This window comes from Tachypleus tridentatus, chromosome 11 (assembly GCF_004210375.1).
Source record: "Tachypleus tridentatus isolate NWPU-2018 chromosome 11, ASM421037v1, whole genome shotgun sequence".
Classification (NCBI taxonomy): domain Eukaryota; kingdom Metazoa; phylum Arthropoda; class Merostomata; order Xiphosura; family Limulidae; genus Tachypleus; species Tachypleus tridentatus.
The window spans coordinates 91061483-91133571 of record NC_134835.1 but is presented as its reverse complement, the minus strand read 5'-3'; the positions used below and the strand labels follow the sequence as shown (position 1 = coordinate 91133571).

The 72089-nt window shown below is 32.8% G+C and overlaps 1 long non-coding RNA gene across 1 annotated transcript; it reads left to right on the top strand.

Moving 5' to 3' along the window:
• The first annotated feature begins 11880 nt into the window (after positions 1-11880).
• Positions 11881-71792, top strand: LOC143231550 (uncharacterized). The gene is made up of 3 exons (XR_013016976.1): positions 11881-12059; positions 59622-59710; positions 71284-71792. It is a non-coding gene; the product is annotated as an uncharacterized LOC143231550 (long non-coding RNA).
• Positions 71793-72089: the final 297 nt, after the last annotated feature.

Genomic DNA, 72089 nt, shown 5'->3' with positions numbered 1-72089 from the left:
AACCAAACAGAACTCACGTATGTGTAAGATGCATGGAGTCTCTGACTGCTGACTGTTGCCAGAGGCCAGCACGGTCAAGGGTCTGTTCAAAGTAGCTGCGTATGCATTGTTTCATATGAAGCTATGTGTATGACACAGTTAACTTAGAACAGCAAGGTTCGACTCATATACTACAACCTTATCTAGACGACTTTTTTCAAGAAAGGATCGAATGGAAGCTTGCTTGGTTATGAAGTTTATTCTTACATTGTTTATCGTACTTCTGACCTATCACAGATTGAGTAGACTTGAGGTTTTCAATCTTGAAATATCATTGGAAACATGAATATTGGGAACTGCCTAATAATCTATTTTGCTGATGAAATGATCAACAGCAAACAACAATAATACAACAGACTGGAATTCTTTGGCTTAAAGTGCGTTGCGCACGCAAAATCGCTTTGTGAGCGACAAGTTGTTTACGTCATGCTGATGGTTCGATGTTCTTAACACGCTCGACACGAATGACTGTGAGACAAAGGAAAAAGGATCTTGAAATCACTTCTTCATCCACAATTAGGGGCCGTGTTATCATGTTAAATCTGCATATATTTAAATACTTCAGTCTGATGTAAAACTGTGCTTTATTGTGATAGGCTTTCAAGATTTAAATGTGTTTATATTTTGAGTTTATCTATATTTTCCTCTTTATGTTGATACTCTGAATAAAAGAGTAGCCCAAGAGTTGGTGATGACTGGTGTTGACTAGATATAGTCTACCACTAATAGCATAGGAATGACTAGAGCAGATAGCCTTCATGCAGCTTTGCACGAAAGTCAAAACAACTCAGCATTTGGATATTTTGAGTTTTGAATTACGATTTTAAATTTAATTTACTTTTATTGTAGTTTCAGTTTATTTTATTTTAATTTATTTTGGGCTTCTTTATGTTTTAATTATGAGTTGTTTAATTCTGTTTTCGAGTTTTATTCTAATGGTTATTAGCGGGTTTTTTTTCTTGTGTTCGTATAGGTGTAATGGTATACTGAGTATCTCCTGAGAAAAACAATTACAGTATTTTTTCAACTTATAATTATTTTTCTAATTGGATGTTAACTTTATTTAGAGTTTGGTAAGAGGGTTGTAATGGCCGAAATTTCTAAATTTCCATGTTGGCGTACTGCATATACTTTAAAATTCGTGATAATTAAATATCAAAAGATCGCAAGCTTTTGCTAAACCTTTTACTTGGATAAAGGCTGCATGTGCCAACGGTTAGAATTCATATCATTTTGTCCCTATATCTGTCTTCTCTGGTAGAGACAGTCCCATCTCAAAGGGTGGCACAGATACTTTTGCAAATTGGTATAAGTTAGTGTTTTTTTCTCCCTTATAACTATTATTTGAAACAATAGTAAATTATTGAGCACTGGATCCCAGTATACCGTACTTTTCACGTTTTTGTTTGAATTTGGCACAGTGAGTCAGAGTTCTCATTGTTCTTGTCCTATGTGGATATGTGAGAATATCTTTCTCACTCCAAATGCCAGTATATTTAATCTCTAAATCAGGCGTTATCGAAATTTGGCAAACTCGAGAAACTTTGTGTAAATAAAGAATACGTGTTTGTTCACTTCTATTTCTTTATTTGTTTTTCCTTGGCTGTTTTATATTAATTCTCTTCATCACATTTCGGGATTTTGAGCTTTGACGATACTTTTAAATTTATGTACCAGATATCAGTGGGTCTGAATAATATACCCTATATATCATTATATAATATATTTCGTATCATCATGAGTTAAACTTTATTTCATGCGCAGATGTTTGGACGCTAAATACTTCACTTATGTATGTTATTATACCCTCATTTTATATTTCCGAGTAAAACTAAAATTATTAATTGGTAAACTTATGTAACGACAAATTAGATGTAAAGAATAAAGATTAACAAGAAAGTCAGTTTCAGCACTGAATAGAGCGGATATGGCTACACGCTTAGTTTCATTCCGTTGACGATATAGCTAGTCCCTTGACTTGTACTTGGATAAAGAAAACTAGTTTGATGGTTTGCAGTTCTTCTCAATAACGAGCAGATTATTTAACAAAATAATTGATAACGTTGTGTTAAAATAAATAACTAATATTCTGTAAAATAATTCTTACCTTAATTCTGATGAATTGTTACGTAAATAAAACCGATAAAATTACATTTCATAAAGACCCGGCATGGCCAGAGGGTTAAGGCACTCGACTCATAACTTGAGGGTCGCGGGTTCGAATCCCCGTAACACCAAACATGCTCGCCCTTTCAGCCTTGGGGGCATTGTAATTTTACGGTCAATCCCACTATTCACTGGTAAAAAGAGTAGCCCCTAAGTTGGCGGTAGGTGGTGATGACTGTCTGCCTTTCCTCTAGTCTTGCACTGCTAAATTAGGGACGTCTAGCTCAGATAGACCTCGTGTAATTTTGCGAGAAAGTCAAAACAAACCAAACACTTCATGAATTAATCCAATTTACACCGAAACAGTTGTTGTCAAATGATTTGCTAATATAAATAACGTCTCACCCATTATTCTGCTTATCGTATTCCAACAAGCTTAAAGAATCCTAGTAATATTTTATCGACACTGAATATAATAGGTGGGATGTGGCTGTGGCTGACATTTATTATACACAGCTCTTATTAATAGTTTGGTTGTTTGGTTGTTTTTTTAATTTCGCGCAAAGATACTCGAGGGCTATCTGCGCTAGCCGTCCCTAATTTTGCAGTGTAAGACTAGAGGGAAGGCAGCTAGTCATCACCACCTACCGCCAACTCTTGGGCTACTCTTTTACCAACGAATAGTGGGATTGACCGTGACATTATAACGCCATCACGGCTGAAAGAACGAGCATGTTTGGCGTGACGGGGATGCGAACCCGCGACCCTTAGATTACGAATCGCACGCCTTAACCTATCTGGCCATGCCGGGCCCTTATTAATAGCCACTTACAAATCAATGTATAAGAAAAATATCTATTCTGAACTGAATAAGAATCGATTTTATTCAAGAACAACATGCAGCAGTAATAAACACATTTTAAGACATTTTTAACGCTTTAAATTTTGGGAAATCATCTAATTAAAATTATGTGTTGTGTATTACTAGTAAATATTTGAAGGACATACCCATTTTGCCAGTCTCATTCGTTTCTTTGTGTGTGTGTGTGGATGGAGAAAACACGTGTACTAATATACCAGAGAAAGTTTCAGCTGTGCAATATCCCTAACCTGTTAGTTAATGCTGTCTCAAAAAACAGTGGCATGGTGGTTCATATTTGAAAACAAACTTTCAACTTCTTTAATTTCATCAGAACGTATCTTTATAAGTTTTTTGTATACTTGCTCGAAAATAAAGCACGCATATCAGTGACCTAGTCAATGCAAACAGCGTGAAGACTTTTGGTTTTTTCTCACGGATGCTATACTTTTAAAAATGTTTGTTAGAAGCAACCACGTAATAAAAACAGCTGTTACACTTTCGTATATTTAAGTTGATCAAATATAAAGATTGAACATGTTGATGTTGTTTTTAAAAAGTAGAGGATGATACAGATATTTTTGGTTAAATTATTTGACATTTTTTGATTTGTAAGTTTACGCATGTCTACGAATGCGTACCATGATCAACGCAATGATCTGTCATCTTGAGAGAAGATGGTCTATAGTAAGCTTAGACTCCTCTGGGAAAACCGAATCAGCGCATTTAAATTACATTTTTGATTACTTCGTCAAACATAATTCATAATATTCACTTGATCAAACATTTTAATGAATTTATGAAATTGTATTGTACACAAGACAAGATTACATTTGAGAAATATAGATTATAAATAAGCAAATAACTTTGGCTAATTCCTGAAACTTTACCAGGAATAAAGTCACGCTGTTACACATAAGCAGAGTTTGTGATATATGTATATTTTCAAGCTAGTCTCGTGACATAAAGAAGCTGAATTTGGACTTTAAAGTTGGATTTACACACTAATATAGAGTTGATTTTTGCATAGTTTGTTTGCTTTTAAGCGCAAAGCTGAACAATGAGATATTTATTCTCTACTCACCTACGCATCGAACACTGAATTTTGGTATTATAAACTCACAAATGTACCGTTGAGCCACAGAATGGCTAAATACAGTGATCATTTTAGGGTGACTTGGGACATTATTAAACAATCACTTCAAATACTTTTCATACAAAAAGGAAACTTTTCAATTGATAACGTGGTTATTAAGGGAAAACTATATGTACATATACACACATATATGTTCAATAAGCATTCTAAGTAAAATTTTTAAAAATCAATACGTTATATTTATAATTTTCTTGTTTAACGATTTCAAACAGTTAAGTTTCAACTAATTTTGTTTTTGTTTTGTATTCCTTTATAAATTAGCTAGTATCACTTTTTAACTTAGCAATTCATATTAACGATCTCTGGAAACATCATTTACATAAATAAATACAATATAAAAAAAATCAAATTAATATTTTTGTTAACTTTGACATCTTTTTCCTCACTATATAAGCATTCGCGATAAAGGCTAAAGCATTTACGGTAATGTTTATTTTGTTACAATTCCTGATGCAATGTAAAAAACAACAATGTACATAGATGTTAAAAAAATCACATGATCTCGCAAGTAATACAAGAACTTTCGAACACTTCCAAGTAACTGCTGTTATAAGTTGACTAAATGAATTTCTAATGCTGTTTTGCCAGTGACTGTTGATTTTCTTAACGTTTATAAAGCCCTTTAATGCGAATGGCAAATCATTTCACTTGAGCGCATTGTGCTTGTGTAGGCTTTTTGTAACAACTGACCCAGAAAAATTGAGTAGCCAGCGAAGATTCAATCTCTGTGTGGAGCTAGGCAATTCAATTTCTGAAGGATTATAGAGAAGCTCGTTAGTGCTAGTTCTCTCCGAGCTGATAGCTACTTCTTCAAGATTGTATTTCGAGTTATCGGTTCCAGGGGATGAATAGCTGATAGATGGGGCTGTCATCGCTGTCTCGAGCTCCACCAGGATTGGATCTGATTGTTGGTGACGGCTACATGTGTTGTGAAGCAGACGTAATTAAAATGTTAATGGATTTTTCTTAGCAGCCAAGGTGGTCTCTACTCGGATGAACTATGAAATTACTTTAATATATAAAGAGGAAGAGAGAGAAAGAAAGGCACATCAAATACCAATTGATTTGTTCACGCTACTGCATTTTCATCATGTATGTTAGTTTTCAAATTATACTGAATGATTGACAAATATACTAGGGTAAATAAGGGTCTTGAAAATTATTACATTACACAGTTAATATTAGTTGGTGTATAATGTTCTATCTTCGTGTGTGCTTTTAAATCATGAAAATCATAAATGTAAGTCTCCCTAAATATTATAAATTGAATAATTCAGATAAAAATTTAATGTATTGTAATAAGAAAATTTTAGCATCAGTGCTTACATTCTATCAAATAGCTTGACGTTCGAAAGATTATAGAGGAAAGTAGAGCACCACAGCTAAAGGACGTCTTTTATCACAATAAGCACAGTTATAACTACAAAACTCTTAAGTTCGATCTTTTTACACAGTTCTTCAAAAGAACGTTCTTAAAAAGCGTTCTCCTGTTGTTATTAATTTACAAAGGAGGAAACAAAGTTCATGGATATCTTACAGAATGTCATTAAGTCAATATTACACATTTTTGCTTATATCTGATCGTAGTTTTACTGGCAAACTTATGAATTTCATTAATCTATCATCCACTTAATAATTTCAATAACGACCAGTAAAATTATTGAACATTTAGAGAAACAATAGATCAAATATGTTTCTATAACATTGATTCTCCCAGAGGATACTTTTAATATAGTATAATAGGTGCCCACCTTTATATTTGGTCAGCAGTTGTCAAATCGTTGGAAACTGAAGTAAGATGTCTACGAAAGCAAACTAGCTTAAGAATCACCATTATCGAACAGAAACACGAACTGGCATACAAATGTAGTGCAAAGAAATTGGACAATAAATAAAATTGCAAGAAAGATGACAGACTCTGCGATTCAAAACTCGTGCCTGAGAACATCCATGAATCTTGTGTTCAAACAACGAACATGATGAAATTATCAAAATCGAACAATGCAATCGAGAAGGTAGCGACAAAATGTTGAATCAAGTGATCTTTAAAATTCAGTTCTAGATCATTTAACTGAGCAATATCGTCACGACGTTGCGTTGCTTTTGAAGGGAGAAATCATAATACATTTTTGTTTCATTCATAACTAACTTTATTAGACTTATACAAAAACCTCATACTCTTAGTTGTTTTCTCATACAGTTTTTGACGGTATCAGTTGATCGATATTAGTTGAGGTACATCAACCATCCTCCATCTTCTGATATATCATATAACCAATGAATCATTGATATCAACTGAATTGGTGCATAATGCTTGTGATAAATACTTCGTAGTGTTTACAAGAGAATTTTCATTTTGTATCGTAAATGTGAACTTTTGCTATCTGAATAAAATATTACATTAATATTTTGATAACTTATAGAATTTTTGTTTCTATAATGTTTATAGGAATTTACAATATAATATTATGTTATTCAAAATCACCTTTGTATAAGCTGGACTTTTTATGTTGAAAATGTTATTTTAAAATCATATTTAGTACAACCTGTAACTCTCACCCCAGGTAGTTCAACAGCAGACTTAAAAGTCTTATAATGCAAAGGTTCGGAGATTGATCCCCGAGATGAGTCTTTCATTGTACAACAAATAAGTATTAGTTGTACATTTAAGAAAGTTAACTGCGAACATAAAACCGTTTAAGAAATGTATTAATGTTTTCTAGTTTTACATGAGTTGTGTCAGAAAAACAAAATTAGGACAAAATCGTTTCTGTAATTAGTTGAACCTTAATTCATTTTCTTATGGAGATTTTCTCATGGATTTATAAATGTACTGGTTTTCATTGGATCTCAATTAGGATGTTGTAGAATATGCCGGCATTATTAAAGCTATAAGAAATATTGTTGTATTTCAGAAAAACATAAAATGTACGTCTTATTTGAAGATCAATATTTTTACAGTAAAATAATTTAAACTTCTGTTCATAGAGTATTATTTTAAGTACATTATAAATTTAGCATCAACAGTAATTTATATAAACAAACCTTCTTGAATGTACATTGTCGTGTAACTAACATTAGTTATTGTGGTATGTTTGATTAAGTACACTAGTTTGATGTTCATTTACACTATTTGAAATTATTTAATATGAGGAATCTTTTACTGATAAAGATCCAGTCTTCAGTAAGGATTGTGGTGATTTTTATTGAATTAAATTAATTAAATTCTAATAAAATCCTCAATACTATAATCAGTTAAAGCTTATTTAGTGACATTCAATCGTAATAAAATATGTATTTAAAGATATATTTCTCTCCTCTTCAATTTTATTGTATATTAATTTACAAAGATTTTTCAAAGTTTCAATGCCTAGAGACATGCTGTTGTCACAGCTTGAATAATCAAATGTACTACAAATGTTGTATATGAACCTAGGTGGCGTCTTACATATGTATATATAAGTACTTTTCATTACACTTTGGTTTCAAAGAAAGACCAGTCCTATTTACTTTACGTTCTCACTTGTTTCTTTCTTCTCTATTTAAGATTCCTGGATAAAATGGACACTTCATTTCCCACCATCTGTTTAAGTGTTTACTTTATTTGTTATACAATGTTTATTCGGCATAAAACTTTTGATGGCCAATATTATCAGGAAACAAAGCATTCTGTTACTTTCTAACTGGGCCGAACATTGGTTAATGGTTAGCGCATCTAGACTGTGACTCCGATAACTCATGGTTTAAGACTCATTGCTCCAAAAAATGTTCTCCATACTTTGGAACCGTAAGCGTGATATGAAAGTCACGGTCAAATCTAACTATACGATCAGACTAGATTGGCCCAATGGCCTAGTAATTAAGGCACTTGACTGCAATTTCAGGGTAGCGGGTTCAAATCCTTTTCACCAAACGTGCTTGCCCTTTCACTCTTGGGGACGTTATAATATTATGATTAATCCCACTATTCGTTGATAAAATAGTAGCCCAAAGTTGGCGGTGGGAGATATTGACTATCTGCCTTCCCTCTACTCTATCTATCACTGCTCAATTAGGGACGACTAGCACAGATAGCTCTCGTGTAACTTCGCGCCAAATTCAAAACCAACAAAGAAGAACGGCGTAAAGATTGGTGTGAATTGGTCTTATATACAACTAACTGCATTCTCTAGACTATGATTACAAAATAAGGGGCGGCTATGCTCTGATAGCTCTTGTAAATATATATATATATACAGTTTTGCACAAAATTCTGAAGCGAATAAGCAGACAATGTTTCATAAGTTTCTACTCAGATTTAATCTTTATAATCCTGTAAGACTATTCATACAGTATGCAACGAGGTAATGATTGAAATACTAGTCAGAGAATTTAACTTTCTTAGTGTCATAAGGACATAGTATAAACACATATACGCAACTACAAGCTTTGAGTCAGGTCTAATATTAAATTTAAGTTTGGTAGATTCTGAATTTTTTTTTTCTTCAAAATGAGACATTTTCCTAGAAAATTCAAAAGTGCTAGTTAACTAGTTTTTATCTTTCAGTCGATGAACAACGTTGAACAGCCTTGATTGGCCAGTCGTCAACAAGACCTTTGTTACATATATGTTGGTTGATTCTATATTTGCAAACTTTAACAATTTATGTTGTTACACATGTAAAACGATAAATCGTGTTTGAATTGCCTGGTGTGGTATACCTTAAGGTGTTTAAAAACCTGTTGGTTTATAACTAGATATTATTAAGGCTCACAATAAACCTGCCATATATATTAACTCGTTCGTTACAATTTCTGCAAGAACAAGTGATAGTAAATAATGATAATTTTGGACTACTAGATTCACAACTTGTTAAAAGGATTTTCTGCCTATGTAATTTCCGTAAATACACATAACTTGACTATAAAATAACAAAGTTTAGTCGTTAAAATATTATAAAACATAGGAGAACTTAAGATACAAAGTATGATTACAAAGAGCGCCTCTAAATGTATATACACATAAGTACACTTGTAGTTAAATTATGCTATTTGCATCAACAGTATAATTCTAACGTTTAGCAGAAACAAGTTCAAATCCAAGTAAATTTTTCAAATCAAATTAATTAACTATTGGACCAGTAACGAATGTAGACAAAACAAGAAAATAAAAAGTAATATCATTTTTTTTTAGGAAAGTACAAAAGATATAGTTTATAAAAAAATGTATCTGTGACAATAACTACTAAAAGCTTTGAAGATATCCCATTTATTACAAAACAATCCATAGATGCAAATGATTAACAAGACAGTCAGCAACGGAAATCAAATACGGTATATGTTTTGAATGATATACCCACAACGTCCTGAAACGTACAATCACTTAAAAACGAATTAGAATAAAATAAAATTTAGCATCATGATAAAACTGTCTAGTTATCAAAAACCACTCTTTAGCTGTGAAATACCCGTAGACTATTAATACCATGTAACAATAGCCATAAAACCCTTTCATAGACAGTTTAGTAATAATTGTGCACCCATTCTTCTATCATAACAGCATTGTTCAAGCATAAATCGGGTTAGCTTACTGATATATCTAGAAAATTGTGGTCAAAACCGCTGTGACAGCGGTAAATCTTTTGAGTTACAACGCTAAAATCAGATGTTCGATTCTCCCCGATGGCCACAGCAGATAGCCCGATGTGACTTTGCTATAAGAAAAACACACACACACAGATAATGGTGCTTTAGTTCTTGTTATATTGTAATAATAATCTACTGGTGGAGGTTGGATATTTCAAAATTATATAAATTTTATTATTTATTATTAATATTTTGTATAAATATAAATAAATCTCTTATACTACGTCTAACATATTTTTCAATTGAAAACTACCATACCTCTAGTTAGCTGCTAGCGGTGAGTGGTTTGGTTTGTTTTGAATTTGGCGCAAAGCTACACGAGGTCTATCTGCGCTAGCCGTCCCTAATTTAGCAGTGTAAGACTATAGGGAAGGATACTAGTCTTCACCACCCACAGCCAACTCTTGGGCTACTTTTTTTTACCAACGAATAGTGGGATTGACCGTTACATTATAACGCCCACATGGCTGAAAGGGCGAGAATGTTTGGTGCAACGCGAATTCGAACCCTCGACCCCCCGGATTACGAGTCAAGTGCCTTAACCACTTGGCAATGCCTGGTCCACCGTGAGTGATAGAAGAGGTTATAGCATATATAACCTGGTAGATATTCAATTTTTCCTTCTAGCTGGGGCCCGGCATGGCCAAGTGTGTTAAGGCGTTGGACTCCTAATCCGAGGGTCGCGGGTTCGAATCCCGGTCGCTCCAAACATGCTCATACTTTAAGCCGTGGGGGCGTTATAAAGTTACGGTCAATCCCACTATTCATTGGTAAAAGAGTAGCCCAAGAGTTGGCGGTGGGTAGTGATGACTAGCTGCCTTCCCTCTAGTCTTACACTGCTAAATTAGGGACGGCTAGCGCAGATAGCCCTCGTGTAGCTTCGCGCGAAATTCACAAAACAAACAACTTTCTAGCTGTGTTATTTTTCATCTTTGATTTTCAAATATATTTTACAGAATGGTTATCCCCAGTGCTTTTGGAAGCTATTACTACATATATTTTCCTTCAAAAAGTACAACTTTCTTGAGAAATAGTAAAACGGTTAATGATCTTGTTTTATCTATTTGTCACTGTTGTAACTGGCTTGATAGTTGATGGACCTAATTCGAGAGTTATTTTTTTACAAAATATTATAATTTTTAATTTTGATGTCAGAGACAGTTTGTGCATTTGTCTTGACTGTAACTTTTAAGAAGAGACGAAACTGTTGGTACGGTGTATAATCGATAATAAAGAGCGTATTAGAAGTTTTTTCCAGTTTCTAAAAGTGGAAACGTTTTTAACACATTAATATGTGCTTTCGATAAAACTAATAACAAAAAATGTAATTACGTCATTAGGAAAAACTTTAAAGAAGCAGAAGTTCTCTAGTCGTTGAGATAACTAAAATACATTAAATGTCGATACTAAAAATTAAATTCAACATGGAAAATTACACAATGCCCTGAACTCGAGTTTTTCTTTCACTTTTAAACGTTACATTACTCATTTTTAAGTCACGGAAGCACATATAGCCAGTCCATTGTGCTGTTTTAAACTTAGCAACAAACCTACCATCTAACTTATCTAACTTATACTCTTGTCTCTTTCTGCGAGATCTTTCTGTTTTTTCGATAATATTTTGCTAGTCATTTTATAAGACAGGGTCTTTTACAGCGTCTATAACATGTTTCTGTGATTGATCAGACACTTTGACTATTGTTTCTTTTTCAGTTTTGTACACAATCTGGGGCATCCGTCGAACGGGATTCTGATATTTGTCTACCTTCTCATGTAGTTGACGTGTTATTCGTCTCTCGCATTTATTTCTTGGTCAGCTTAATAGAAGAAAAGAAAATTTACAAAATATTATAAAATAGAACAGACATTTTTATTTTCTAATCTTACATTTTCTTCTTTTGTTTCGAGTTCGTGCAGTATTGGGGACAGTTTTACTAGCGTGCAGAAAGTCATGACTATCTCTTATTTAATCACTTTAAATTACCACAAATTAACACGTTTCCGTCTGCCGGTTTATGCTTTTCATTAATCAGTTCCTTTACCCGCCTTTTAATGTATACAGTTACACTGATTGGTTGAAGATATACGAGCCGTGCCTTGGAAGGTGTGGTATTAGCCGTCACTTACTCGTTACCCTGAGGCTCAATCGATACAATGAAGCCGGAAACCGGTTTTCCTCGAATGGCGCATGAAGCTAAAAGATCATCCAAATTCTGTCTTCTACTTTTAATAACTATGGACTAATATTTCCTGTTTACAATCTGCAACATCAAGGTATGTCTATATACAGATTAAGGTTTCATTTGGTTTTATTTAATAGGTATTCATTACTATTTGAAATGTTGCATCTAAAGAACGTATTTACTCACAATCTCAACTGAGTGTTTTCACATCCGGTACGAATACAAAAATCGACAATAAATTATTGATGATTTGATTTATCAAAAACTAATTAGTAATTATTGCAGTTTTGACAACTGTTATGACGTGCTAATTAAACTTCAATCGTATCTCTCCGCAACACTGTCTTAATGATCATTAAAATGATAACACGTTTAAAGTATATCAGTTTTGAATTTCCTGTGGACTGAGTCGTCCTGAAGTGTAGAACACCGACTACATTTCTTCTCTGTGTAAGGTTTTCATCTGACTTCTCGAGTATGGTCAGATTTAATGAGGGGAATTGAACACTTTTATCTTACGTGTACTTATTTTCGTTATTTAGTGCAGCAATAATAAGCAAATAAAATACACGTGGTTTTTGTATGAGAGTACGTTAATTAACAGATTTACTTAAAAATGAATACAGAAAAACATTATAATATATTCGTCAAGGTAATTATGACAGCTACAACTAATACTTTATTATTATATTATAACTAATACTTATTGAATGGAGAAAACTTGTCTCGAGTTATTTCATATTCACAGAGACTTAAGTGAACCAAATTCGAATACTTATGAATGGGCTGTAAGGTTATTTATACCTAACGATTAATAAGGAATAGAACATTTTAAAATTTATTGCTTTCCTAACGTTTTCATATAACTGTACATGTAAATTAGTAAACTACTTATCTTTATTTACTATGTATTGGGTTTGAAGGCGATACTATATAGAGGCTGCATATAGTAAGATGTATAAGGTTTTTTGTGTATTTGTAAATATTAGTTATCAGGCAGTAATAATTTATCAACTTGATTTAGTAGAGAACTAGAAGTTGTGACTTAAACAATGTCAGACAGTTGAGAAACTATTAAAGTATGATATTATTTTCCTTCAGATCATTTAGTTAAAGAATGAGTTTAGACTTAATGTATTGAATTACCAAAGTATCTTGTGAAAACAAAAAATAATAGATTGTTTGAATTAATACTTCTTTACGAGGTAAAATCTTCTGTGGTAATAAACCAAATTTTCAGTCGAAACTTTTTTAACATGGCACAACAATGTACTCAGTTACATGTTATTCTTGTTATGATGTCTTCTTTTGTACATGTAAACAAACGTACAAACTATTAGTGGTCTGTCTGTGAGCATATATTTGATAAACTTGTTATGTCTGTATTTTTGTAATGATAAGAAATTACTATTCAATGGTTTAGATGTGATATACAGGCAAACATGATCATGTTAACAGTGTTTCCTAGTGACAGGAATGAAGAAAGGCTTCACGTGGATATCAAAACGTTTGTAGAATACATTGTGAACAAACATTATTAAGGTTTGACAAACAATGTTGAATACTTGTTCCGGTAATGGTTTACATGAAACTTAATTATGAACGTTCAACTAACCTAGTGAAGTGGAGCTATTGCCGTTTACGATCTGTTACTATATGAGGATGTTCCTGAAATCACGCGAGCTTTGTCTTCAAGCAAATTGAAACACAAATGACATTAAGCGAGTTTATACCCAGAACACACATCACGCACATTTAGACTCCAGGAAATAGTTTAAACTTTAAAAGATACGTTAGAGAATTACACTGAAAGTACTACGAGTCGCTTCATCCTAGCTGGTGTGAACTTAACACCTTTCGTAACATACTGAGCGATATATAAATTTCCTATGTGAAGAGAATAAATGCTGATGTTAGATTTTCCTTTTAACTTCACAAGTTACCACCAGATGGATGAAAATACTTTTCCACAGATAATGTGAGGCTGTGAAATATTAAGGGGAATTAGTGCGAAAACTATTTGTTGTTGGTTAGCATCTTAGTTTTGCTGAGTATCTGCGCTATTAGAACCGCAATGTTTAAAGCATATATTATCAGAATGAATATTAATCACATTATAAGTTCTTCTCATTATCTCGCTTAGTAAATTCACTTACTCTTAAAAAGTCTGTCACCTGTTTGGATAAAAATATAGAAAGAACAGCAAATTTTGTTTAGTATTACTCCGGTTGTCTGTAATGGTTGAACATGCAGAAATTATTTCCTAAAGATTAAAAATATGATAGTCATATATTATTTGTTCGCTGAGAAAATATAAACAGAGTTTTTGGTGTTTTTTTTGTTACACAGGAAATGCTTCTTTACGATCCTTTGAAACACTAGTCGAAAACTTCGGAGACTAATGACATTCAGCTCTCGCTAATACAGACCTTGAAGCGTCATGGTGGCCAAAGGTGCCAGTTTGATTAATGGCCAAACCGTTCCCTGAAGGAAAACTTCTTCGAACTTGGCTCATGCTAGGCGAGAACTGTCTTTCTCACATAACACAGTTCCTATTGTTCTATCTAGGTCTACCATACCACGATAGAGCTAATAATGTAGCTTTCTACTGTTAACGTTTTGAGTATCTAATTTTTAATTAAACATGCATACAGGGAACATATTAAATGACATAATCTGTTTGCCTATTGCCAAAAAGTTTCGAAAATTTTCGAATGTGAGCAGAATGTTTAGATCGTACGGGAAGAAAATGAAAAATTATCACAAACATATTTCACTGGGAATTTTAAACAGAATATGAATGCTCGAGTTCAAGCATCACAATGTTTTAAATTTCACTTCTATATTTAAAATTCCTTATTAAGGGTATTTAATTGGGTGGTTTTACATTTTTCTCGATACGTTTAAAATGTTTTCTACATGTAAACGAAATCCAGACGTAAAATAGTAAATTGTAAATGACATGAAAAAAACGCATTTAAAAGATATTTATTTTAATTATAGTCCGTAGTTATATCATAAGAAACGTTATCCTGTATTCCTTACACAATAGCATCCAGTGGATATCATTACTTTAACTTGAATATTACAGGAAATGTTATATATTCATATAATATTAGCTCAGCAAACAGACTGTAGTTTTAAGAAGCTACAACATAACACCAGTAAAAAAGAAAAAGTTTATCAGTTGGTATATATATGTAAAATGGTGTCGTCTAGCCCTAGTTTCAAGTACATTAGATTGTCCTTTTACAGTAAATGATACAGGGTACTTTTTTATTCTCATAATCTACCGGTACATATATGAATACGTGTAAACGTAGACTTAAATCTCTTACAAGTATTTAGAATTGGCCCAGAAATAGTACAGATACCTTATAAAGAATACCAGGCTGCTTATATCGACTTTTAGGTTACCAAAACTAAAAAACAGTATCTGTGCAGATATATTTTTCAGAAATAATTTTGAAGTTACAATAGTTTTATCAGCACACTGAAACAACAGTTTATTTATGAGCTCTAAGTCCGCTGAGCTTATATTTTGTTTTTGGTTCTAATCCTGAAAAAGTGATTCCATATGCTATTGTGGAACATATATATGAATTTTACAAATAATATAGCATTTGGGTGTACCTTACCTTATTTGCTATGTAAACATTTGCTTTTTAGACTACAAAGTTCTTATGATCTTTATGCATCTTTATGGATGCATTCATTTAGCTGTTAATTAAGATGTACATCCTTCATCTTCATTTTCTAATTTTCCTCTTCTCACTTTTTTCACATAAGTGACCTTCTTCTTTAATGATCCCTACTTTCGTTTAAGTCTATTCTTATTAGGAAGGATATAAACATTTTAATCCCTTAAGCATTTTACTAATAGCGCATTTGTTTGATAGATTTTACTTTATATATGTGTGTGTGTTATATGAGTTCTTAGATGAAACTTTTTTTCAGAGCGCACAAGTGGACCTACTTTTCGTAAAGAGCTTAATTTGTTGTTAATATTTCACCCAAAATTAGATTATAAATTCTACAAAAAATATCTTAATGCTCGTAATAATGAACATTAAGTCATAGTTGACAATAATACTTAGAACGTTGTTTCTTTATGTGAATTTATTAAACTTTCAGCAACTTTTGAGTGGTTAGCAGAAAGCTAAAATTGCCATTCATAGAATAAAACACAAGACTTTACATCTCTTATACTATATTATACATTTTATTTGCCTATGAAGTTTTTTATTGAATGAGCCTAAAGATAGATAATTTTAGATCTGAGAGTGGTGAATATTTCCACAATAATGTCTAGATTCCTTTCAGAATCATGAATGTTACGTATGTTTAAATATTTGCCATTTCTATTAAATTAACAAAGAACTAAGTGATACTTCACTTCAGCAATCAGTTGCATCACGTATATTTTGTACATATAGGTAGAGAAGACAATCTTATCTTTTAATCGATACGAATTACATTTCATTCGCTAGTGTAGGTGGTGGAGAAATATTAATATTATTATATTTTTTACTCATTTTACGCTATTCTCACGAAATGAGTGTCGTTTAAGCTGTTGATATTTAATAACGTTCAAATATTGCTTGGTGTAATATCACTCATAGCATTAAGTCACACATAAAATAATTATATTACAAAGTCAACAAATATATATATATATATTTGTAAAAATAATTGTTGGCATATTATGAAACTGTTACCTACTGAAAATATAAACCAGTTCATAAAGGAGAATTGATTATGTTTATAACCATATATGATTAGCTTGTAAATGGTTATGCTGAGGTATCCATTAATCTAATTATGAATCTAGTTTTAATATGCAAATTATATGAAACTGGAGTTTGGTGAGTCACTTGTTTTTAAGGCATGCTTTATGAACAGGTATCAAGTTAGTTGTTGTAACTGTATAGATCGCTGCATATTCAGAGCTTTAAGTTTGTTAAAATGGAGCTTTCAAAAATTTACACTCATACAGTATTATTCTGTAAAACTAAACGCACAAAACAATGTGTTCAACATAGTCATTAATGAGTCATATGAAAAAAATTATTTATGCGTTCGTTCAATTAATTCTATATTAATATAGGTATGTCCATGTAACTCCTCCTACAGTTTTGGAGCTAGTAGGACCAAACTTGGCAAGCGAACTCGAGGTGGACCGTGGGATATCTTTATTTATATATATGGCATAGCCTCCCTGCTAAAGGGGACCAGATGCTCTCTGAAGGTAACTCATACATGATAGGAGTATAAGGCTAGATTTTTAGAGGCACTGAACCCGAATATAGCATCGAATTTTGTGTTACTGGCAGCCATCGAGATCCTTGGAACGCAGTGTTTGAAACTTTGTTCATACCTCTACAGCTAGTAGGATGAAATTTGGCACACGTGCTCATGTACCGCAAGTAGATAATCTAAAGGTTTTTTTCTTTAACCCCCCCTTTGGGGATAAAGAAGAACCTTAATCGGTACACTCGGGCCTCTGAGGATCACAAAAGAGCTTTTGGACTCTACATCGAAGTGAGGATATAGCTGTTTGTTTGTTTTTTGAATTTTGCGCAAAGCTACAAGAGGGCTATTAACGCTAGCTGTCCCTAATTTAGCAGTGTAAAACTAGAGGGAAGGCAGCTAGTCGTCACTACCTACCGTCAACTCTTAGGATACTCTTTTAACAACGAATAGTGGGATTGGCCGTCACTTTACAAGGCCTTCACGGATGAAAAGATGAAAATTTTTAGAAATACGGGGATTCAAACCCGTTACTCTCAGATTAAGAGTCGAGCGTCGTAACCACCTGGCCATGCAAGGCCTGAATTACCTCAGAGAAACATGTTCTGACTTTCCAATAACTTAGTATATACAAAGAGCGAAAACTGGTATTGTTAATGGATTTCATTGGTTCTTGGTCTTCCACATTTCGTGATACACTTCACAATCAAACTCGTCGTTATTATTGCATCAAAGAACCAAGCTGACATTCTGTCACTCTTCACTGTGATGTTCGTTATTAATACAGTTCAAAAAGTGACAAATATGTTCTGAACCCTTAAAGATGACAAAAGTATTAAAAATATGCCTTTACAATATATGTATGCTACTGAGAAATATTACTGTGATTTGTGCTATACAGAAGAAACACTGGGGACTTTTAATGCACTTAATAACATACATAGTTGTTTAATTAATACTGACAATCAAGATACCATTAAGGAGTCTCCCAATGGCTCAACAGCAAGTCTGAGTGTTTTTACGTTAAATTTTGGTTTCAATACCTGAAGTGAGCACAGCACAGTTAGCCCATTTTGTAGATTTTGCTTAACAACAATCAAACCTTTTAAGGATTTATTATTCAAAATTCTGTGATGTTTAGTCACAATGTAAGTGACTTTCGTTGAAAGTTAAAAATTCTGAGTTATCTTAATGTAATACAAATGGACAGAATGATACCAATTATTATAAATTATACGATATATTCGTTGACATTATTACAGTTTGCTTGTTATTTTCTATTAAGTTGTTTACTATTTAATGTTATATTAGTAAACGTATCAAATTACTATCATACGGAGACATGAAAAGGTAATCTTTTAATTTGGGAGTTAGTGCACTCGTGAAATTTTATGATGACATTAAAGCTTGCATCACCGTTAAAAAGCTTAACTGTGCATTTATTATTGTACTTCTTCCCAAATAAACTCGTGTAAGAAATCTAGAAAATGTCATAAAAAGGGGCGCTGTGACCGATTTTAGAGTTATCGATTTTTCTTTTGAAGTTACAAATTAACTTTTAACATGATGAATACCGAGGATAAACAACCATATTCGGAAGCTTGATCACTCATGTTTATCTGAAATCCTTTCGAAACAGTAGCACCACCTATTGGAAATATATTTAAACAAATCTAAAGAAATCCAAACAACTAAAGACATAAAATGAAGCTGTTTGAACTTACTTTAAACTCTGTTCATCAGTTTGAGCCCAGTAAGGTAAAACGCTGTCATGGTCAACTGTGTGATAGATGAGTAAGTTTTGAAAGTTCAATAATTATTTAATTTACTTTTTTAAAATCAGATTTGTGTGCTTCCACATTTATGTTTTTAATAGGCAGATAATATACGGACATGTACAATATCCCCCACTGTATAAATACAGTAGATTTTCTATGTAGTTTTATTTTAATGACATTTTCCTGATTCAAAGTCAATGAATTATATAAAGTATGAAACAGTTTTATTTTCAGCACTGTGGTGAAACCTAACTGTCACTAATCTTAATAATTATACTTTCTTTGTACAACTAGAAACTCACACTCTTCGTTTGTGGAAGTTACTTCCAACGTTTATTATCAGACACCACTTTTTTCTAATACTCAAATTAAAGTAGATTTAGTTGTATACCGTACTGGGTTGTGCTATACCACATTCGTAAGGTGTTAGATTATTGAAGTAGAAGAAAACTATTAATTTTTTTAAAGAAGGCAGCTGGTTGATTAGAAAACTTGTAATAATTACGTTGGGCTGTAGGTTAGAAAAATTCCAACAGAGGGTAGTCCTTATGAGATAGGCCAAAACAATCAAACAATCTTTCAATTTTATTAGAAGATAACGATTACGATATCTCTAAAATGTAATAATGATTTTCAGTGCTCCTTTCCTATGATACAAGTGTACATCGCTTGTTTTGGATCTAAACACTAAACTTTGTGTTCGTGAATTTTAACCTGTCATAAGATGTCTTACTTTGCTTACCGCAGTTGGGGTACTATATGTTGCAGGTCCCTTTCTGAATGGTCCTAGTGCCCCAAGTAAATTCCTACTCCTTTGTTTTTCATTGCCCTTAAGTATAAGGAATATTGCCATCTTGAAAATTCGAAATTTTTATGAGTGTGTAAATAACTTATATCGCAACGAACTTTTAAATACACACTTTCAAAAGCGATTAGTTTTCTGTGGTATAACTTTACCTACAGAATATCAAGTAATATCAATAAAAGGTTCTGATATATACCGTTCCATTGAGTCTATATATCTGCTTTGGTGTCACTTTACTTCTTGGTTTGAATATTAAGAACCATTTTAACTCAGTCTGTTTAGTTTTCTTGTGACATGTCGTTAAATAAAGGGAATCAACCATCAGATCTTCCTCCACCGTATTTTTATTGTATTTTGCAATTACAGAAAAAAAGTCTTCTTTTGAAGTCAACCGTCATTTTGAAAACTACGTATGAACAATGAAAATGTTAATGCAATCATAAGAAATGCTACTCCTGTATTTAACAGTTACAAATTTATACTTGAAATTATTAAATAATATAAACAATTATAATAAATAAAAAGCATATTAACAGTATGTGTAAATATAAAAATAACCTAATAAACAGTTTTTCGTTATTAATAGGATTATTCAGATGCGAATAAACTAACTAGTAACTATGAATATGTTAAATAAATTTCCAAGTAAAAAAAAATCCTACCAGTTACAAATAGAATGATGGATAAATATTTGCATGTTAAGAAAGCAGGCCTGTGTGTATAAGTATTTAAACAATCAGGCCTTGCAATGACTACTGTTTATCCAGGTAATACTAAATTAATAATTATGCAATAATTATGAATGGTTCATTGACACGAACAACTCAACTAACAAAATAGAACACGCTAGCAAAGCATATCCAGGAATCGTACAAATAAAATTTAGAACCAATAAATACTTTCATGTTAATAAACCATATTCATGAATGAAAAGGCTAACAAAAAGGTCGTATTAATAAAACATATTCACGAATGAAAAAAATCTGACAAACAAAAACAGTTGTGTCAACTCATATCCAGTAATGAAAACATTAATGTTGAGCCTTTCTTAAATAGCTTCCTAATTTCTTCTATCTACATCTGTTTGAAATGTTCTGTGAAAATGTACATTTTAGGCATAGATTAACATGCTTCACAATTTATTTTACTTAATTTGTTTTGAAATGTTCCGTGAAAACAACAAAATTACATAAAAATAACGCACAATGTGATCGCAAACTTCCTGAAAATCAGTTTATATTTGTGTGCTTAATTTGGCTACAAAGAAACTCCATTGTCACAAACTTCAACAAGTATGCAGACACATATTTGTGTGACATTACTTACCATTGATGAAAGCTGAATGAGAACTGATATACTTTGAATCTGCAACTATTTAACATAAGAGAGTTGTTAATCCAAACTGCAAAAAGTAATTGAAACAGAATTACGAAACTATAGCTAACAAATATGGCTCATAATACGTGATATAAATTAACAAGTAAAAATATAAAGTATGAAGTAATCTTTATGTTCATATTTACATTTATCTTATTGTAGTAACACACACACGCGCGAACACACACATACACTGGTGGCCAAAATCTTAAGGCCAATGAACATAAAGAAAAAATATGTATTTTGCGTTGTTAGACTCAACCACTTATTTGAGTGAGCTTTGAAAGATGAAAATAAGAAAAGGGAAAATAAAAATTAAAAACTTTTTCAGCATTTAATAGGGAAAATGTGAACACTATGAAATTACCCTAAATATTAGCTGGTAAAAAGTTTAAGACCATATCAAAAAGAAGTCCTAAACAGGGTAGGAAATGGCCAACAAGAGGTCTCAGTAGTGAGTTGCACGGCCGTCATTGCGAATAACTTCAAACATTCGCTTTGGCATGGTCGATATACGCGTTTGCAGAAGGCTGGCTGGAATGTTATTCCAAGTGGTGAAGATGGCTTCACGAAGATCATGCACTGTTTGGAATTAACGTCCATTTCTATAGACTTCTCTTGCCATTCCCTCCCAAACATTTTCAACGGGGTTCAGTTCAGGCGAACACGCTGGATGGTCTAAAAGAACCACGTTATTCTCCATGAAAAAGTCCTTTGTCCTGCGGGCATTGTGGATTGCAGCGTTGTCCTGCTGAAAGATCCAGTCATTTCCATACAAGCAAGGGCCTTCAGTCGATAAGGATGCTCTCTCCAACATGCTAATGTAGCCAGCTGCTGTTTGATGCCCCTGTATAACCTCAAGCTCCATTGTTCCATGGAAGGAGAAAGCACGCCAGATTATGATGGAACCTCCTCCACTGTGTCGTGTAGAAAATGTCTCCGGTAGGATATCCTTGTTGTGACAGTGAGGTTGGAAGCCATGTAGACCGTCCAGGTTAAATTTTTTTCTCATCAGAGAACAAAACCTTCATCCACTTTTCTACGTCCCATGTTTGGTGCTTCTCAGCTAAGTTTAACTGAGCTGTTTCGTGGTGTGGAAGGAAGCGTGGCTTTTGAAGTCGTTTACGGTTTTTAAAGCCTTTCTCTCGTAGATGCCGTCTTATTGTTCTTGAGCTGCATTCTGCGTCCGTAAGGGCTTTAATCTGGTTCGACGATCGGCTGGTGTCTTGCCGGACAACCCGTCGAATCCTCCTGCTCAACGCCGGCGAAATTTTCTTGGACTGACCACTTGAAATTCTCGTTCCGTATCCTTCAGGTTTTTTAAGAATTTTGCAACAGCAGTTTTACTACGCCCAATCTCACCAGCAATGGCACGTTGAGACAGACCTTGCTTTTGCAGCTCGGCAATTCTGCCACGTTCAAACTCTGTCAACTTTTTAGCCTTTACCATGTTTTTACTCAATGTAACACAGGAGATGTCAGTAGGAGATGTTGACAACGTTAATGCTTGAACACAAATGACTAAATTTCGTTACGTGTTTACCGATTAACGCTTTGTTTCAGTATGGTTTTAAACTTTTGACCAGCTAGTATTTAGGCTAATTTCATAGTGTTCACATTTTCCCTATTAAATGCTAAAAAAGTATTTTATTTTTATTTTCCCTTTTCTTATTTTCATCTTTCAAAGCTCTACTCAAAGAATTGGTTGAGTAGAACAACAAATCAAAATGCATATTTTTTTCTTTATGTTCATTGGCCTTGAGATTTTGGCCAGCAGTGTATATAAAAATTTCAGACAGTTAAGCCAAACAACTTGAAAGTAGACAAATAAAACTGACTAAAAAATACGATATTGGATACATATACCATAAAAACAAAATATAATATATTGTAATGTGGAGAGTAAATTATGTTTTCATTTTATTGCACAATTATAATTATTGCCGTAGATATTTAGATCTTGTTATGTTTTTTATACAGGTATGGGACTAGAATAACATTTTCAGAATTTACCTTTTATTCATTATCCCTGTAGTCCGTACGTAGTGACTTATTTTTATCCAGTTTAACAAGACAAACGTACTTCTCTTAACTTTCCACCGAATGTGAGCAATAATTTTATAAGTGAAGTGTTGTGTGTTTTAGCAACCATATCTTCTCCTATTATATAGAAAAACAAAACTTGGGTCATTTTCTGGATTTCATATTTAGTTATTTTTCGTGTGAGTCTTGAAAACAGAAATTAAATATGAGAATGTGTGTGTTTTCCTTATAGCAAAGCCACATCGTGCTATCCGCTGAGTCCACCAAGGGGAATCGAACCTCTGATTTTAGCGTTACAAATCCGTAGACTTACTGCTATATCAGCGAGGGACTAAATGTGAGAGACATTGTAGTACCATCATTGTATTCTAATTCCACAAGTACATTTTTTTTAACACAGTACACACTTTAACTTAACACACTGCAGTTTGTACCCTATAGTTTAACTTTTTTATTCTTATGCGCGATGTTGCTTTTTGTTGTATTTAGCCTAAGTTGTTTGATTTTTTTTTCTGTAAGGCAAGGAAGTGTTGTGTTATATTATTTTTCTTTAGATGTTAATGGATTTGTTATAAAGTTAAAAGACAAAATATTTGGGTGTTGATCTAAATCAAAGTTTTCTGAAAAAGAAGAAAAAATGTTTGAATTTCGCGCAAAGCTACACGAGAGCTATCTGTGCTAGCTGTCCCTAATTTAGCAGTGTAAGACTAGAGAGAAGGCAGCTACTCATCACCACCCACCGCCAACTCTTGGGCTACTATTTTATCAACGAATAATAGGATTGACCGTTACATTATAACGTCCCCACGGCTGAAAGGGCGAGCATATTTGGTGTGACGGAAATTCGAACCCGAGACCCTCAGATTACTAGTCGAATGCCTAAACCACTTGGCTATGCTAGGCCGAAAGAAAAGAAAATGTTGTTCGAATAATAAGAAGTTATTAACGTGACTATGGTATTTATTAAATCGGGTTATTTTACTTTTGTTGGTTGCTGCACCACGTGACTTTAGATGTTTAAACAGTCAAGACAGCCACCCGGTGGCCCAGAGGTATGTCTGCGGACATGCTTTGTAAATATTTGTGTTTAATAAAAGAACAACAGTCAAAATGATCGTTTAAACACTAGCAGAAGTTATATATAAGGTGTTTCTTTCCTTCCAGCGTAAGTAATTTTCGTATTAATTAAAATAATCATTTTTAAAATAATAGCAAAACGTTTTTAATAATATAGTTAAAATTCTCCAGACTATAACTATAGTGGGTAACAGTAGTAATTACTGTCTACATACTGTGGTATAACTGATAATTAATAGTAATTAGTTATGGAGTTATCCTATACCCCTGTGTAATTATTTTTGGTTTTAGTGGAAATAACATTTGTTCATAAATTTTATACTCAATAGAAAATACACAGAATCACGAAGGGAGTTAACATTTAATAAATAAACCTAATTATTCAAATACTGTTCAATCTAACAGTGTTTAGCAGTGGATGGTGTTAACTAGCTGCCTTCACTTGAGCATTTGAGCTAACTGGCGCAGATATCTATCACTTTTTGTCGTCTTTCCTGAAATCCAACAAACAAATAGAACCCAAGTAGTTTCTTAAATCATTCGGGTTATTGGCTGTTCTATCCCTAAAGGTTCTCGGTTTATCAGGTTTCTCTAAATGTTGTTTGTACACATTCAATAATTATCCAAATACGATAAATTCGTACAGTCGAATAATGGTATGATATTAAAGTTATCTGAAATGTGTGATGTTATTAATAACTAAACAATACCTGCCAGTAATATTTAACTCCAAACATGATGAATGTTTGATTTTTGTAATAGATATTTCATTTAAAATACAATGGCATTTAAACAGTAGAATATAACTCGTAAACCCATCTTCTGTGAACTTGTAATTTCAACATGATGTAAATTTAAAAACGCCCCCCCTGCGCCTTTGTCTTCTTACGCTTATACATCCGGTGATTCAAAAGGTATTGTTTGGAGAACATAAGCTACCATTTACCTTGTGCTTAGTGCACGTTAACCATAACATAAATCTATTGTTTTCTCTCCGTAAATAAGTCTTAACATCAGGTAGCATAACATTGTAAGTATGCATTATCTTAACGTTTGTATCTTAGCATGGAATTACAAGCATCATTATATCATTCACATTCGACTTTATATCTTTCTCTCTTCAAGCCAGAGTCTTCTATTCAGGAAGAGATCATTACAGTATCTTCGATTTTCAAGTAGCTGTAATTTTCCTATAACTATATTTTCCTGAGCAAATAATACCTTTTCTTTAGTGTGTATAGCTGCGACTCACTATCCGTTATGCAAGTGAAATTTCAAGCATGATCAAAGCAAAGGTTGAACAGTAGCTGGAAACATGGAGATTTTACTGAATGTTTCCGATTAGTTTCAAATTCTTAATTAGTTAATTACCACTACAATTATCGTTTAGTATTTAAATAATGTATTTTGCTGTCTTAAATTTTTCACATCACAAACTCTTGTTCAGGGCCTCACAAACTTTTAACCTGGGCTTTCAGTTTCTTTGAAAAAAATGATAACTTGCTTTTAAGTTTGTCCGTTCTGGTCGTCAAGTTTTAATATTTATCTATCGTTCAAGGTGATCAAAGTACCAGAAAAACGTTATTTATAAGAAGTAATTGAAGTTGACACAACAGTACAGCACCTTATTTCAGAAACAAATGACAATCTTTGGTGCAGGTTCTTATATCAGAACTGTTCCAATCTTGAAAGGCTTTCATTTTACTGCTGTGTTAGATTAATTTCTAATAATAGATGATTATTTAACTGTAGAATCACCTGTAAATACAAATAGATTCCATCGGTTTCTCAAATACATTTTTCTAGTACTTCTGTTTGTTTGTTTTTGAATTTCGCACAAAGCTACTCGAGGGCTATCTGTGCTAGCCGTCCCTAATTTAGCAGTGTAAGACTAGAGGGAAGGCAGCTAGTCATCGCCACCCACCGCCAACTTTTGGGCTACTCTTTTACCAACGAATAGTGGGATTAACCGTCACGTTATAACGCCTCCACGGCTGAAAGGGCGAGCATTTTTGGCGCGACGGGGATCCTTAGATTACGAGTCGCACGCCTTAATACGCTTGGCCATGCCGGGCCCTAGTACTTGTGAGCCCATTATTTTGTTGATTACAATGCTCACAAAATGAGTCAAACGAAAATACCATCAGTGTTGCAATTAATCGTATATATTATTGTTGAAATACTTTACTTATTTCACGCCGAAAATGGGTAATTTAGACTAATTTGTGACCAATTTTTAAACTGTTTAAGAGGTAGATGTTCCCCAGTGGCGCAGTGGTAGGTCTGCGGACATATACTACTAGAAACCGGGTTTTGATACCCATGGTTAGCTGAGCACAAATAGCCCTTTGTGTAGCTTTGTGATTAATAACAAACAATTAACAGGTAGAAATATATAATTTCTTAATATGATGCAATATGTGAGGTACACCTGTAGAGAAAATTGTATAAACAAGGATTAATTTTTTTTTTGAGTGTTGGCAAAACTTATTCTGATGATAAATTTGTAATTAAATGAAAACTTTCGTCTCAAGTTAAATAGAAATAGTAATTTAGGAAGATGTGAGCGATGCGTGGAAAAATAATCTTTATTAGTTGTGGATGTTAGATATAAAAAACATAAAGGGAGGAAAATTACTAAAATAATTAACGTATTTTTATTAATGAATATCAACTTAAATCATATTGATATTACAAAGCTTTAAAATGTGAAATGATAGAGGTTTGGTCCCAACAAAAAACAAACGTTTTAGTATATTTTAGTCTCATAATTTTATTCATTTTACTCTGATTATCAGGTTTCCCATTTTAGAGAACAAAATGTAAATGTAGCACATGAAAATAGTAGATGATTGATTGCCAGAGATTCTCATCTTGGACATTTTCAGTCAGCTTTTTGCTACATCATCGACAGTGAAAATTGAAATAACTAAGTTGCACGAGATGGCACGACTTTCTCTATGTGATAGTCGTGTTTACTTAAAAGGATAGATGTAGAAAACTACGCTTTTAGATTTAATAGGTTTTATGTTGATTTATGTTAGAATCCTTAGCTTATATCAGTAATTAAATTGCAAACTTCGTAAAAGAAAAATCGAAGAATATCTCTGGCATGTGTATGTAAACACTTTATGTATGACTTGGTAGGCTTAGCATGCATATTAGATACAGACAAAATATTTGGTGAATGTTCTAACCAAAGTCAACACAGCTGAAAGTTTCTGGTGATTAAATATTTTTCAATTAGTTTAAAACTGATTTTCGTAATGCTATAATGTATTAGTAAGTATGTGCAAGCATACTTCGTTGTCATTATAAACTGTAGCTTTGTTTCCGTGCGATTAATGTTTAAAATGCATTTTTGTAGTGAAACCAGCGTCATTACAGACTAATTTTATTTCACCGTAAGTTACCAGTGAAAACAAACACAAAAGAAAAAACAATAACAAAATGCTTAAATAATCAACTAAATTAAGGGTTACTACAATACATTTGAAAAAAAAGTAAGAGCTCTTTTACAAAGTTATAAACATTTCCTAACATTTCTAGAACAATGAAACAAGTTCGTTAATAAAACACAGTTTATTTCATTAAGTAACTAAAATGTAAATTATTATTTTACTCAGATTCCAGCTAGTACCATAAAGAGTTATCCTGCAGAGAACGTTATTTCCCTGAAACGACAATAGCTACTTTTTCATTAAAATACTGAATGCTCTACGACATTTGGTGCAAATAAATAGTTTTTGTCTTGTTTAAATTAACATTAAATATTAAATATGACGCATACGCTTTACTGTTCGTTTGCTGTTAAAGCAAACGAACCTGTAAAATAGGTTATCTGTGATTTACTGACTGTAGGAATCTAGCCACGAATTTTAGCATTATAAGCTTTCAAGCTTACCGCTGACCCACGAGGATCAAGTGAGCTTTGCATATACCTATAAATTGTACACTCCACTGTTTTTAGATATACCTATAAAATATATATTCTACAGTTTTCAGACATACCCATAAAGTGTACACTCCACTGTTTTTAAGGGGATTTTACATAAATAAGCCAATCACTTTTTGTTGTTAAACTCAGCATCCTAAAATCAAAGAATACATTAGATAATATATAGTAAACGGTACAAGATATATATTTAGATAAATCAATTATCTTAAGTAATTCAGAGAACAATGTTATGTAAAACAAAGTTCTACCTTGAAAACTATTGAACAATATCAGGCTTAAAACAGCTATGTTATGTAAATTATGGACTGTTTAGTGACCGAAAAAAAACTAAACATGTTTTAACGTCTTATGATACCACAAAAAACTAAAGATAAACGGATATAAAACGAATAATGTATATATTGATAGATATGTACTTATAAAAGTAAAAGAAATGAAAGCATAGAGTATGTATAGTGTCACACTGCATAGCCTACTTTTCAGATGTGAATGTTGTGTCTGTATAATGTAAGAAACGATCATATATAAATGTCATAAAATGTCAGAAAATAAACGACTTAAGAATGTGAAATATATTTATTGTAGAGAAATAATATGAAAACTGGCTGTTTTAAAATCCACGAGAACCTTGTAACTGAAATCAGTTTGTTGTTAATTTTAGTTTCTCGTAAATATTTTCTGTAGGCCTATTTTTTTTAAGAATGCATATGAAAATAACACTTTTCGAAGTATGTAGTCACACTTTTCTTAATATTTCAACAGACATTAATTAAAGACGAATGAACCTTAATGCCTCAAGCTGCTAGATGCAAGGCATTTCCCTCAATTACTTTTAACACTTTTGCTCGCATAGACGTTTTTTATTAAGTATGTTTGGTGTAATATTTTCTTTTCTTATTTTTCTTTCCACTTTGAAATATTAGTTTCTTACTTACATATCTTATTAATCGTTTTTATTATTTTGATGCAAGTCCCCAGCTAAAATAAAGCCTATTTGTCATAAATTGAACGAAAGTGCTTATGGGTGGTGTTTTTATTGAAAATCTTGAACAGCAAATACGTTTTGACGTCATTCTTCCCAGTCATCGATCAATCAAAGTGCCAGTGTTTTAAATTAACTGTCTTTCCGTGCTGTGAATCTAATGAGGGAGCCGCCTCTAGTGTTTGAGAATCATTATTTTATTTTAGGTTTCAGCGTGAAAATGTCACCAGCAGATAAACAAATGACAAGAAATTAAATAAATATATGGACAGAATATTTAATGTATAGGGTAATACATTTCCACTTTACAAAATTACGTATGAACAGAGAGGGAGCAAACAACAGATAATAAAGGCGGGTAAACAAAATATTTATAAAGATAAGATAAAACTGTCTTGAAATGTATTGATTGATTGAAATTTAGCACAAAGCTACACAATGGGTACTCTGTCAACCACTGGTATTGAAACCCGGTTTCTAGAGATGTGAGTCTGCAGATATACCGTTGTACCAGGGATGAGGCTTGAAAGGGATGAACCAATACTTAAGAACAATAATTAAGCGGAAACTAGATATGTATTGATTATAACAACCATACTTTCAAAGAAAGGTCATTGTTGGAGTATGAAAAAACCGCCTTCTCAGTGCTTTATTTCTGTTAAAATGCCTATAATTCTATAGTTGACATAATTTCTAGCAGTATAATTCAAAACATTCAGCTCATCAGCATTACATGTTACCCTGATCAAACGTCGATGGTTAAAGGTGTTATTTTGTTTAACTAAATATAATTGTAATGTCTATATATAAAGTTTAAATGTGTGTTTGTTTGCACCTTAAGTCCTCCGGGTCTACTGGGCCAATCTCAGTTAAAATGTGTATACAAACACGATGTAGTATTGAGAATATTCTAAGGGTGTCAAAACTGAACTTAAAACCTGTTGGTTAATTGCTATCAGTCTATTGAGTCAATCTCAAACAATCTTGTCAGATTGACGCTTTAGACAATATTGAATATTCTAAAGGAATTCAAGGTCAAAGTATGAAAGTTGCTGAACTGTTTCTCAATCAACTATGTTTTTCTCATAGTCAATGAGATGTAGGGTGTTCAAGGGTGGTATCACCTCAACACCTTTATTTGTTGGTAGATAGAAAACAAATTATAAATGTTGTTTATGAAGAAACTTTGTTATAAACTTAACATTTTGAAATAAAATTTGTGTTCAAGTAATTACTTTGAAATATATGACTGTTGTTAAACTTACATTGTTTTAATTAAGTTAAACATTACCCTCATAATGTGAGTGGATAAACGTTCATCTCTATATTTTTCCAGATGAAATGAAACGTGCACTGACAGGCGTATTTAAACTATATGATTATGTTAGCCAGAAAATTTACATGCACAAATGACTATTCACAAACATGTTCACAAAGACGTTGAGTAGATTATATCAAAATGATTTTGGAGCCACATCTAGTCATATTCTATCTGATAAGGTTTCGTCCTAAGGCTGTCATATTAAAAGCGAACAACTCCTCTCTACATTAATCCATAATCCACCTAGTTTAAGAGAATGATAATTTTTTTCCAGTGCTCGTTTTAACAGTCTAGTCGCACAGAAATCCATAGGGGTTACATTCAACAACTTGACTGCTGTTTCCATACGGAATATTAAAGTTATTTTCAAACATTACATTTAATTTTTATCTGGGATTAATGTAGAACTGAAGATTGCATTGCTTAGTTTTCTTCTTCCTGTCATCCTGTTCTTGGATAAGTTCAAATGAAATATCCAGAGACTAAGCTCTAATCCCTGCAGTACTGCAGGGATTAGGAAAGTTGTTGACCCTTTTTGAAGTCGAAAATTGACAAGTAACTGGGCGTTGGCAATTCTTTACTCCATATATAATCAATAGTGCTATGCAACCGGTACATCAATTTAATTATAAACCTTTACTTTATGTTTTTTATGTCATCCAGATTGGAATGTCATGTCGAATTCTGTTTTTCACTGTACCTGAGATAACGATGCTTAATCAATAGAGAGGATAGAACTCAGGTGTATACAATTGGCAAGAGCTATAGTTTCATTTGTCTGAATGATATAGAGTCCACAGGATTGCTACCTTAGAAAGATACTTTTAGTTTCTAAACTGCAAATATAAAACACTTACAACTGATTTCATCTTAATGATTCCAAGTAAATATCAAAATACAACGGGTTATAGATTTCACCAGTTTCCACTCTATGCTGAAACCTGAACTTCATATCCACAACAAACAGAGACCACTTTGTAACAGTCATATTTACCACTTGTTTTCTAAAAACCAGCTTATGCAATACTTTTTCTTTGCGTTTTTAAGAAGTTGTTTCCCACTATAATTTGAGATTTACTAGATTTGGACGTTTAGTTCATTGTAAAATTGGAGGAAGCAGTATGAATGTTGCTAACAATTCAGTTTATTAATAGTGTTTGGGCCTTCAGTTTCAACTTTAAGATAGGAATACATCATCAACTACATGTCCTTGTCATCTGCCTCATTACTTTGTTAAATGACGAGAATGGGGTAGAGATGACAGGGAGCCAAGCGATAACTTGGCGTCTGGTCATTTCTTTGGGCCTTCTAATGTTGCCCATACATTTAAAGTGCCACTTGTTCATTCCATTGATGACCCAGGCGTCCTTTTTACTCGGCTACTATACCTGACCATTTCAAAGTTGACCTCAGGATCATCCATCACAACACCCGTTGAGAGAACGAGAGAATCTCCTAGAGAAACAAAATTTCTTCACTGTGTGGCTTGTCCTTCAGAGGGTCAAGAGAAGTATTAATAACATAAGTGAAATCTGGACTTACTTCCTACAAGACCATGATTTAAAAAAAAAGTATATATTATGCTGAACTGTTGAGTAGGAAAACCATAAAAAAATTACAGAGTAGCACCAATACTTCAGACCGACCCTGCATGGCCAGGTGGTTAAGGCACTCGAATCCCCGTCACACCAAATATGCTCGCCCTTTCAGCCGTGGAGGCGTTATAGTGTGACGGTCAATTCCACTATTCGTTAGTGAAAGAGTAACCCAGGAGTTAGCGGTGGGTGGTGATGACTAGCTGCTTTCCCTGTAATCTTACATTGCTAAAGTAGGGACGGCTAGCGCAGATAGCCCTCGTGTCTAGTGAACAATAGCTTGTACTGTGCAGTGCATTAGCATATACATTACATTTTGTCTTCAGTAACCAGCTTATCTGAAGACCATAATTCTCGTATAACTTATCTGGATTGCACTATGATTTTTACTGTTTATTTAAAATAAAATCAGCCTGAAGCCAACCTTAAAGTAAAAGACATTCAATTATGTTGCAGTATAAATATTTAACATATTGAGTAAATTTTTGAAACATGCTCAAGTTCGTGTTTTGTAATTGATAAATCCTAAATGAAGATATCTTTAGTTAATATTCTCGGATCAGTCAAATAAATTACATGTTGTTTTATGGGATAGTGTGAGATTATTTTATCACTGTCACAATAAGTAGTAACGTTTCTGGATTCCTGTAACCTAAAACATGACTGGCCAGCTACAGAAAAATAGAATATATCGTGAAAGCAGTTTATCTGTTTTCAGCCTATGTGTTTCTGCTTTCAAAGAATCAACACTTAGTGCAGTTTTTAACTACAGTTTTAATTCTGATGAAAATGAATACCTGTTCTTAATTTGATGATAATAATCACAATAATCAATACCAATAATCACATTTGCTTCCATTTTAATTTGTACTTACTTTTATAAAGTATTTAATTTCGTCTGTCTTCACACCAAATTTTGAACCTTCTTGTTTTTATCCAGGTACAATCCCGTTTTCCCTGAAACTTCTGATTATGACAAAGTGATTGGCTTAGTATTAAATGATGACTTGTAACGATTATGCAAAAATGGTGAATACGTAGAGATATTTACAGTTATAGCTCGCTAGGTTTGTATATGCAATGTATTTAATTATATTGATTGATGCATATATGATTTTAAATTTATTTGAATTGCTACACTTATTATTAATTAGAATGGTATTTATGCTGTGGTGTATTCATGCTTTCTAAAAACAATGTTCTTGTGCTGTCATAGGAATTACTTTATCGTCATACTCAGTCTAATGGCCATGATTATGCCCTATTGCTCTACACCACGTTTTCTGCTGTAACAAATCCTTTTGAAGAAGAGCCACTCAAAGCTTAGACCACACAATAGCGGACTTCCTACAAACCGTCCCGTGCGCGTGGAAGTCAGCTTCAGGACCACATTTAAGTAGATAATGCAAATACTTATTATTAAGTGGGCTGGTATATACAGCAATTGTTGTTTGGTGGGTTGGTACATACATATAATTAGCCTTTTGTGGGTTGGTACATAGATAATTGTAAAGTGAATTGGTTCACGCAGATCATTATTGCCAGATAAGTCGATGCATACAGATAATTGTTAGGTGGGTTGGTATAAATAATGAATTACTTTTCAGTTGATGGATAAACATAGTTTGTGATATATCTATATACATTATACATAGTTAATAAGTTATATTAAAAGGATTTTGCATATATAATTATGTGAGTTACATGAAAACTGTAGTCGATATAATACCGTGGTGGGAAGAAATATATCAGAGCTATGTTTTGCCATTACTTGTTGCCACATAGATGGTGTAAGACATCCTTTTCGGCGCAAAATATTCATATATTTATATCATAACAGTGTTCAAAACGAGAATTTATAATTTCCAGGATAGGTATATTCCGTCGAGCGTAATGAAATTGGAAAACAAAAGGAATACGAATCAGTATTGGAAATCAGGACCACACAGAAACAGACCTTTAACAAGTAGTATCCCAGACGTGGTAAACAAAATGTGGCATTCTGTAATAGGCGAGAATCCTCGAACACAAAGGTCAGCTTCAAAAACCGTCCACGTGCCCTAACAACAGTATGCAATATAATTGTTATGTTTCTTCTTTAAAGTAACGAAATAACGACAAAAATATAAATATACGATTTTTCAATTATTGTTTGTTTGTAGTTATGCACAAAGCTGCACAATGGGTTATTTGTCCTCTACCCATTTTTTAGCGTTATAAGCCCTCAGACTTTTCAGTTATGACTAATTTGATTTGAAAAATTACAAACTCCTTAACAGTTTAATAAAACTGATAAGTATTAAAAGTGGATAAGTATATGTATAAAGTTTTATCCACAGATTCTAGTTTTTAATTAAATAAAATACTGAGATGATGAATTTTATTGCTAAATACAGACAATTATATATTTTCAAAATATGTGTTTTCTCGAATGCTAATCAGTGACACATTAATCTTACGCCTATTTTCGTTCACTTGATTTTGTGATGCTACAGATCAGCTTGTACAACATTTTTGTAAACGTTTCTAAGTATCAAAATTATATAGTAAAGATTTAGGAGCCGATAAAAAGGCTTTTCTGAGGCGTGGTGTAATTATTCTTAGCAGTGTGGTGTTCCCAAAGGAAAGCCGATGGAAGTAAAATAATGCTGTTATCACCTCAAACAGCCTCATTACCACTCCTTACCGTCAAATAAGTTACTTAAATAATAGCTTCATTCAGGATGTTGACCTAAACGCGTGAGTTTGAACAAGTTAATTCTAAATTTCATGCCTGTTTGAATTCGAAAGAATGAAGATTTATTGTAAGAAAAAAACGGAATTTCTACGCTAGGTAACAATGTGATTGCATTAGTAGATATAACACGTTTTGATCTCTGCATTTATTTGAAGTCTTAATATAAACGTGCAAAACATCGATATTATCTTTTGTACATGTCTTGATGTCATTAGCAATAACATAAAATAACAAGAATGTAATACAAACACAGATAAGCGATTTTCTTATGTTGGTGTGCAGAATGTTGACTTTATTTCGAGGAATATTAAAACAAATTTTTGTTTATTTAGCTTTTACATAACATGCACATTTCCTGGGAAATTCCCTGTAGTGTCAGTAACTTTATTATTAAACACAAAGTTACACATTGGGCTGCCTGTGTTCTATTAACCGCGAGTATCGAAATCCAATTTTTAGAATTATAAGTCTTCACACCTATAACTGAGGTGGGGGGAGGCAAATGTAGGAAACGATACACATCCACAGAAACACACGCATGCACACGTATAGTTTTAACCAGATATCGTAGGACTCGACCCTATAATCATTCCTTGTGGATAAAGGTGTAGCCTACTTATTAGACGTGGCTCTTATTGGGTAAAGATACAGTCTAATCATCAAACATTGCTTGAAGTGGGTACATATACACCATACTTATCAGATATAGCTTGTGTAGGTAAAGATGCAGTCTACTGCAACCCAGCAGTATACCGCACTAGTTCTTCTAAGATTGGTTATTTTTCCACAATTTTTAATTTTATCTATAGATTGTATCTTATTTCTTACATTTTTGTACTCTTAAAATGAACAGAAAGTAAAAAGAGGAACATACGAGTTTATTTATTATTTTCTGTAATGATGTTCATAGATACCACTGTATTATTTGAGTTGAAGCTACTCGTAATAGTGTGTTATTTTGTCTCACAAAATTCTATATCTTATATTCAAACTATTTTGCATGCTTACTGATCATCGCATGAACTGAAAAGATGCTTATAAGTTATTGTTGCATGTTAATCAAATATGATATGGTTCTCTATAAGACAGATTATCTTCTTTTTTTTTAACTACCGACAAGTAACTAGACGTGCGAACGATTTACACTCTGTTATCGCAGAGGACGTGTTATACAAATATTGAAATACAAGAGATTCACACTCTGCTATTGCGGTGGACGTATTAAAGAAAATGTACCAACAATCCCTGATGTTACTTTAAATGAACAACATTTTTTTTTGTAATTTGGTATTGTTAAAAGTATTACATAGTTCTCCGAGGAATGATTCTATTTCTTTTCACACAAGGTGGTCTCACTCTAATGCACTTTGAGGTCACTGGTGATGAAGCTATCTATAGTTAATCGTTTGATTCTAGCCTAGCGTTAAGTCTGCTACACAGTTTCAAGAATCAAGAGACTGTTTGAAAACTGTTTGTCATGGTTTATGTAATGCTCTTAAGTTTTTATTATAGCTACTCTTTGACGAATACCTATTGTCTCATCTAGACGTCGTATATCCATTAAACTGTTGGTAAAGGTTTTTTCTTATATACGCCTCTCAATTTTAAGACAATCGCTTATTGTCTTCGTCTATCATCATAGCTTGTTGCAAAACGATTTAGGTTCACAAACAGCCAGGTTTGTTCAGAGAAAATCTATTGTATAGAACTCAGGATGCTTGGTCTATATACTGCCAGCCTATTAAACAGAGATCTGTGGAACACCCACAAAGAAATAGATCTGAGGCCCTTCGTTAAAAAAATATTATTAATAAATTCTCAATCACTCTCTCTCTATCTATATATATAAATTTATTCACATATATATATATTTATTTCAAGCACCCAATCATACATGGAAACTGTTTACAAAAATTTCTTTCTGACATGTAACAGAATTACCATTTCAATTAAATTAATTCACTCTACCTTCGTGGATATTAAATATTGCGATTTATTTAGCACACTGAATATTTGCGTTTTACACTATGTTCACCATTGTTTGAAATAAGAACATCCTGGTTTAAATTACAAGTGGCATGCAAAAATAATTGACTTTATAAGGTTTGATATGTATTGTAAATTCTATTGGTAAGTCTTATAGATGTTTCGTGATGACGAGAAACCCACTTGAAGCAACAAATGTATCTCAAGACGTTAAGTTTGTTAACCTAAAGATGATCTAAGAAAGTCGAAACGTTATTCTGTACTTTATTTTAATAAAAGTTTTAATACCCGTACCAGCCGTCTTGAGATACACTTATGGATTTTTGTCATGGTAGAGTGAGAAAGTTGAGCCACTTTCGCGTTTCTTGCAATACATAAATATCTCTAAGGTCGTCAAGAAAAGTTTGGACAGTTGAAGAGAGTATGTTATCTGATCTGTAATAAATGCATTACCATTTTTGTTGAAAAAAAGGTAACAATTTTCTGCCACTTTCAAAACACATATATAATTATTTACCAGGTTTTTAACTACATTTTGAGATTACTTTTGTTTATGTAATGAAATATTTAATTTAATGAGTTATACAAAAAGTTTCATTCATTATTGTATGACGATGGTGGATTCAACATGAAATAATTACAAATTTAGCGTGACAACTGATCCTCTTCTTCTGAATGTTAACCTGTGGGATTTACCCTTATCCGCATTAAAACGAAGTGCTTCGTAAATAAAAACATATGTATCAGAATATATGTATATATATTAATCTTCCTTAACAAAATATTTACTACTAAGCGTCTTAAGCTACAGAAATAGTGGCGTAAAGTTAGAAGGATGGATCCAGATTAAGGCCTGATTTATCTGAAAATAAACGTTTCTGAAGAAGTTACAAAACTAATAAAGTAAACTGTTTTTTTTTTTCTGAAAATAGTTACATTTGATATCGAGTGAATGTAAGACTCGTGACTCTTCTAATCAGCCATATGCTTTAGTTTATCAAATGCCAATATTACGCCGTGTATTTGATTTTAAATTTCGCGCAAAGCTACACCAGGGCTATCTGCGCTAGCTATCCGTAATTCAACAGTGTAACACTAGAGGGAAGGTTGCTAGTCATTATCACCAATCGCCAACTCTTTTGGCTACTCTTTTTTTTCCCAACGAATAGTAGGATTGAACGTAATATTATAACGCCCCAACGGCTGAAAGGGCGAACATGTTTAGTGGGACGGAGATTCGAGCGCCCTAACCACTTTGCCATGCCCTGCCTTCATTCCGCTATAAATGATCAATGAAAATTTCCCTCAGTGGTCATCTAGAACGCAATGTTAGCAGAACTCCTAAAGTACTCATGTCGGTTTGTAAAGCTCAAAGCCCGTTTGCTGCCTTTATGTTATTTTTTGGTACCTTGGAGGTGTCCATTTTATGTGAGTTACCTTTAAGCATGATATATACACTTATTTTCTTAAGGGCAAAGGTGCAGTAGTTGTAAATGTTATGGGTTAGGGTTATCTATGGTCTCTACCCACCCCTTATACTATAAGTATAAGGATATGTAATAAAAGTTAAGGCACAGCTGGTTGTGATAATAACTTTGCTTTGTTTCACTTTCGAATGATTTTTTTTAAGTTCATACAAGATCATATTTAACCATGTAAGTAACGTAATTTGAAATATATCACTGCGCTATTTTATACACACCACTATATACGTCAGAGTGTAGTTGTTGTCGAGTTCGCTGTGATTGCAATGAGGATAAACCTGAGCTATTCATCCAAAAGGTAAGAGATAAAATTTCCTAAAGGGTAACAGAGAAAAATAATTCTCACACACGTAATTTACTAGTTCCGATTCTATCCCAAGTCATATTTCTTGTTTCTAATTTCGCGCACAGCTACACCAGAGCTAGCTATCCGCTGTAGCTGTTCCTAATTCAGCAGAGTACGACTACAGAGAATAGAGCTAGTCATCACCATCAACCGCCAACTCTTGAGCTACTCTTTTACCAACGAATAGTAGGATTCACCGTTACATTATAACGCCTCCACGGCTGAAAAAGCGAGCATGCTTGGTGTGACGGGGATTCGAGCTAGCGACCCTCAAGTTGCTAGCCGAGTGCCGTAACCAACTGGCCATGCTGGGTCCACTAAATTTTGTATTGTTGCGTAGCAACCATAATTATTTAGTGGTAAAGAGGTTTGATTTCACGCACACTCGGTGTTGAAATTATACGTTTAGATTGAAATGATGATTTCATTGTATATTATGCATGGTTAGACAAATTGGGATAAACAGTTAAAGTAGAACAGATAATATCAGATTTATGCAAAATTAAGAGTGACATTCTTAATTTCACAAATATTTCAGAACGATGATCGGCTACGTTTGATATATGAAACATTACATGACTCCCTTGTTCTGCTACTTGAAAATGAAAACATATAAAGTTATATATGATTTTATTCGATAAAAGAAATGTAAATACACATCTATGGTTTTTAACATGAACGAAGAGAGAGAGACACACACACAACTGCATAACGACACGTTTATATTAAACCAAGAACTTTCGAATTGCTCAATACGACTGTACAACATTTAGTGTGGAAGATACTCTTGGTTTTCGTTGTGTTAGAAAATGTTTTATACATACATATTGTATTCATATGTGTGTGTGTGTGTGTGATGAAGTACTCAGAGTAATTTTGTATGTATAATAATTAGAATATTTTCTCACTTATTACATTATCGGTGGGTGAGAGCACATGAACAATTTGTATCACAGTTTCAGTAGTTTGAGAGAAGCTCGTATAAATATTTTAACATTACAATAACTTAACTTTTGAGACCGATTCGAGACGTACATCAAAAGGCCATTTTCTATTCAACCTAAAAGTTATAAAGCTACTCGTGCTAACGCTGCAATCGACTGATAAGATATAATTGGATGGTGGGTTGGAAAGAGTGTGAAAACAGGGCACACGCTAAAACGGAGCAGTTGTTTTTTAATCACGTCTCAGATTGTCGACAAGGAATACACGAATTCTTTTTGAGCGAATAAGTCGATTAGATAGGTACTTCTTGGTTTGAATACATTGCTGTAATAGCTCGAAGAAAGGTCAATTAAAGAGGTTCTCTTTTAAAAAACAGGCCGTCAATGAACTACATCGTCTAGGCATGTTATGAACATGTCTTTATTTGTTATTTACGTGTTCCCCGAGGAACCTGAAGATCTGTTTGTGCCTATAGTCTGAAAAGGTTATGAGATCATTCTTTCGGCCCTGCCAGAAGTAATCGTGCCGACGGTAAGTTATTGTTATTACGTTAGCACCTCGAAATTCCATTACAGCCATCAGTAGCGAGCAATTTTGCATTCGTCAGTGTAAAGTGTGAGCTCCGGGATAAAGAAAGGCCCAACACCACAGTTCAATAAAAAACAAGTCCTCAGGTCTGTCCTAAATAAATCTTTAACTTTTCTTTGCTTTAAAACGTCATTCCAGTGTAAAACATACGTTACATATAATTTCTTCTCAATACTTATTTATTAAATAAAACTGGTTATTTTTTTAATTTTGTACTTGAATAATAAACATTTATTTCCTTTGTAGCACAGCACGTTAACAGTCAGAAATGTTTATAATAAATACCCTTAAACATTTATTATTAATTCATTATCAGAAAAGGTTTAGAATAAAATACTAATAAAAATGAAAATAATTTGCCTATTTAGAGATAAAAAAGTTATTTCAGTTTGAGTACAATATTATTCTGATAAAGATACACATTATCAGAAATACTCACAGACACACAAGTTAGATAGAAATAAAGTTCAGTAAACAATATACTAAAATCTGTGCTGTATAGTTAGGGTGTAATTGAAGAGGTGAATAGTTAGCTAAATATGAATAAAAGGTATTTTTATCGATTGATATAAATTATGCAAATAAGACCAGATGTTAAGTTAACTTTGAGCTAACTATCAAGCGACAAAGTGAGATATTAGTAACAGTTTAACAAATTAACATACATCTGAACCAAAAGTAAGATCGTATTTGGTAAAAATTAAGAGATGTGATATTGAGGCAATTAAGAATTTGTGAAATCAAATATAAAAGTTGTGTCTCAATGTTTTTTCTGACCATAAAAGGGTTTCATTTAAATAAAAATAAAGTTTTATGTGTTATCAGCTGTTATTGTTTTCATCTCGAACACAGTAATAATAATTTTTTTTTCAATAAAACTTAATGAACGGAAACTTCGACTGATAGGGGGCCTTACACTGAAGCAGTTAAGCGGCTCGACGTGATCTCCGTAAGTGGCCAACAACGAATTAGTCCGCGTTAGGAATCTTTTTGTTGTAGACAGCAGGAGGCGCCAATGATCATACACTCTATACAGTAGAATCCGTCATCCCTGATATTAAATCATAGAAACACTGCGGAAATATATCCTTCTGAGAAACGGGGATACCCCACTGTTTTATAGCACCATTGAATTCTTTAGAACTATTCCCACAAAACAATATACCAATTCATCTCATCTTGTCCAGAGCCATGGAGGAATTTATGTTCATAAAAAGCAAAAAAATACTGCAGCTGATTCATTCCCTGGTTCATGCTCCATTACTATATAAAAAAGAAACATTCATGCTCTGTGGAGTAGGACCGTGAGTACCTTGAAAGAGTAACAGTCAAATCCCACTATTTGCTTACAGTTGTCTACGAGTGGTATAGACTAGCCTGCGTTCTGTTTGTAGTCTATCAGATTGCGATCAGTGACGAATAGAGCAGATAATTGAGTAATTTTCGTAAAATTACACAAACAAAAGAAGATAATATGCGTAGATATTTACATTCTAACCAGAAAAGAGTTACAAAAAAAATAAAATAAAATACTACGCATTAATAGAAGCCGTCATTATACAAGCAAGTTTACGAATAACAGACAACGTACTCCCAAAAAGATTTTAAACATCTATCAGAATTTGGATACAAAATTATAGAGGATTATACGTAAAAGTAATATATTAAAATACATTGTTCAAAAGTATTTTCGGGATCAAAAGTAAATTAGAACTAGCTACAAACGAATTTAAATAGGAAAACTGTTAAACTTATAATGTAGCAGCAATTCTTTGGAGCCTTCCAGTGATAAGTTTGAAGGCTTATGACGCTAAAAACCGGGTTTTGAGACACACTCCTTGGATCAGAAAGTAAGTCTGTACATCAGCAGGTGTTTTACTTAGATTGGCACCTCATCTTTAGGCTTAAACTTACGTATCATCCGCCCAACTGTCTTAAGGTGAAAAAGAAGATACATAACACACATAAACGAAATATAAAAACTAAAACCTGAAGTCTGTAAAGCTACATTAGCATCTTTGGGTATGAAAGTAGTGATTAAACTTTACACTGAGAGTTTTCAAAACTGAATAAGAGTTTATTAAAAGCTTGTAGAAAGTAATACATGTTATTAAGCAGGTATGTGACACATAAGAATACGACTTCATCAAAAGTGCATTTATACACACAAAGATATATACATATACATATATACCCATTCTACTGATACAGCACTTTTCATGTTGAAAACAACGCAATTCCTGGCTGTTACCAACAGACTGTACACAAAGCTCTCGGCAAGACTGCCTTATACGAGACAATATACAACAAATACAAACACTTGTTAGTGCGAATTATACATCGAACTGAAAGCTTTTAATAGGGTTATAATATCTGATTAACTTAAATTCGCATCGTAATACTTGGGTGTTTAACGACGATCCTGAAAAAATGGACGATTTACGAATTGACGACATAGTATGGTCCTTCCCATTATAAAATCAAACCTTTTGGCCTTTGAGACACCATAATTTGTTTTAGAAATGCTTACGTCTCAACAATATATTGAGATGTCTGAGGTTTTATATATCCATTAAGAGGAATTTCACTTCTCAGAAAGTGTGTGTATATATACACCTTACCGGAAGATGGATCTTTATAAACTATCACTAAGTTTTTCATTGCGTGAGGAACTGTAACATAAGAAAAAAAACAACCAGGCCGTTAACAACTTTCTTGCTGTATGGTAAACCAACGAAAATAAATTTCTAGAACGAACTATTGCTTCTCATGCAAGAAAGACATTAGTTTTTCTAAAACTGACTATTCCGGGTCCAACATCCACAAGATTCTTGTGTACACAACATCTAAAGAGAGATAGAAAAAATAGACATGATTGCTCGGAAAAAGACGGCTCATAAATACGTTATTTCATTTACTCAATACAGCCTTTAGAAGAGATGGAGAAAAGGAATTCTGTTTTAGCGTGAAACATCATGTAAGAGGTAATAAGGAAAAAAATATGTGTTCTGTATTCAGTTCGGTAAGTTGTGAATTTATTTACAAAAAAAATATTGTTTCGTACTTCTGTCTTGCTAAGCTTCACTTACATAGGAAAATGAATTCGTATCCGCCCAAAGCATTTCACTTAGCATTTCTTGATTTGTTAACACGTTTCTCTATATGCTAAGACATTTTCACTCTGTTTCACAGTTTCAAGTTAGCACACAACAAACATGGTTTGGGTTAATTTAGACAAAACAGTTCATTCACAATGAACACCTTGCAATTTATTTACCTATTGAACTTCATTTAAAATTTAACTTAATTGTTTGAAGAATATATAACGTAGATTTTGATTCATGACCTTATATGGTGCTTTATGTTAAATTCTCTATGTATACAACCACAATAACTAAGTTGTTCGTTTCCATAAATGAAAAAATAAATTTATATTCTGAAAATACGTCGTGAAAAATATTTCTTGGTTTATTAAGTAAAATGTTCGTAAACTAATAACGAATATGCATAAAACTACAAGTATTAACTGTAAAGTACTGTATTACAATAAAGTACGACTTATAAATACTAAATGTAAGTAATACACGTATAATAAAGAACGACGTACAGGTACAAAATGTAGGTACGTACACGTACAATAAGGAACGATGTACAATTTTTTTCTACACTCATTACGAGTCGTTGTTTGTTTATAAATGCTCTACAGTTACCCTGATAGTATATAATTTTGTTGAATGATAACACTGCCTATAAACTAATGTTAGAGCTTTAGTTACTACGTATACTTTCTACATACTAGCAAACACTGAACGTCTTCACCCTTTCAGCCATAGAGGCGTTATTATGTGACAGTCAATCCCATTATTTGTTGGTAAAAGAGCAACTCAAGAGTTGGAGATGGGTGGTGTTGACTAGCTTCCTTCTCTCTAGAATACCACTGATAAATTATGGACGGCTATCATAAATAACCATCGTTAAGTTTTGCGTGAAATTCAAAACAAACCAAATGAAACCAAAACAGTCCTAACCAAACTGTTGTGAGAATATCTTTCCTAAACAGGCAAAGCATGGCTATAATTAATTATAATTATCAGTATTATATATATCATATTTTTAATATTACATTATTTATTTAGTCTAGTATGGTTTTTGAAGAAGAAGATCGTATAATAGTACTCCAACCACACTTTGTCCGTTATATATCTATTGACGATGACGCGCTTCGCTTAATACAGTGCTCACTACTTATAAAATATAATATATCTAACACTCACAAATATAATTAATCATAATCTTGCCTATAAAAGGTGTCAAACATTTCTCAAAAATTTTTGTTCTAACAAATAATTGTATAATTAGTGTTCTCACCACTGCCATTTTTGCTGTATTCCAGCACTGAGAGAAATATGCTGTGCAAATAAACATGATGGACATAATATAGTTGAAATACACTCTTAATCTTCTTGAAAATACTTAAGGTACTGAATAAAAAAGGTAGGGTTAAAATATAATAGAACATATTAAGTCTAATACTAATATCTTATATCAAATGTAATTAAGATTGTTTACTATTTATACTGTTTTTATACTCAATAGAATGTATAATATTATAAAATATTATTTACTAAATATATTGGAATTTACCTGAGAAACGTATTTCTTATTCGGAACACTACATAAATACTGACGAAAATATGTATGTTTTTATTGTATACAGTTTACAGCTGTTTACAATACGTTTTCCTTAGTTTACTCCGTAGATTCTTACTGGAAAATACTGTTTATCAAGTACAATGTATTTTACTTCAGTATACCGATTGTATGATAAAGAAAAAAAAATGCCTATTGTTTACAAAGTACACTGCTTGCCTATAACCGATAACAAGTATTGCTTACTAGAACAGCTGTTTGTATACCAACAAAGGGCGGTCTTCCAGTAGGGTAGCGATAAGTTTACGCACTTTAAAAAAACCTCTGTTCGATTCCCTTTGATGGACAGATCGCAAATAGCTTATTCTACAAGTAAGTACTGAAACAAACAGAAACGTACGAAAAGTAAGTTTTACTAAGTGCATCGCATGCAAGAGTGATTATAATGAAATCATAATGTTCATTATGATAATTTTTTTTAACTATTTATCCTAGTGAAACAAACGTCCACCAGGGGCACATTGGAAAATCAGGCAAGTTTTATTCAAAAAAGTATAAACAATATAAATGATGTTTCAAAGCCATATTATAATGCATACTTACATTTCTTTTCTTGCAAGCTAGCATTGCGTTTATTTCTCTTCTTTCTCTACCTCTTTTGACAATACGAGATTGGTTATTTGAATCAAATGTGTGTCAATGTGTAAGGTTTATTGACTGTGTTATAAAAGTAATGGCAAGTTTTTCTTTTTTTTTTTGGCGATTCCAAATAGAATTGTACGCCCATTTCGTAGCAGGCAAAATCTCCGCTCATTGTGTCAGCAGAATTTTTGCTGTGGTAGTTTTTTCCAAAGGAAATGTCTATGTGAATAGCTCATGAAATTTTATAAACATGGAAATGTATATTAGAAATGGGGTTGTATATATCAATGAACATTGTCCAGAACAGGTGGCTCTTGCAGTAATTTTAATTAGGATGAAATCTGGTAAACTATGACAGTATTTAAAATACTGTGTATCCTGTTTAAAATTACTTGAATATAACTTTTGATTCGCATTGAGCCTCTTATTAGTTAGTTGAGGACAGGTGTGTGCGTATATGTAAATATATGTACTTATAAAAAAGGTCTGGCATAGCCTGGTAGTTAGGGCGCTTGACTCGCAAGCTACAAGTCGTGAGATAAAATTCCCTCCACTGACAAGTTTGTCCTTTTAGCTATGGGGCGTTATATATGACGATCAATCCTTCTATTTGTTAGTTAAAGAGTAAAACAAGAAGTGGCAGTAGGTGATGATGACTAGCTGCATTCCCTCTCGTCTATCACTGATAAATTAGGGACGGCTAGCGTAGGGTAGCTTTGCGCGAAATTCTAAGACAACCAGCTAAATAAACTAAAGAAACATAATAGAGTGCTAAGTTAATTGCTTGAATGCTAAAATAGAAGTACTATTTATTCAGCGTTCTGCCTGCACATTGTCTTTTTACCAGTAAAAATATATATCACTTTGAAAAATCAACATTAAAATATTCGTGTGAGTTTTTATCCTAATATATCCATACATTCATGCTTACAGATATCAGACTGCATGGTACAGCTCGTAATATAGCTACAATTTCCCTTGTTTCCTATTCCCAAACGACTTCTTGTGAAATATACGTATTCGTAATCGTACTTAGTAGACTGACGTGACACCTAGTAGTGCTATAAATTTCATACCAATGTTTTAAGTAAACTTCCCATTATAACTTCCTTATCACTTTGCCTACAGCCGCAGATAGCTCTTTCCATAAATTTCTAACTCAATTGGTGGGATGTTAGCTCCCAACAGTACAATTATTTTATAACAACTCCCTACACCAATCATAAGAGTTATAATGCTGAAACTAAATGCACTGGTTAAGTAGAATGTTATTTGATTTTAAAGCGCCAAAGATAACATTTTAAACAGAACGTATTGAAATATATAGTGACACTTATATATCTTTGAAAAGCTCTTACTTAGCTCTAATGACTGTATCCATCTAATCGTATCGTCCTTTCCTACCCATTGCAACAAATAATTGACTAATTAAGTGAGAAACTCTCTTCATTTCAAACATATCAATTGAAATGAATTATACGAATTATACCCTCGTTACCACGGCCCATTACTTTTCCAAATAAACGCTTTAATTCCATCTTTCGAGAAATCTAAGTTGAGTCTCTATAATCTTTTAGCATTAATTCGAGTTAATTTCTAATGAACTATAAACTTAATTAGAAAGCCGAGTGCCTTCATAGTTTCTTATTAGCATTAGTTTCAGTTTTACTTTATGATATAATTTAATGAGTAGAGGATATGGGAAAAAATAAGGCAGTTCAGGTGAGCAATAAATATGTTATAAAGTAGAATGAAATAGAAATTAAGTTTCGTAATAAACGAAAACTGGGAAAACAAAATTAACTCATTATTAATAACTTCTAATGAAAATTAAGCTACAAAAATAAATTAGAAATAAAAGTAGCTTACACTACTCTATTATATAAGCTGCCATAAAAGTGTATAATGCCACAAATCAGTACACAAGAAAACTAAAGCCAATAATGAGTATGATATATTTAAATATCGTTTGGGAACCCTTCCCATCCATCATATTTATTACAATCAGGTCTCTGAAAGTTGTTTACCCAGGTTAAGAATGTTTGTTAGACATTAAGGTTTGCTTGGTTGATGTTAAGCACAAAGCTACACAATGGGCTATTTCTACTCTTCGCACATGGGTATCGAAACCCGGTTTGTGTTAGCTTGGACCTCAGATACAATATGATGCACTCTTGCATCACATTAACATTTATAAGTTCATATCATTTTTTTTAATTAAGAGGAATGAACCACCATAAACACATGTACAATCATTGCTCTTTAAGGGTCTTTCTGTCCTTGTTGTGGAAAGAAAACAGCCATAGAGAGGTAAATGAGATATGAAATTTAAACACAGAACGGCTTACGCTTGGGAAAAGAGTGAAAGTTTAAAGGCAAACGATGGTCTGATAGACAACGAGGAAGTGTCCATAACACATATCATCTGGTAATAGAGCTTCATACCTCACATTATCTTAGTTTTTATTTCATTTTTGAACATTTAAAATTATGTAACATACAATATGCATTAACAGAAAACTAAAGTAAAAGAGTGGTACGCATACACACACATATATATATATGTTGTAATCAAAACAAAATGTACTGACATCTAATCACATCAATTTAAATGTACAAAAGTGGTCATGCTAGAATAAAAGGGGCGATGTCAAAAATAGCCGAACTGTATAATAGATGGAAACCATGTAAAGATGTAATGTAAAAGTAGATAAACTGAACATGAAAAATATTGTGAAACTTGCACCCGTTTTATATTCATTTTTCTGCCTGTTTTAGATGCAGTAAAAAAAGGAGTCCAAGTATTATGGTTTCTCACGTTATATCAGAAAGACTTTGGAACACAGTACCTTGTTACTTTCGAGATTACCACGTCCAGTCATGCTCTATCTGGCAACCGTCTTCTATCAATAGACCTACAGCGTAGTTTTAATTTAAAAAGGCTCTGTTGCAAGGCTTTTATATCCAAAGCACACCCATCTTCTGTAATGTTTTTCATAATTTATCTAATGCAAGAGGACGACGGATCCCAGTGTCCGTTTCTTAAAGAAATCCATAGGTGCTGCATCGGATGACTTGTCGGGTGTGTTTTCGTGTGAAATAGCATGAATGCCCATTTAATTCTTCAGCTGTCTGTGGTATGCAACGGTTAAACGGATGTGTCGTGGACAAAATCGTGCGTACACGTGACTTGTGTAGCTTTTCCTTGATTATGTTGCGTTTCACTGTCTGGGGGGACGTTGACAACTTTTGATACTGACCCTTGTATTTATGGATTCACAGTTTTTACAAGATACTATAATTTGTTTATTAATGCTAGGATACGACTTCTTATGGGTTTCCTTCTTGATAGTCTTAGGCCACAAGTTGATCCATACTCCTTTATTTTTAAATATCATGTCATTAGGAAAAAGGAATATCCTTGTCTTTGAAATTCTTGATTTGTACACATCTTTATAATTTAGTATATGAATATTTTGCTTCAGAAATGATTGGCGCATTCCATGGCATCACGTTATGAACGAAACGCCACATAACATCAAGATGTAATTCTGATACATACCGTTCCATCGTGAATTTATATTAGTTGTGGTATAGTATAGTATACTGAATCCTCTGGAAACTTTTCTTGTTTAACTTACTTAACTTTACATATTTAAAGATTTTCCTTTTCACATAATTTCACATATATATGTAAGATGACTTTAACCATCAGGGTTCTATATGTATACATATAGAACCCTGATGGTTAAAACACTTAATTTGAAGGTCATGGGTTGGAAGTTGACCCTCGTCCTCGATCATGACCGTCTTTTCAATCATAAGGGAATTATCATTATTCGTTGGTAAAGAGTTAGCGATGGGTACTTTTGCTAAACTGCCTTTCTTTTAATCCAAGTCACAATTAAGTACAGTTAGCGCAGATAGTTCTCGATGAACAGTGAGTGAAATTCGAAGCAAACAATTTTTAAATATCACATCTTTATATGGATGACCACTTTATTCTAGCTTGGACGTTTTGATTCGTGTAATATGTTTTGATCAGGTTAAAAAAAACATAAAATGTTTTAAACAGTAAAATGTTTAATTTAACTATTTTGCACAGACTTTTGTGGAAAGACTAAATAATCATAGACTTCAAGAATGGATTAACATCAATGGAAGTAGTAGAACATATTAAACAAAAAACAATAACACGCTTGCGTTTTCAACAGGAAGACGAATATTCACTAAGGGCAAAGGCAAAATGTTCGTATCTTGAAAGAAGCATAGTATCGCAGTTATCAAAATGGCCTTTTTTTTTCTAAAGTATATCGAATATAGATTGCTTTAATTTTATTTAGAAATATCATTGACCTTATGGGAAAACATTCTAAAACCATAGATTTCAGTGACGACAGAAACGTGACGTAATTATTTTAGAGAGTGCTAAAACATATTAAAAGCTGCAGTAATACTATAGTTTATACACGCAGTCATATTAAAACCAAAGATAATTCCTAGTTCTTATTACTAAAATCAGTTATCCCAAATCACCCTTGATTTTGCCTGTGACATCATCGAAGAGTCATAATACATCCTTTATCCGATAAAAGCCTCATACATCTCAAAGAGATAGAAAAAAATCAGTTTATATTCTAACTATGGCAATATACTAATATTAAAATAACTCATTAGTCCATTTGTAATGTTGTATTACTGTTGGGCTAGAGATAAGGCAGTAGTAGTGAAATTTGACTGCGACTTTGATAGTATACTCATGACCTCAAAATGAGAAATGGGCTGCGAGTAATGAGTCTCGGATTCATAGTCTGAGTGTACTAGTGTCTAAACCACACCTGACTCTTTCTAAGTTCAGAATATACTTTAAAGCTTAATACTGGCTATTAATATATAAAACAATTTAGAATTAAACTCGAACACATACATATGCATGTGCATTTTACGGTACTTTATTTCATCCCTTTTGTTTGTTTGTTGTTGAACGGTACAGCGGTACTTCTTCGAATTTACAACGCTAAAATCAGGGGTTCGTTTCCCCTCGGTGGGTACAACAGATATCGCAATGTTAGGTTTGCTATAAACAAATTGCACTGTTGTTAAGTGTAAAGCTACACAATGAACTATCGTGTTGTGCCAACCTATGTATCGAAACCAGAATTTTTACATTATAAACCTTCAGGTTTACCACTGAGCTACTGAAGGTAAATTATTATATCACTTAGTTACTTTGGTCTTTTTTTTTTTTTAGTCTAGAGTTTTCGTAAATAAAGTTAGAAAACCTTTCACGTTTTCACTGTACTCCTGCGTGAACGAAAAGATAAAATCAGAATTGATTACATGAAAATACATTCACAGGTTTTAAATTATGGATAGGTTTCTAATAATGACAGATGAATGACACGATATAATACAGAACACATTATCATGTATAGCAGTTCGTGTCAACATGAAGTAAATGGAAAGAACTGTCAGTGAAAATAAAGTGTAAAGTAACACAACACAAACATAGGTAAAGAAATCATATGATAAACATCTTTACTTTCAACATTATTCTACACAGTAACTCTTGTGTAGTCAATGCGGTTCGACATGATTAGGTAGTTAGGGCGCTTGACTCGTAATCTGAGGGTCGCTGGTTCGAATTCCAGTCTCACCAAACACGCTCGCCATTTTAGCCATAAGGACGTTATAAAGTGACCGTTCACTCCTAACTTTCGTTGGAAAAAGAGTAGCCCAGGAGTTGGCGGTGGGTGATGTTGACTACTGCCTTCCGTCTAATCTTATATTACTAAACTAGAGACGGCTAGCGTAGATAGTCCTTGTGTAGCTTTGCGCGAGATTCAAGAAACAAACAAACAAGTAGCCAATTTTTTTCTCGATAAAAGAAAAAAAAACGCAAAAAATTGTCAGTAAACATGTAAATGATTCTTTCCCCATACTTTTATGTGACTGTTCTATTTTATCAGAATATTCCATTTCACTTAATTTAAACATATTCTGTAAAATATAAATTTTATAGCAAACTGCAGTTTTTGTATTTCGCACAAAGCTACTCGAGGGCTCTCTGTTCTCGCCGTCCCTAAATTTAGCAATGTAAAACTGGAGGGAAGGTAGCTAGTCATCACCACCCACAGCCCACTCTTGGGCTACTCTTTTACCAACGAATAGTGGGATTGACCATCATATTATAACGTCCCCACGTTATAAAGGAAGAGCATGGTTGGCGTTTTTCACCACGTTTTTCATTAATTTCACGTAAAAAAATCTATTTTAAACTTAAAGATGTTGGATATGTCCCAGCAGCTAGTATGCTATGTTGCTGAACATTATACGATCTTTTATACTCAGATATAAAGTATCTTCGACTACGAATTCGATTTTGTGAGCAAAATCTCTTATTTTTGCAAACTATATTAATACGTCTAATAAATATTTACATCCTTTACATAGTCTCCCAGTTGTGATCTAAACTAGTTAGTTTTTGTCTTGTTTTTATGCAGTAAAAAACAAAGCAAGAAAAGTTTATTAACGAAAAAAACCTTTCAGTAAACTACAGTAATTTAGTTTGATTAGTATGATTTATTTAGGAAGGCGTTGGTAGTCATTTGACACATTTGAAAACAAAGTTTCACATTAGTATAATTTTCCAAAATTTTGGTTTTTCACACTGAGCACTAAACAACGTTTAAAAGCCGAAAAAATTCAATTTTCTTGTGTTTTGAAATCATACTTTAAAAAATAAAATAGGTCAATACTTGATTGTCAAAAAATAACAAACAATTTGATAGATGGGAAAAGACCAAGAGCTAAATCCAGTGATTACTGTTTACAGCTAAAAACACTAAAAATGACAGCATACGTGAGTAGACACACATCAACTTGGCAAGTCTCAGTAGCAAAAAACGAAAAAAAAAGAAGTTAAATAACGAAAAAAGTTTTGTTTGTCATCACAGACGAAACTTTACACGCCGATAGAAATTTATCAGTGACATACTATAAAAATTTCGATGCTAAAATACAGAGGTTTCAGATGATGGAAATAAAAAAAATGCCTTAACCAGAAGCGATGATATTTTAGAGATGTTGCAAAGTTGGTTGTTCTTCACTCAGGGCCCGGCATGGCCAAGCGTGTTAAGGCGTGCAACTCGTAATCGGGGGTTCGCATCCCCGTCGCGCCAACCATGCTCGCCCTTTCAGCCGTGGGGGCGTTATAATGTTACAGTCAATCCCACTATTCGTTGGCAAAAGAGTAACCCAAGAGTTGGCGGTGGGTGGTGATGACTAGTTGCCTTCTCTCTAGAATACCACTGATACATTAGGGACGGCTAGCATGGATAGCCCTCGAGTAACTTTGCGCAAAAGACTAAAAACAAACAAACAAACAATTCTTCTCTCTATCTATGAATATAATTGGTACTTGCTTTGAACGTTTTTCTTCTTCTATTTCTATCTATTGCTATTCGAGTTATTTTGATTTTTTTTCGTGTTGAAGGATCTTTATGAAAAATTATATTAATATTTATGATTTATAAAAATTAGAGTGAATATATTTCTGAATATTTTCAATATTTTATTTTTGCTTTGAAACGCTCTATCCCTGCGATAACTATGTTTATTCTTTTTTCTTTTAGTATTGCTTGACTACGTATCTTAAGGGCTAGATGACTGCAAAACAACAAAACCTTAGGAATTGTTCTATTGATTTAAAGCTAAAAAAAAACGATACGATTTGGAAGCTTCGGTTTTGTTTTGTTTTGCAATTCTCGAAGTAGAATAAGTTTTGAACGAAATAAGCGCTAGGTTTTCCACGAGGCGACCAGCTGATGGATGACACTGTCACGTCTCGTACTATATAGAGCACGAGACAGCCCTGCACGGACTTGCTGGCTCACTATACACATGTCCAGGATCCACTAGCGTTGTTGTCTTAATTGAATCTGAGAAAACGTTTGAGAACGTACGATTTTGCGAGACACATAATAAAAATGAAATTGATGTTGAAAAAGAGGATGTTACTGAGCTGAGGTAAACCGCATTAAATAAATTTCAAATGTTAATTTTCGGAGGAAACGGTAAATTTTTCAAAACAGCGATTGAATAAATCAGTTATATCATTAGATCTTCTATTATTAGAGTTCAAGAAAAAAAACACAAAAAAATCTAAACTTACAAACTAGATGAAAACAAATTAATATAAATGATATTGAAGCAACTTACGGGCCGTCATGGCCAGGTAATTAAGGCATTTGACTCGTAATCCGAGGGTCACGGGTTCGAATCTCCGTCCCACTAAACATGCTCGCTCTTTCAGTCGTGGGGGCGTTATAATGTGACGGTCAACCCCACTATTCGTTGGTAAAATAGTAGCCCAAGAGTTGGCGGTGGATGGTGTTGACTAGCTACCCTCCCTTTAGTCTTACACTACTAAATTAGGGTTGGCTAGCGTAGATAGCCCTCGCGTAGCTTTGCGCGAAATTCATAAACAGACAAACAGACAGAAGCAGATTAATATCTTCGAACTATAACTTGTAGAGTTTTTCGTTGTACTTCAATTTAAATATCGATCAATAGAAAAACTTAAAATCTGTCACCAAGTAATATAAGCACAGGTAAAACACAGAATAGTCTTAACTGGAATTTTTAAATCTGATAAAATACATTTGTAATGGGTATAAAAATAACCAAGATTTTAACAGACGAATATATTAAAAATTAATCAGAACTTGTATTGCCTATTCATACATAAGAAACAAAGAACTAAACGAGTCATTATCCTTGAACAGTTCCTAGAATTTAATGTGAATTGGGTAAAAATTCACACAAACTATTCAGTTATTTTTTTCGTGAGCTATTTTCAATCATGAAATAAAAATGTTTAGATGTCATATAAAATAGTCACTATATGTATTGAGACGTGTTCAGTTTCAGGAGAGAATTTACTATGACATTATGATTAATGTGCAATGTATTCTGTGAACATTCTTATGCATGGATTTCATAAAACAAGTAAAAACATTCAACTTTTAAAAATGTTTAATAATTCACTGTATATTTTACTTTTAACTTATACAATAAATTATTGTGTATTTTTCAACGTTGTATGTTTTTACTTATCTCATGACAAATATACTTAGAAAAGAAAAAAATAATAATCTAAACGTATGTGTGTTTTCTTATAGCAAAGCCACATCGAGCTATCTACTGAGTTCACCGAGGGGAATCGAACCGCTGATTCTAGCGTTGTAAAGCCGTAGACTTACCGTTGTACGGGGGTCGTATGTTAATGAGCTTTAATAAGTCCAACTGAAATAGTATCACACGCCCGTATAGAAATCCATGTTGAGTTATTATAGTTATTTTTAATCTTACCATAATGCAAAATCAAATATCACTCATACACAGATATAAGTATATATGTTTGTATATTACTTAAACATGGCTTTTTTATGTTACTCTTTCAAACATTTATGGACAAAATCATTTGCATAAGTGTTTATTAGTTCATGGATGAGAATTGGGTGTCATTTCTATTGTTACCTTGACCATCCACCAATCCCAGAAAATCTGGTGAGCAAACTATTAGATGGGGACCTTGATACAAACTACCAGTTACGGTAAGCTCGATTCATGATTGACTTGTCTGATTTGATGTTTACACTAAAATGCGAGACTCCTTTTCACTGGCTGATGGACGATCAGCCAACCAATAGCCAAACGTATTTTGAAGCCGAAGGTATCCGAACACTTCGGAAATGTACGAATTCTTGAAAAAACAATAGCGGATGATCGAAAAGAACCAGGATAGAGGTAGACTTTTTAAAATAAATCTGTCATCTTAATAGTATGGACATTTTGACTATCTGTTTAGAAATACTTGCAATAGATATGTTTGCTTCATTTTAGATTATTTTTATGTGTAAAATTATTTAAGTGAGGCCTAATTTGTACAAAACTACACATAATGCAATGAAAATTGGGTGAGCAAGTATATAAAAAAATTCTCTAAATTGTTTTCAATATCTAAATATTACAAACACATTTAATGTCACAGATTACTAAATTATTTTCAGTCTCATAATTTATATCATAATTTTACATTGATCCAAATGATTTCATCTTGTATTACAATACAGAAATTACAGATCTCATGAAGTGTTACATATATTGTCAAGTAAAAAAACTTTCTGCGTTCAAAATGTAAAAACAAAATGTTTTGCTTAATTAGATTTTGTGATGTAATACGACACTCTTGCAATTTAATGTAAGTTAGAAATTCTATTCTGAAAAGCTCATAAAATAAAAAACTAAATATTACGACTAACTTCTGTGTTGCCCCCCCGCTGGTACAGTGGTAAGTCTACGGATTTACAAAGCTAAAATCAGGAGTTTGATTCCCTCGGTGGGTTCAGCAGATAGCCCGATGTGGCTTTGCTATAAAAAACACATAAAAACTTCTGTGATTTACTGGTCTAATGTGTTAAATGACATTACATTATCGAGTTCCTTTATTAGCCAACAGTTGACTGAAAAAAAGAAATGGTCGTAATGAATATATATTCCTATATACATTAGTCTGATTTAGAAATGAAAAAGAAAATATGTGTATATATATATACACATTAAAATAGGCATAAGTCATGTATGAACAAATGTAATATTTCATATCTGCCTTTTTAAAAACTTAGTTTGTAAGTTACTAGCCAATAATTTGTCCTAGTGGAAACAGATTCATACAAGTATTTCGTGAAATGAGAAGTTTGTACTCAGAATGGTCTAATCATTATAATTACAAACATTAGTGTATATCTGAATATTTTATGAAATCCCTAGTTTTTACATTAACTTGTCTGTAACATTGAATCTTTGAGTATGATTAAAATTCGTAACAGTTCAATGTGAATATTTTGTGCACTCAAATAACCTAATATGCATCAGCGAGCACGTAGACCCTCTGTCTACTCCTACGGACCCTTAACCACTATAGGCTGGGACCCAGGACATAAAAAAAATTAATTTGTTCTTTTCATCTCTGTTATAATAATATCTTAGAATTTCTTATTTAATCTCATGAGCGTCATGAGGCGTCAGGATGAACAGCCAGTACAATATCAACTTGTTTTTATACCATTCTCCACCAATGAGGTGTACATACTGCATCATATTAGACTAGTTTTATGTTTTTACCTATTACAACATTCAGAATTATGTAAAAGTCTGTTATATATATATGTATATACATAATAGTGTGACTATCTTTCCGTGTGAAAAGGAATCAATGATAGTACGTGAAATAAACAACTAGCTTTTTTGTGTGCTTTAAATCAGCTCTTATATATATTTCTTTAAAGTTAACTTGTTTAAGTATAATGATATAATGTTTAACTCTCAAGTTATCGACATTTTTTCATACCATTCACTACCGGTGGAACCTGTAGATTGCATCACGTTGAGAAAATTTTGGTTTCTGCCTCAGTGTAAGGAACTGGCGTAAAAAAAGATGAAATAATCCATTTTCTATGTAATACACATAGGAAACCATAATAATAATTATTGAGTGATTCGGATGCACTACAATATTAACGGCTCTTTTGTTTTTGTTTGATGCATATGTAACCAACATATGTGAATGTGTTCAATAAATTGATAGAGTCGATAAATCTATAATTGCCAGTGAAGGAACCAAAACGATGGCAATTTCACATGTTATCTTGAATCATGATCAAATTTCAACTACTGTGCATCACTCCAAGTGACTTAACTTTATTAGTGACTGATTTCCGTATATCATAACATTGTAACGATAGTTTACATTCTCGATTGTGTGTAGAATTACAATACAACAATACTACATTTAAACAAATTATAATTTGTCTAGGAAGCAAAATAAAAAAAAAACTCTGTGTGACTAGATAATTTAGTTCACAATTTAGTGAGAAAGTTTAGTGAAAATCCACCTACAGCTACTCAAAAACATGAATAACGCTATGCACCAAAAGGGCGTGGACACAGTTGCCCTCGTACCAGGGGCATAAAGACTTCTTGACATCAGAGTGATAGACACGCAAAAAATACTTTCTTACAGTGGAAGACTAGCATCTATAAATATCTGCTCTGAATGTGTAATGTGAAAAAAAAAGACGTAATGTAAATTAGTAATGAAATACATAATAAAAACGACTGTTGAAAACAAAAACAGCTACGTATGGTAAAGATTTACTTATATACAATGTTTCAGCACTGAATTTGTGGTATGTTAATAGACACAGAAACATTATTAATCGAGGCAGGCATAGAATAAACTACCTGTGCATCTATTACCAATGATAGCCCTAGGTTTTTATCCATAATTTTGTATAAAGATTTTTGTTTTATTTTTAATATGTATTTATGACAAGAATAGTTATTTGTAGGCATGACAGTTAAGATTAGTATATCGTAATGTAAGTGTTTTAAATAACAAAACACATCCATGTTCAGAAGTTTACTTTTATAATTCCAAATCAAGCTGTACAAAACTTTCAATAGAAATGACGAATTTTTCTTTCCTTATGAAATTCAATTTTTAAAGAGTTTCCACGAATGACAGTCAATTAAAGTTTAGGTAGGTCGAAGAAATTACGACACTTTATGATAGTAACTATTAATAAAACATCAAAGAAACTATTAAGCAAGTCTGTTTGTTTAATTTAGTTACGTTTATTGAGGATTGTTATTCGGTTTAAGAAGTTTCTCTATGTGTATATCAAATCTATAAATAAGTGCAAGAAAAATTTCAGTCATTTCTGTAAAGATGTTTTTTTTTACCATCAGTATATAGTTAAAACCAAGTGATGCTGCTTTGTTATATTGTCATATTTTGTCAGTTAAACAAACCTATTAGATCAATTCTTTATATGAAAAGAGATAAGTAATTTCTTATGGAATCTAAAGGCCAATGAATTTTCACTCTTTTTTATTCAGGTATTAATCATTTTACTCTTTACACCAAATTACACGTGACAAACGTCAAATGAACACACAATCATTTTATTCATGTTTTTACTTCTTAAAAAATTATCCAATCTGTTGCAGTTCTTTGAACCAAAATATGACATTGTTTAATTTGAAATGTCGGAGTGACGAAGTTTGGTTGCTCACAATCTGTCGAGATTTCTGAGAGAGAAACTAAGCAGTGGGGAGAACTACTGTAAACTTTGCCTGAAAAGCTGCATATAAGAACGTCAGTAGTTTGCTCGCGCCTTTCGGATGCAAACCCCATTTACTTTGTCATCTTAGGCCTACCTCCATTGTTGGCTGAAAGTGATGAATGAACGTGCTACGGCAAAAATTGGGTAATGATCTATTATTTTCTGTAGTTTTGACATTCGATTAATGCAGTACGTCCTTACAAGAGCTTTTGGTACGTAATTGTGATCTAAGGAGATATTATTTTTGTACCATTTCGTTTGCATCAATTTTTTTTTCTTTAAATTGTCCAGACTCAGACATTGTCGTTTTCCTCCTTATCACCATAGTTTTTGTTTTTTTTAATTTCTTTCCATTATCAATCACTGATGAATACATTTCACATAGAAGAATGATTATAACTTTATAAGCTTGCGTATTGTATACCGTTATATCAATAGAATTTACAGTACTAGTCTCTAAATTTTTTCTTAACTAAACGTCCATCGTATAAACTTATTAAAAAGGAATTATCTTAAGTAAGTAAATTTGGTTGAGCTATTCATTAAATAATGGAAGCTAATTATAAGGGCGTAATAAATCACCTTCCATCAGAGCCAGTAAGGAAATTAGATTAAAATGTTTTAATTCTGTCTATTATCCCTTGCTAACACTAAAGGTCTTTCACAGATCATTAAAGAGAAACCACAGTATTTATGATGAATACGAAATTAGAATGATATATATATAGGTATATCAAACCGCGAGTCTTAATAGTTTTATCAAATCATGTGTTTTATTACAATTTGTTACTGCTTCAGTTTTCTATACTACAGACATATCTTATATGTATTTGTGCAGATGAATAAAACAATGCACTTGTAAAATGCGTTAATGCTACAACTTTTCTTGTTTTCTTTAGTACAATGAACATCACCTTTCATCCACCGTGGGAATCGAGCCCAGGATTTTATTTTTGTAAGGTCTGAAGCTTACCGCTGAACCACCAGGGTATGTCAGATTATATCTAGTACAACCATTTCTGTATTTATACATTGCCAAATATGTATAAATAAAGATCCTAGAACATTGAAATATTTAGATCAGCAGGGCGTGGCCTAAGGGTTAACGTATCCAAACTATGAATCCGAGGACTCCCGATTCGCGTTCCATTATTGCAAAAACGCGACCTAACTCTTTTGGGGCCATAAGTGTGTTATAAAAATGAGAGGCAAATCACTCTAATCGGGTAGACAAAAGTGCCTCAGGAGTAGGCGCTGTTTACTAGCAGTCTTTTGTCTAGTCTGTCAATCCAAAGTTAGGTTCCTGTAAGACTTTGAGCAAAAATTCTAAAACAAACATTTACTATATCTTTAGAACTACGATTAATAGAGTTATAATAACGTTGGTAATAGAGATGTCAGATGCCTCGAATTTCGAGTTGTTAGGTGAGAAGAGTTCATTGAACTTAAGAATTATCAGTACAGTTACTGCAAATCAAATTATCAGATATTTTTCATAATGTTCTACAAAAAAACACATTTTTATTACCTTTGACATAAATACATAAATACCTTTATGTATTTCTAAAACTTAAAATCTGTTTGTTTTGAATTTTGTGCAAAGCTACACGAGGGCAATCTGAGCTAGCCGTCCCTAATTTAGCAGTGTAATACTAGAGGGAAGGCAGCTAGTCATCACCATCCACCGCCAACTCTTGGGTTACTCTTTTAACAACGAATAGTGGATTAATCGTCACATTATAACGCCTCATAGCTAAAAGGGCGAGCATATTTGGTGGGACGGGGATTCGAACCCGCGAGTCGCCTCAGCTTACGAGTCGAGTGCCTTAACCACCTGGCCATGCTGGGCCTTGTTTATTTTGGAACAAAACTGCATTGGGCTATCTACTGTGTCTACCACAAGAAATCAAACATTGGATTTTAGCGTTGTAAATCAGTAGATTTGTTGCTATCCCACTTAGGGACTTAAAACCCCAAAGGTGGATAAAACATCTTCCAGGTATTTAATTTGCATAAGTAAATAAACTAAATAAATGTGAAAGTTGAGCAGTCATATCTATATATATATATATATGTTTATATATACACAATACATCCTCAGACTTGTATGTATACAAATACACACAAAATCTGCATATAAGGAATTTCAAAATAAATGGGAAATATGTTATTGATATCAAACTATTCTAATAATAAAACATATTACCGTAGATATTTGAATTATAAAATATTCCTAACTCTATCTAAAAGAAGAATGTATGTTACTCAGATATTTATTATGAGGAATAGTTTGTTTGTTGTTATTAATAAAAGTACACAATAAGCTATGGGTACTGTGTCCAAGATTATCGAAACTCTGGTTTTAGCCTGCATATTTACTGTTGTGCCACCGAGGGTCGTGAAAAATTGAGTGTACCATTAGTAGATGATTAAACCGATTTGAATGGAGTATATTACCAATGAGCTTGTTGTTCAGACGGTAAAGTTTTTGTCTTAAAATAAGGAATGATATCGAAGCAAGTCGTCCTATAGTCAAGTTATGCTCTGTAAAATCGGGATATTATACATTTGTTCATATTTTGACTCGAAAATGAGACCTTATACTCTTTTCAAAGTATTTAGCCCAAACTGGAGTACCTTAGGCATTTTGTAAGTACGTTATACCTATAATTAAAGCTGTAACACTTGATAAAGGAGTAAACATCCGCTGGGATAAAAAACTGGAGTAATTTATTGATATAAACCATTACTCTGCACATTAGCGGTACACTAAACAAAGAAACAAAGTGGTTTAAGGGGGTTTCAAAAGAGCTGTACTGTATTCATGGCACCATAGAGGTGAAATGACTGTATTTTTGTCAATAACAAAATTATAACGTTAGATATATTTATGTGTGTTTTTATTAAAGTCTTGTAGTCTTTAACTATCGACGTCAGAAGTATAAAATTCACAATGATGCAATATGATACTTTACGAATTTTCTTAAATACGTGCCAAATACTACAACTGATATGATACACGAGGCACTAATAGTCGCCATCACCGCTTATACACATGGGATATTACCATGTTTACAAATGTCAAATGACTGTAATGTTGAAAAATAAGAGATATTAGAAAATATTTCAGTTAGTTCCCAAACAAACAGTACGTGGTGATGTTTCTTGACCGAACTGCTAGACATTGATATTTACATTTCATTTCTAACATTGAAATAAACACTAACAATTATATAACACTCAAGGTTTTCAGGGTATACCTTTACATGGTAAAAGAAGCCTGACTAGGCCCTTATATTCTTGGCTTAAAAGTATGAGTCAATAGTTGTTTAGACTAGAAGGTGTGTAAATTAGTAGTTCAAAGTGCTATTAGTAAATTTAGGCTTAATATTTACAAATACAGACTCCTACGACTTAATCTATGGTCTAAATAAAGACACTGAATTTAGAACTATATATATTTATATATATATCTTTTGTATTTAGCAAAGATTCATATATTACTGCACCAAACTACTAGTTGAACAGTCTGAACGTCAATTTAATTTGGGAAACTCATATGTCTAAAACATACGTGCTTGGAACTTGGGCTGTAGTTATTACTGAAAAACCATGAACGTTTACGGTAATTGGAATAACCATAACGCACCTTAACTGTAGTACAAGCGTTATAAAGAAAAAGGTAGAAACTGGCCCGTATCATAATATTTTGTGCAAAACAATATATGATTTACTGTATGAAAAATGTAAAAACAATATTTTGTGGAGAAGAATCTCTGTATGTATGCATATATGATATATATAACACATATAACCATGCAATGAAAATAATCATATAAAGAATAAAATATGAAAGACTCAGCTACAATACTGCTGTACACTTTCACACATCATGCAAAGATATAAATAAACTTCGAACTAACCATATTTACTGATTCCTGAAAATAATTGCTTGTGTCTCTTTTTCTAATTAACAAAAATTAAACTTTCTTAACTACATGGTATATTTTAATATTTATTCACTCCCTAATTATTTCTTCATTATCAATAATTTGTTGCTCTCAGGATTATATCGTTCAGAAAAAATTGTTATACAAAGTGTTTTATATCACATTTAAATTATAAAAATGAAATTTCAGTAGTTGACTTGCTTTTTTAAAAACAAGAGGGAATCTTCAATAAACGCGGCACTTGAAATTACTTTACGAATGATTAGGGTACGTTTATCTATGGTACCTTTTCCAAATTCTATTTTTTAGCTATATCTTTGTACTCCAGCAATATCAAGCGTGAGGTGTGCATATACCCTATTGAATTTTATTACTGACATTTCTACCAACTTACCTTCAAATTTAAGTTATTTTAGGCACGATTAAAGTAAATTAATCTATGAGATCTTGGGCGTGTCAAATACATCAAACGAAACAGTTTGGCCTCCTGAGTCAAAAACTGTAATTACATATCAAATAGGTTAAGAGATGATGGAGCTATGAACTAAAAGTCTGCACTTCAAGAAAAAAAAAAGAGTCGTTCTATAAGCCGTTATGCTGCGACTGAAAGTGAAAATCTTACATACACGGGAACAGAGAGAAGTCTGTAAACAACACTAAAATTCAGGGTTCAATTTTTCGTGGTAGACACACCAGATATTCCAGTTTGGCTTTGCTCTAAAACAAACAAACAAATTTACATATATGTATGCGTGAAAAGAAGTGGTGTAAGACGGCTACCTTAACTTTTAATGCAGTTTTCACTAATTACAATGAATGTGATGAAAAATCAAAAGGTCAAATAAGCCGTTGTTTATTATAAGTGCCATTTCTAGTTAAAAGAAAGACTGTACACATAACAAATTTTATATATTGCAAAAATACACTTCTTGTGGGTGGGGCCGTTTGACTTACAAGGTCGGATAAAATGGGGTAGAATGTTCCATCTAACTCATAAGAACAGGGATACTGGAATAGAAAGAGACGGCCCCCATAATGAGCCGTCTCGCTCTCAGCTTCTTACGGTAAAGTTGTCGCACGTTATATTTACTTATATATATAATCTGTGAATATGAACTGTGTTTTTTTAAGGTATATTCGAATATATATAATTTTTCAGTGTTTGACAAAATAAAATTAATTCTCCTAGCTGTTTAACAATAGAAGGCAATGGCTTAGCTATTTAACAATATTACTGCAGTGTACTTCGCATCATATAATATCAAGCTTAAATATTTTATTATTATTTTAACAAGTTCAAGAGAAACTTTGTGTACTTCTTAGATCTACAACCCATTAGGCCTAACCTTATTATAATCATTAATAGACACAGCTTATTTCGAAAATAAATAATACACCACGTAAAACACCAATTGACAATGGCCTACAACAAATAAACTGTGGTTGAAATAATGTTATACATAAGTTACATTTTAATACTGACAATTCAAGTTGTGATTGTCCAGATGAAGATTCTGTGCGACTCTTATGTTATCAATAATAACAGATTTGAAATATGTGGCTAAATAACAAGTTATCCTGAACGAAAATCATATTTTGACAGTTATATAATTGTATGCTATACTCCTAAAGCTTTAGGTAATTGATTTTTTAATGACTATGAGGCATCTCTTGCTATTTTCAATTATTTTCATTTCAAAGTATAGAGTCAATTTGAGAACAATTAATTGTCCCTTGAAATGAAAACCTGAAGTGCATTTTGTATGTTTGACAATGCTATTAGGGCCATCTGCTCTCGTTCCTAATTTTGAACTACTAACCAAAGGTGAGGCATTCAATGAGCAACATTTTATCACTCACCATCCATGCTATTCTTTTAATGCACTATCACTTTAAAGGATAATATTTTGTGTATCGCGCGGATTCGAACTCGGATTACAGCTAGGAAATCTAGAGCACCATCACAGAGTCAATACATGCCCGAAATAAATATATTAAAAGGTTGTGTAAATTAAATTAAAACGATTTTGAAGCCTCGCCATTTCGTTACAGTCTAATTTGCTACGTCCGTTCATGCTCTGTACAACAACCGTGCATCCTGATATTAATCATGTGGCGCAATTTCCAGCTTCATCGCAACGCTGTAATTCCACTTCTCCCTTGAATGGGAGAATAAAAACAAGTTTCTGCGTAAAAAAATGTGGAAGTTACTCTGTGTGTTTTGTATAATAATAATAAATTAAGTGATATGTTTAACTAAAATATTTCTAAATATTAACTAAATATTTCGTAGAATAAATTTAATTAAAAACAGAATGACGTTATCATAACTGTTGAAATTTTACATCTATAATAAACTGCACAGTAACTTGTCAGTAAACGACCTGAGATGGTTGCATCTAAATAGAATGTTTTTTTTTATAGACAATGAACATAAGTGGTATCAAAACATAAGATTTATAAAAAAACAAACTAACAGGCACTGTGTAAAGTTCCTTTTGTCCCTCTATTTTATTTGTGTCGATATCAAATCTAAAATCATTTCCGAGCATTTTTTCGATTATATTAAACATCCTAGGCAACACGAATTATAGATGTAATTAAAATAATAGAAATTATAGAATACATTTTCTGGGCATGAAAGTTAATTTGTTTAGATTTTGGGGGCAAACATTGTAATCGTCTTAAAACTTAAATATGATTCATGTTATCAATTTTTTTAATTACGCTCATAAAATTATAATTATGGGAACTTCGTGTTTGGTGTATCTGTATAAATTTATGTATATATTAAAATATCGTTTTTCGTATACGTATTTTGGTTTATGTATTTATTACTAAGTAAAGTATTATTGTGCTTGTGATATATTTTTTATATTCATGTGCACTAAAACAATAATAAGCTGCAATATTTTACTTTGAACAGTTTACATAATTCACTAAAAAAGGTTTTAGAACATTTCTATTGAAAAACTTTTTATAGTAAGAAAATATTACCAAACAAATAGCGTATCTAAAAACTACGCTATCTGTTATTCATATATACCAGATTCAGTTTAACACATGGGAAACTATCAATATGTGAAATGTCTAGTTAGAAAATTTAAGAGCCCTTTCAGTAAGTGAATATCACCATGGAAACGACCAAAGTTGTTAAAAAACGTTGAAAAACATTCCCAAAACGGAACGACTGCGATGATGGCCTAATGGACAATAGTCTGTTTTGATGAAATAACAGATTAAATGATGTTTAAATAATTATCAGAAGGGCGCATGAGAATACAGAAATTTTCTTTAATTTGTAGAAAAATCTTAATATTCTAAACAAAGTCCCCTTTGAAAAAAAGTCCTTTTTATCTTTTTTTAGTAATTAAACTTTGGCTAACTGAAATTATTAAACTCTTACTTATAGTCTCAAGTTTCCTATTTTGTGGAATGTTGTTTTTCAGGTATCAAAAACACATATACTTAAAAACTGTTACCTAATTGTTATAGTAACACACGTCAAAAATGGCATTGTTTATATTCGTTCTTCTTCACATGAAGAAGCGCCAACTTAAAGTAGTGTTATACCTTTGTAACTATCATGTTTACAAATTTGAGTCATTTTCTACTTGAGTTCCTTCTAAGTAACCGCTCATTGAAATGATGAGCAATGGAATAATATGGAAACCATTCTAAGCTAAGAATAACAAATGTTTTTCCTTTTTAAACTTCTAGCTGCAATTTTAACTAAGTTAAATAGGCATATCCGAAATTATTTAATGATAGGACACCAAATGAAAATTTAAAATATTATTGTTCCTCTGGGGTGCTGGGGTGGTCTGTGTACCCCCAAATTTCACTTTAGCCCCTCCCCAAGTTCAATCTTTTCAGCCCTGAGAATAGTAAACAAAAGCTCCATTACTTCTTTCAGAGGAGAGAGAAATTGGAATCTGAAACTAAATTCTGAAATTATATTCTGTTTATTCAGTATAAACAAACCCAAAAACTTTTCGAAGATGCACACTTAACATGCTATTGTCAAAGGAAATAACGACTTTATTTGATTTTGAGAATAATAATATATTAACAAATGAGAATAGTCTTCATTTCAACTCAGTTCTTATCCTTTAGTATATGAACCTAATGTTTTGTTCTGTATGTTTCACAACTCAACTTACGTTGCCAGGTGTTTGAGAAAGTCTTTTAAATACGTTTTCCCCCCTCCATAACTCTGTGGAAATCACGTGGGAAGAGAACAGTTGTTATGTAGCAATACTCAAAAATGTATCAATGCACACATGATTGAATCATGTTACTGCATGTAAGTGATTCTTTGTGTTATGTATAAGAAAGACACGTCTATTAGTGTAGCTATATTGTTCTGATAAGGCTTATGTTTAATACTTAAAACATTGTTTTCACAGTGTATCGAGAGTCGGGATAAGACTTTGTGACTTAGTTCACTCAGACAAATGTGTGTGAATATACTGTTCTTTTTTGTTGTTGTTTATTTGTATTGTTTTTACCTTTACGTTTTGTGTTTTTCAAACAATCCGATAGAGTCCTGTGTGTAGTAGAGAACATATATTAAAACTTGTTTATTCTTTGGGATACGAAACAAATGAGCAATATCAAACATATATATTTATAATCTTACTTTATACTTTTTGTGGAACAAGTGTAGATTATGTTACTCACGTGAATCGCAAATTTAATAATGGTATTGGGCAATTGTAGCCTTATAGGATATTATAATTAGGTTTTAGCTTTACTATTATTTGTTGAAGTGTCCCAATATTTTTATAGTGTTTGTGTTTCTTATTGCAAAGCCACATTGGGCTATCTGCTGAGTCCACCGAGAGGAATCGAACCCCTGATTTTAGGGAACATTTTTATAGTATACCTCCACAAGCAACAAGAAAAACGCGCTTGTAGAAACATATAAGGTACGGCTACCAGTTTTAATAAGTTTATAGCGAATATTGTTACACTTGGTGTTTGAAGACTTATGTTAAACAAGTTTCTAAAGCCGTCTAACCGACATTTACAAGAAGAGATCACTGACATTACTGCAATAAGATCAACGTTACTGAAAGAAACACTTCACGTAATAATTATATCGAACGACATTCTGTGATAACGTGTGAGAGAAAAGCATTATTCTAAATTTTGTTGTAATTAATTCACATTATGTCAAAAAATTAAACACTTACTCCAAGTGTAATTCTAGTTTATACTGGTAAAAGATGACATTGAATATGCTTAACACAAACTGCGTATAGAATAAAGTTTTTCGTGAGTATTATTTCGTTTGTTCATCTTCATACTTGATCATTATTTGAGATTTAATAGCACGACTTTAAATAGTACAGTATTCTGGAATTCAAAGGAAGTTATAACGACTTTACAATATATTAAAACATCACATTAAAAACTCTACCAAACTGTAACAGCATAAAAAACTCTTTTCCTCTATAAAGACAGAGAAGGGAAAAAATGAATATGTTAAAAGTTTATCATCTTGCTCGTGCCTTATCGATAATAATGGACTCAGCACAAACACGTTAAAACACTATTGGCTAATGCGAGACTGATATCGTTCATGAAATTCAAATTTTCAAACTACGCTATTTTCCTTGTACCACCGCCTCTACAATTGTGATAGAAAGCCCGTCATTTCATCTTCCTTTTTGCCAAACACAAACCCAAATCGCATCTCAAAGGTCATACATAAAATCTGGATTCAAGCATTCCCCGTGGACGTTATCGCATCGAGAAGACCTGGCTTAGCTGACAAAGGGATAGACGGCTCTACTATGACTCAGCGATGGATAGGCAGAAAGCGGCACTTACAGATTTCCATAGATTGGACTGAACGATCGATTCCAGGATAATGAAATGCGGGATTACAAGGACGCAAAGCGACAGGAGTACAGAATCAGGAATTTTATCGCTGACAATATGGTTCAATTGTCGTCGGTTGGCCCAACAAATGATTCTCTTCTGTTCCAAACGAGATTATTTTATTAGAATGACAGGGTTGTTGCTTCAGGCCGCATACAAATGGGTGATAGCACAAATAAGGACCAGTGACAGCGATGAAAATTGTTCAATGGGGATTTGGAAGACAGCATTAGCTATAGCTTCTTACGCAGTGTTCGTTGGAATGAACAATTCTCTGGATAACACCGACAGTTTTCTAGGTCAACCACACAGAACGACGTGCAAAGACGAGAAGGAATAATCACCTGTCAGATGTTTAAACAGTGAGCATACACTTCAGAATAATCTATAGTCATATAAATTTTTAAATGTGACCGAAAATGATCCCATCAAAGATTTTTAAATTTAGTTAAAAGGAAAGTTTAGGTGAAATGCTACAACTTTTACATGCTATGTACATATCTATCTCAGTATAGCGACCGTTTTCTCTACACAACCATGTGCATAAAGTGTTACATTAATGATGTACATTTAGTGTCATCATTGGCTTTGTTGTGAGGTATATATATAATCGAAGTAAATTTAACGACGTCACCGATTTTTCTGGAGTGTATTCATTGTCATTATCAACTTGATGGAACCTAGTTACAACGTATTAGGTAAAATGAAATAAACGTTGTTTACAAGCATCGCACTGGATGGCTGTAGAGTCATTGATATTAGCATAGTAAAAAATAAGTTATAGAACGATAGGGAAAAGATATTTTCTTGTTTTATGAACCTTTCTGTCGTTGGTGTCTTACATTTAGCAGAAAAAATACTTGGTCTCAGTCCAGTATTGTGCTAATAGCATGAATTAATTATTGTTGAAAGTATATTACAAATTACGGTAAATGTTAGATAATTACCGGAAATCATAGCGAGGTTCTTTATCTCTTTGTACTTACAGTGACGTCAGCCGAAAAGGTAATCTATAAAATATGCAAGAATGAAGTTACTAACATGCTAATACGAAATATTGTTATTTAAGAAAGTATGCTTTATTTCTATAATGTTCATAATGTCCAGTTTAAGCTGTTGTTGTTTTTTCGCAAGTGCGCATAAATAAATCACCGAAACACATAAAACAACGCTGATAATTCAACCTGCATTCTTAAAAATGTATTATTCACTGATGTTTCATCGAGCAACGATACACGAGGGCGATCTGCGCTAGCCATCCCTAATTGTGCAGGGTAAGACTAGAGGGAAGGCAGCTAGTCATCATCGCCAATCCTTGGGCTACTTTTTTACCACCATCTGGTGGGATTGACCATCACATTATAACGCCTCCACAGCTAAAGGGCGAGCATATCTGGTATGACGGGGATTCGAACCCGCGACCCTCAGATTAAGAGTCGAGTGTCTTAACTACCTGGCCATGCCGGACCTATAACTCAGTGAATAACAACAACAAAATAATAATACAGATAAAACTAACTCTCTTATTAAAATATAAGAGGTAAATGCATACAGGAGATAGGAGTGTTCTCAATATCAAGTATTGGTGAGCTCAAAGTTCAATTTGTAGAAAGTTGTTTTTGAAATTGGTATAATTTAGAGTGATTTTTTTTACCTTATTTCTTTTTAGATTATATACGTATAATCATATAATACCTTTAATATGAGTGCTGTACTCTATTAGAACAAATATAACAGATGATATTAGAGGGCAACGGGAGGACAAGGATGGTGAGTGATGATATGGGTGTATAAAATAACAAGGATGGTGACTGATATTACCAGTGTAAAGGACAGTCGTTAGTGTGCAGGATAATAGACGGTTATAGAGAAACAAGGATGGTGAGTAGAAGTTGCAACGCGGTATTCTGTATGTTAATTGGGGTTTCCAAAAACCTTGATGTACAGATGATAAACCCAGGACTTTCGGGATTGTATTAACTCTTTCCAAACCAGATAAGCTCAGTGATATTTTCTGATATGTGTTTTCTCATAGTGGAAATACTTAATCAAATTTCATGAAACGTTTAACTAATGTAGTTTCTTGACTGGACTTCAATAAGAACTAATAGACAGCTGTCAGTACTTACGTTTAATAGCTGACATTCTAGATGCTGCACATTAAATACGTTTATAAAAAGAATCCGAGTTAAACGTACATAATGTAAGACAACAGTTTGAATAACAAAACTGACCAGGTGAGTTAAGGCATTCGACTCGTAATCCTGAGGTCGCGGGTTCAAATCCTCGTCGCACCAAACATGCTTTCAGCCGTGGGGACGTTATAATGTGACGGCCAATCCCACTATTCGTTGGTAAAAGAGTAGCCCAAGAGTTGACGATCGGTGGTAATTAATAGCTGCCTTCTTTCTAGTCTGACACTGCGAAATTCAAAAACAAACAATAACAAAACTACTCATGCAATTCATTAAAGTTTTTACCTATCTTCTGTTATAACATTACTATTTAATTTTTTGAAGTTAAATAATGAACGCAAAGTTCAATTACTTTTCATTTATAATAAATATCAGGTCATCCCAAAAGTAAAGTCCGAAAATTTAATACAGAAAGTGCATCATCATTTCTGTCTTTGTAAAAGGCTTTAATGACTAAAATATGTAGTAGGACGTGTATAAAAATGTTCAGTCAAATAAAAGAAACTAACCCAACTCTACTTTTTCAGATCGTTAATCAAATAAACCCTTATGAAGATGGATACGTCTGAGGAGCACATAAGATGCAATCCTTTATGAGTTTAAGAAAGGCTATTGTGCAACAGAAACTATATGAAACATTCAAGGTGTTCATGGTGCGTAGTCTCTCAGTGAAAGAAAATGTCGAAGGTGGTTTCAGAAGTTCAGATCAGGTGACTACAGCTTAAGTTTATAGACGAACAGAAATAATTAATAAAACACTGAAGCGCGACAAACTGAAAAAGCCAAAACGACGAAGATAGGTTTTATCTGGCAAACTATAGATGTTTTAAAATAGTCACTGTTTGTGGAGAGTAATTCGCTTGTTATGAATGTGGTTTATCACCCTGGGTTATGTTCCCAGTTTTTATGAATGGCAACTTTAGTTTTGAACTTCTTTCTTACACCAATCACCAGGTATAGGAAGTGAAGGACATGGTTTAAGATTCTTAATATCGTTGTTCACCAGTTTTACGAACGATGAGCTTGGTATGAAACTTCTTGCTTGTATCAATACGCAAATTTCTTGAATAAAATATTAGATACAAGTTCTCTGTAGTTATTTTCTACCTGTTGACGTATATCACCACGTTCGACACTATCCAGAACATGCGCAGCAGAAGATTTCTGTGATTTACGAGCTTTCTATAGACATATATGAAGTACTTGAGAGAATCATGGAGTTCAATACCTATACAGCTGATGTAGATTTTTTTAACCCACCTAAAAACACGATAATATTTTTTTGAAATGTGCTTAACCAATCAACATGTTTTTTTAGAGTGTAAAGTTGTTT